This window comes from Delphinapterus leucas, chromosome 4 (genome assembly GCF_059928025.1).
Source record: "Delphinapterus leucas isolate spDelLeu-1000000601 "Yukka" chromosome 4, BTC_Dleu_Yukka2, whole genome shotgun sequence".
NCBI lineage: Eukaryota > Metazoa > Chordata > Mammalia > Artiodactyla > Monodontidae > Delphinapterus > Delphinapterus leucas.
The window spans coordinates 90,313,257-90,385,345 of record NC_143132.1 but is presented as its reverse complement, the minus strand read 5'-3'; the positions used below and the strand labels follow the sequence as shown (position 1 = coordinate 90,385,345).

Below are 72,089 nucleotides of genomic sequence, written 5' to 3'. Positions count from 1 at the left end.
ACACAATAACATATGTTGGCAAGGATGTGGAGAAAAGGGAACCCTTGTACACTGTTGGTGGAAATGTAAGTTGGTGCAGCCACTGTGGAAAACAGTATGGGGGTTTCTCAAAAAACTAAAAATAGAACTACCATATGACTGAGCAATTCCACTCTTGGGTATATATCCAAAAAAACCAAAAACACTAATTTGAAAAGATACATCCACCCCAATGTTCACAGCAGTATTATTTACAACTGCCAAGTTGTGGAAACAACCTAAGTGTCCATCAACAGATGAATGGATATAGAAGATGCGGTATATATACAGTGGAATACTACTCAGACATAAAAAAGAACTAAATTTTGCCAACTGCAACAACATGGATGAACTTGGAGGGCATTATGCGAAGTGAAATAAGTCAGACAGAAAAAGACAAATACCATATGCTTTCACTTATATATGGAATCTAAAAAATACAACAAACTAGTGAATATAACAAAAAAGAAGCAGACTCACAGATATAGAGGACAAACTAATGACTACCAGTGGGGAGGGTGGAAGGGGCAATACAGGGGTGGGGGAGTGAGAGGTACAAACTATTGGGTGTAAGATAGGCTCAAGGATGTATTGTACAACACAGGGAATATAGCTGATATTTTGTAATAACTGTAAAGTAACCTTTAAAACTGCTATAAAAATAAAAATTTAAAAAAAGAAATTCAATGTTTTGACAGTCAATCTTCCTTTAAAATCACTGAGGGAATTGATTATATACAGAGTCTGGAGATGAGTACTGGTTGTTATATAAGTAATAACTGCCTAACATATATACATGCATATCTTACGTCTCCGTGTGTGTGTGTGTGTGTGTGTGTGTGTGTGTATTCTAAGATTGAGAATTTGCCTAAGAAGAGCAGAAATTTCTTGAGAAAGTACAGATGACTATTGCAGGAGAGTAGCACTGTCACAATGGTTTTACAAACATCTGTCACTGACCAATTGTTAGATTAACTACATCAGAATGACTTAGAGTGGTTTTATAGATTAGAAATTCTTGGATTGTACCTACAAATATTCTGCTTTGGTAAGTCTTGGGTGAGGTACATAAATCTCTGTTTTTCTTAAGTTATTTTCAAGAAGTTCCCCTGGTTAATTACAATGAGCACTCTAACTTGTGAAACACAGTGAAGCATTATTGGAACTAGGCAGAACCAGGCTGAACCTCAATGGTTTGCCACAGTCCAGGTGTACTCTCCAATTTCAAGGTCCAGGGAGGTATTCTTGTTAGGTGCAAATTGGTCAGTACCTAAAAGACTGGCTCTTGTTATATAAAGGATATCAGAATGTCAATATGTTCATTGCCAGTGAGAAGTATAAATATCAGATGTATGCAAATGTCTGCCATAGCAAGATATACAGGAAACCAATCAATGTCTGAAAGTTTGGGGTAAATATGAAATCAGGAAAACAGAGAGTTAGATAAACTGAATTTTAATGTTATAAGCCTAACATTGTCAGATGCAGGTATCTTGCATTTATGATAGCTTCACTAATGGGGCTGGAAATATTCAAAATCGATTTGCTAATGCCTCCCTCTCCTGGGAAGGGTTTATTTGGGCATTGGCAACATTGGCTTTATAATTGTCTCTTCGTTCTTTGCATCCTTAGATTACGAGCCAACCTTTGAGTTGACACAAACTTTCTTGTCCAGTGCATGCACTCAAGACACATTCAAGCCACAGGAGCTTGGGAGCTAGGGTATTTATTGAGCTCAATTATCTAAGCTCTAGTTCATTCTAGTCCAGTTTATAATTTAATTTTTAGGAGGAAATCTGATTTTTCTAAGTCTTCTATAAGAACTTCAAAGCAGCACCCAAGTAATGACATAAAAACCTGTAGACACATAAGATATTTTCTATATTCCATCAAATACATGTGTATAGGTATAAATAAACTCATTTTTATTTTTTTAAATATATAAACAGGGATTCAGGGAATTGTAAGGCTGATGAATTTAGGGAAAAAATATCTGCACTAAGAACAGGAGGAACAGATTAGTCCATGCAATCACACAAAAATATATGGACATTGTAGGATGGTAAATGAGCCCCAATTTCAAGAGATGAGCTAGCTTCAAAACAATCTTCCTCTCACTGGGAGATAAATACTAATTAAAGTGAGACGGCGATGAGGATATATAGATAGAAAGGGAAGTACTAGTTAAGGATAAAGAGATGTGAAAGGGGTAAAAAAGCAGGAAACTGTACTGTAGGTGAGCCATATTTCCCACTGGTTTATTAAGTATTAGCCAGACTGCCACTGACCATAGTTCCCTTCAGAAGCAAAGGATCTAAGCTGGGAATAGAGTGAAAAAGTTCTGGTTAAGTTGCTTCTCACTTGTTATAAATGACCAAATGCAGGATGATTGAGAAAGTATCATTCTTAACCAGATTTGATTTAGTTCTAGTGATCTGGGGCTTTGAGATAGCAAAATTCTTAGATGAAAGTAAGTGGGTATGATCTAATTTAGAAATTCAAAAAAACATATTTCATTCATAAAATTTTTACAGTCCTGGACATGTCCACATTCATCTTTGTCCTTTATTTTCAAGTAATTCTAAATCCCTATTTTCACTACCTCAGAGGGTGAAGTGAATAAGTCCAACTCATCATGAGTTTGGATTAGCGGAAGATTTTCTGTCAACAAAATGTATGATCTTTTTGTAGTACAGTTTCTCTTAGCCTCTCTCCCTATTTACCCCAGGAATAAAGACTATGGACTTTCCTCTAGTGTCTATTTTCCATTCTTCCTTCTGAAAATAGAACATCCTAAGTGTCAGATGAGAACATGGCCACTCAGCTACGCTTTCAACTCTCCCTTAGGGACAGACATGGCCACATCATCCTATCAGAGATATGTGTCACCTCCTGGTCAAAAAAATGAAAACTATAAAATACATTCTTACATTCTTGTGAAAACTGAGAAAATTTGGAAATGGATAGTATATTAGTAATTATAGAATTATTATTACTTTTCTCAGTTGTGATAATGGTATTATAGTTATGGAAGAGAAAGTTCTTATTTTTAGCAATGGTTCACTATGTTTTCCACTTACTTTCAAATGTTAAAAATATATACCCAACACTTTTGGATACAGAAGTTTGAACAAGGACTTGGTATTAGATGATATTAAAGAATCAATGTCAGAAACTAACACAACATTGTAAAGCAATTATACTCCATAAAAAAAAGAATCAATATCAATTTTGTTTTATGTGATGACATTTTACACAACCAGCACCCCAAATTCACAGACCAGAGTATTAATAAAGTCATAAAAGAGACTGTTGCATTATCAGCATTAATAAACTACCAGCAGCTGCTGAAAATATTACCAAATATATTATGCCAAGATCTCAACTTAGAATGCAACATGCCAATTCAAAAGTTAAGACAAACAGTCAAGAGAAGATGTGGCACACAGAGAAGAGAAAATAAATCAAAAGGATGAATTCTCCCTGTGTATTAAAAAAAACCCTAAAAAGCAAGAATCACTCCTGAGGCACTTCTTTCCATTTGTTCTATTTTAAAATCTGCTCTTAATATCAGAAAATAAGATGTAACTTTCAATGGGAATGACAGTCTCCAGTTCCTTCCCTCCTAATTTGTTAAAACCTCTTATCAGTCTAGAAAAATCCTTGGCCTTATTTCCATGACCAGGTATCTTGTCCAATGTTCAGAATATTAGGGCTTTTAGAATAAGGATCAAAGGTAAAACTAATTTCAGGAAATCTAAATCTCATGAAAAATAATACCTTAACGATTAGAGGATACAGAAGTGAAAGCATCTTATGGATGCCTTCAATGATCGTATCAGGGAAGGTTACTCTCACACTGTCTTATATTTTCAAGGGGTATAATCAAGCTTGCATCCATACTATGGTGAAGTTGTCATTCATGAGGACATCAATGACCTCCATGTTGCCAAAATATAAATTTGATTTTTCTGACCACATTTTATTTGACTTCTTAGCGATCTTCAAACCTGTTGACTACACTCCACTTCTTTGTACACTTTTTGTCTCTTGGGGCAATCTGATGTCATTGGCCACTCCTTCTCAGTCTCCTTACTCCTTCTGTTTCAAGGGACCTCTAAAATTGACGTGTCCTAGGCTCAGTTTTCTCTCTTCCCTTTTCTTAACATTTTCTCCCTGTAGTTTCATCCATGCTAAGAATGTACAATCTATCTTCATACAGTTGATTCCATATTCCTATCTGCAGGTTTGAACTGTTCCTTGAACAGACAAATATTTTCCATATCATCTTCCCTTAGATTTATGAGACATATCTGATTCCTTTCTTTTCCTTAATATGTTCATTAATTCATTAGTCTATCTCGTTAGACTTTCCAAATTATATCCCATATTCACTCACTTTTCTCCATCTATTCCTACCATCCTATTCCAAATCACTTAAAATAATGCAATGGTCCTACTCCCTCCCCAATTCGGATCTAGTGTGTTTAAATTATTGTGCAATTTTCCAAAACCACACAAGAAGAGTCTGATATAACAAACCATTTTATACCCAACACCCATATTCAATAATTATCAAAATATCCATACATTTACTTAATCTCTCTTTTCCCTTTGCTTTTATTTTTTGACAAATCATTAAAAAGCAAATCACAGACTTCCTCTTATTTCACTAATAGGTACTTCAGTATGGGTGTATAACAGATAAGTACTTTTTCACATAACCATCATGCCATTGCTACATTAGCAATAATTCCTAAATATCACCTAATATCCAGTTCATATTAACATTTCTTAGATATCCTAAAATGTCTTTTCATAGTTGCCTTCTCTGATCTGTCAGAATAAAAACAAGTTCTACACAGTTCACATCATTATTATATCTCTTACATCTCTTTTACAACTACTTCCCACCTTTTGTTAATTGTTTCATTGGATAAACCAGGATATATCTCCTCCAGAATTTCCAACATCTATATTGACTGACTGTGTCCTCAAAATGTCCTTCACTTATTCCTGTACCTGCTATACTTTCTGAAAGCTGTTAGTTAAATCAAGGGACCCTGACGAAATTCAGGGTCCATTTCATCAGCAAAAATGCTTTAAAGATGTGGCCTTATACTTCCTATTGCATCACATCATGAAGTTTATTTCATTGTTTATCCCACTGTATGTTAAGATGGATCAAATTAATCAGGTGGGTTCATACCTCATCCTGCCTTTATAGTTCCCTGTCAAAGTAACATCTAATGTCCTATTTTCCTCGATATCTCTTCCTGTGTCTAATGGTAAATGCATAGGCAATTTGATTGGATTGTCATATATATCTCTATAGAGATTATACCACTTTGCCTTCCCACCAACAAAGTTTGAGAATGCCTATTTCCTCGCATCTTTACCAGGAAATATATGTTGTCAAGCTTTTGGATTTTTGACTATCTGATATGTGAGAAATAATATCTCAGGATTATTATTTTATAATAATTATTATATAATTATTAATAATAATTATAATATTGTTAATTATTAGAGAAATGCAAATCAAAACTAAAAACACCAGTCAGAATGGCCATCATTAAAAAGTCTACAGATGCTGGAGAGGGGGCAGAGAAAAAGGAATCCTTCTACACTGTTGGTGGGAATGTAAATTGGTGCAGCTACTATGGAGAACAGTATGGAGGTTCCTTAAAGAACTAAAAATAGAGTTACCATATGACCCAGCAATCCCATTCCTGGGCATATATCCAGAGAAAATTCTAATTCGAAATTCGAAAAGATACATGCACCCCAATGTTCATAACGGCAGTATTTACAATAGCCAAGACATGCGAGCAAACTTAGTGTCCATCAACAGATGAATGGATATAGAAGATATAGTGTGTGTGTGTATACACACACACACACACACACACACACACAAAGGAATATTACTCAGGCATAAAAAAGAATGAAATAATGCCATTTTTAGCAATATGGATGAACCTAGAGAGTATCATGTTAAGTAAAGTAAGTGAGACAGAGAAAGACAAATATCATACAATATCACTTGTATGTGGAATCTAAAATATGACACAAATGAACTTATCTACAAAACAGAAACAGACTCACAGACATAAAAAACAAACTTATGGTTACCAAAGGGAATAGCATGGAGTGGGGAGGGAGAGATAAATCAGGAGTTTGGGATTAGCATATACACACTACTACATATAAAATAGTAAACAACAAGGACCTACTGCATCGCATAGGGAACTATACTCAGTATCTTGTAATAACCTATAATGGAAAAGAATCTGACAAAGGATATATATATATAGATAGATAGACGGATGGATATAGATATATAACTGAATCACTTTGCTGTACACTTGAAACTAACACAACATTGTAAATTAACTATACTTCAATAAAAAAAGAAAAACATTTTACATAATAATTTTCATTTATATATTAAGTTCTAAGTTAAGTTGAACATCTTTACATATGCTTATGAGTCACATATTTATACTTGCCCATTTGTTTGTTGGTTTGTTTTTATATTCTTAATTTTGGAGAAACATTTTAATATTAAATTATTTGGGGGGACATAAAGTGTAAATAATTATTCCAAGATTTGTATGTATATTTGGACATTTTTTTCATCCAGAGGTATAATTGGTCAAAATTTGTTCTATGGATTCAGGACTTTGAGTCATTCATCCTACTCCCAAATTATGAAGTGATCCAGCAATTGTTTGTTCTTGAACCTGTATGTATTTATAGTTCATATTGTTTACATATAAATAGCCAATCTATTTTTAATTTATTCTGGTGTATGGTGTGAAGAATGAATCCAGTTTCATTTTTTACTTTTTACTTTTTCTGTATGGCTAACCTGTTGTTCAAAACCATTTATTCAAAATTCTATCTTCCTCCACTAATTTGGAATGCTGCTATTATCAGATGCAAAGTTTTCATATGTACTTTGGTTTTTGTCTGAATTTACTTTTTTTATTGGTTTTCGGTATAGTCATTTGTCAGAATTACTTTGTTTTAATATAGTGTGTATAATGTACTTTAGCCATCTACCTAAACATGGCTTTTATTTTTCAGATTTTTCCAGGATACATATTTTTCCTTTTATGAACTTTATAATTAACTGAACTAACTTTAGAAAAATAAAGTTGATCATATTTATATTGGGTTCATATTAAATTCATAAATTCTTAAGGACAATTGACACTTTATGATATTGTACCTTTCTAAGAACATAGAATTTTTTTCATTACTGCAAGGATATCTTCCTCTTTTTCCATATTGTTACATAGTGTTTCTCATGATTATTTTCTCGTAGATTTTTTTCCACAACTCTTTATCGGTATATCTAAGTATTTTATTTTTATTTTTGCTACTTTAAGTGGAGTATACTCGTTTGTTTTATATTCTAACTGGTTTTCATTTTTATATATGAAAACTATTGGTTCATCAGGGTTAAGTTTACCTGTTACTCCCCTAAAATTTCTCTCTCAATTTTTTTATTGATACTTTTGTGTTTTCCAATTGTACAATCTCATGCTTTGCCATTATAGTTTCACCATTCTCTTTTTCAAAACATCTTGAATTACTTTGGGTGGTCGAATTGCATTGCCTAATGTCTCAAAATCAATGTTACATATCAGTGGCTATACTATTTATCCTAGATGTGTTTCTGACTTTATTAAGGAGCCTCTTGTGTTTTCCTATTAAAACACTGGCTTTGAGTTGATATATTAAATATTAAATCATGTTAAAGAAATATCCATCAATTCCTACATTATTGAAACATTTTACAATCAAGTATGGTTATTAAATATTGTCAAATGCCTCTATATGTGAAGATCTCTACACAAGTTCCTCCCCAATATGATAAAAGTATTTTCCAATATTTAGTCACCCTTGAATTTCTGTCCCAGTTCATTTTGTTCACAGTATATTATTTTCATTGCAATTGGATTTTATTTGCTATTATATTATTTAAGATTCATTCATTAGTGAGGTAGTAATTTTCTTTTGTTTCTACACGTAATCTCTCTGAGTCCTGTTTATTTTTATATAAATTTCATGAAAATAATTTAAAAGTTTTCCTTATTTTGGATACTCTGGACAGTTTAATTAACAACTGGAGCTTGGAAATTGGAATTTTCTGATCTTTAAGTTTTGTATTACCATATGAGCTCATCTGAGCCTGATGGATTTATGAGGGAGCTCTTTTATAAATTTCTGTACATTTTCTAATATAGCAACTGTCTTTTAAAAATGTCTTTCTCTTTCCACTTAGCAAATTATGTTTTGCTAAAGCTACCTATTTCATCTGGATTTTCAAGTTTATTGACAAAGAATTTAACAATGTAGTCTCATGATTTTTTGAAAATTTCTCTGTTATGATGGTTATATTTTATTCCTAATGCTATCACTACCAAAATGATTATCTAGATTGTTTAAATCTTAGCATTTGCTCTGTGCAACATTAACCACTCCCTCCCCTACTTGGCCTGTATTCCCCTGTACTGGGAATCACCAAACACCCTAAAAAATAAATATGGGGAGAAATATTGGTTTATCTCAGTACTTTTCCCCTTTGTCTGGGATCATGTCCAAAGAAGTCCTGGTGGCTTTGGTGCTCTGTGATGTTTTCAAGTGGTCACTGATGCAGTAGTAGTTTGTTATTTAGTGTTTTATCAAGTTTTACAATTGTTATTGGCAGCAGAATTAGTTTGATACAAATCACATTAGGACTCTTATCTCCTGCCATTATCTACAAGCAACCAGAGCAGTCTCTCAAAATGGAAATCAGAGCATATTAGTTTCCTACTTTTAATTTTACAGTGGCTTTCCTTTGCATTTGAATTTAAATTCAAACTCCTTATTATTTTCATAAGCTAAGGCCCCCAATAACCATTCTGATACCTTCTTATCCCACTTCCCCATGTTCACGCATTCACTTATGTTTCCCAAACACCCAAGCTTATTTTTTCTCTAGAGCTTCTGCACTTCTTATTTTCTCCTCTTGAAACCCTTTAGCACAATACCTTTTTAGTGTTAGCTCTATCTCATTTTTCATATCTTAGCCCAAAGGCCATAGCTGACCACACTCTAGTCACTCTCCAGCATGTGGCCATGTCTTATTTTCTTTTTATCAATTATAACTTGGAAATTACTTTCGTTTGTTCACCATTTTATTATTCATCTTATGAGGGCAGGGAACTCAACTGCTTTTTTTCTCTAGTGTGTTTTAAGGCCTTGTAGAGTACTTGGCAAATAACAGGTATGCAATAAACATTTGCAAAATAAATGAATGAACAATTCATTATCAGTATGTTTAATGCAAATGAATAATATCTGTAAAATCTTGAGCCCCTGAAACAGAGTATAACAAGAAATAAACATTGAGTCTATGGAAAATTTAAGCACAACGTCTAGGATCTGATTAACTCTCTACAATTGCTGGAAATTTGGTCAAGCAATTTAATTTTTCATGAGATCCTATTATTTTCAACGATAAAATGGGAAGGAAAATTAGAACAACCATTCCCTTCCAGTTTGAAAATGTCATGATTTATTTTCCAACTCATCACAATATACTTTGTATTTTATTTTAACATATTTTAACATGAAAATTTATAGTATGATCTGGTTCATTTGAAAAATCATCTGTGCCTGCCATATGACTCAGCAATTCCACTCCTGGGTATATATCCAAACCCCCCCCCCAAAACACTAATTCAAAAAGATACATGCACCCTAATTCCATAGCAGCATTATTTACTATTGCCAAGGTATGGAAGCAACCTAAGTGTCCATCAATAGATGAATGGATGAAGAAGATGTGGTATATATATATGTGGTATATACAATGGAATACAACTCAGCCATAAGAAACAATGTAATAATGCCATTTACAGCAACATGGATGAACTTGGAGGGCAATATGCTAAGTGAAATAAATGAGACAGAGAAAGACAAATTGCTGTATGATATCACTTATATGTGGAAACTAAAAAAATTACAATAGACTAGTGAATATAACAAAAAAGAAGCAGACTCACAGATACAGAAAACAAACAAGTGGTTACCAGTGGGGAGGGTGGGAGAGGCAATATAGTGGTGGGGGGAGGGAGGTACAAGCTATTGGGTGTAAGACAGGCTGCAAGGATGTATTGTACAACATGGAAATATAGCCAATATTTTGTAATAACTGTAAATGGAGTGTAACCTTTAAAACCTGTATAAAACATCATCAGTGCATTTGTTCCATTAGGGATTTTATTAACTGCATTAATATTTATAAGGAAATTACATTCTCCTTTCATGTCATCTATTTTTATTTAACAATTAAAAATTTTTTAACATATAATAAACAATGTTGTGAATGAAGATCACAATCAAAATATAAAATCAATATGTATATGTCATAGAGGAGAATATTAGTGATATGAAACTATCCTGGATAATTTCTACTCTGCATATTGAACTTGCTGTGTTTTTACATGAATAATGGAATATACTAAAACTGATGGCACAATTCTTTTGTTAGAGCAGTTATGAGATGAAAAGACAAAATCTACACTGAAAAGTTATTAAAGAAACAACACATCTCTAATGATAAAAAGATGAAGTTTGTCTCTCCATTTACATTTGTCTCTAGCGTTATAAATATTAGATCATATTTTAAAACTCACTCATAGCTTTGTAGCATGGTCCAGTTTTGATAAGCTCTTGTAGTGCTACTATAAATATAAAGAGATTTATGAATTAATTTTCATATTTAAATTACAAAGTCTTCTGGTACAACTGAAGTTTCAGCTTCAGAGTTAAACTGGCTATTTCTTTAGCATTCAAGACACTAACATGTTTTAGAACACAGATTAATGTGAAATGTCTTCATCTCTAGGAAAGTACAATAAAACTACCTTGAAAATTGGCCTCTGGATATATTAAAAAGAATAAAAGTCTTCCTTTTTAGCCATTAAAAAAGTGATACAATTCAAACTTCTCTCTTCAAATCTTATCATTCACTTATATCATGTAGATTATTTCATGAGTTATATAATTTAATAAACTGAAAATATTATATATATAATTAAACCATTAAATTCCATTAAAGTGTCATATGTTTGTAAAAGAACATTAATCAATATGTATAAGTTTCAAGTGTATGGTAACAATTAGAAACTTATGCAAAGATTAAATCCAAATGATTTGTTAGTAGTTTAGTAGAAGATCACTATTTTGCCATGATTACTTCAGGCACACTTAGAACACATGGCCATACTTTAAGTTCAGAGAACTTACTTTTTTAAAAAATGAACACATCTTTATTGTTTCCTATGATTACAAAAGTGTTCATTAAAAATAAAATTAGAATAAATCTGACACAAATCAGAAAAGGAAAGTTTTTTCTAGTTCTAATCTCCAGGGGCCGGGGGAAACACTCCTCTCAACATTTGGAATACATCCTTTCAAAACTTGTTTTTGCAGATTGTAGGCATAAAATCCCTCAGCAGAGATGAGATGACTATCAGTCATTACTGTTTTAAAGCAAAATCACATGGTGAAAAAGAGGAATATACTGAGGGTACCTAAGTTTTCTTTAAACTATAGTGGAAGAGAAAGTGTCCAGACCAGTATTCATAAGTAGGTAAGCAATGGTGTTATTGTGGCACCAAAGAAAAATCCTGTGTTGTCAAAGAGAAGCAAGGTATGAAGTGAGCCAAAGAGTCACAGTTTTTATACATATGAATATAGGTTTTATAATGCATTATTGAAATCTTACTGCCCATACAAATTATATGATTTAGGATATACATCTAAAAATTGTTCTTTCCCTGGCCAAAATGAAGCAGTAACTTACCTAGTTGATTAGTTTTACTTGGAGGTTAACTTTCACAAAGAGCTTGCTTGCAAATACAGCACCTAACTGGGGCTTTCAGATAACTCCTCTAAATTAAAATGAAAAGGGGGTGGGGAAGAGTTGGATTGGGAGTTTGGGATCAGTAGATGCAAACTATTATATAGAGAATGGATAAACAACAAGGTTCTATTGTATAGCATGAGGAACTATATTCAATATCCTCTAATAAACCATAATGGAAAAGAAAAAAAATAAAAGAAAAAAGTTAACTAAAAAAATAATAAATAAAATAAATAAAAATGAAGAAAAAGTGCCCCTCTATACCTCTTTCAGAAAATAATCTGCAGCTGTTCCTACATATACTTTTTTCAGTTGTTGAGAAGGGAGCAGGGAGTGGTATACATAAATTTAATTCTTTCCTGCCACACACCTAGTCTATGAATCCAAATGCATTTTTCCATTAGTGGTTTTTAGACTGAGAAAAAAAATGGTGAATTAATTTAAGAAAATAAATTGTGACATTGGAAACTAACAAAGAACACAGATGCAGAACTTTTATTTTTATTTAGCATATCTGATTTACTATTTTAAATGACTAAACTTCCCTCGTGGCATCCATCAAATGAAAGGAGACATAAACAACTGAAAGCATTCAAGGATACCTTAGAGAAGTTCCATCATTTCTTGACTTTATCTCAATTCTTTCAAAAAGAAGTTAACAGATTTTTTGACTTCTAAAACTCATCTTATTACGCTGAAGATACATTAAATATTTACTCTCTTTCCTCTCCTCCATGTGTATGAAAAAGCAAATCAGATGATATTCCATAATCAATCCACATTATTTATTTCTTATAAAATATTTCAAATACAAATAATAGTAAGACTATTATAACAAAAAAAATTATTCCACTACTAAGTAAAAAAATAAACTTTACAAAAATGTTGGATCTCCTGAGTATCTTTCCTCTTTACCAGAGATAAATACTTCCTGAATTTGATGTTTTTTCATTCCTAATGCTTCACTTATAATTTTAGTACACATGTGTATATATATGTATACATAATTTACATAATACATAGTATTTTTGCCCTTTATATTCTATTTACATGTTTAATACTACATTTACATTTTTTCTTTTTGCTAAATATATGTGTGGGATTCACTCAGTTGCTATCTAGCTTATTCAGTAATGATGTATCCTATTATATATATATATATATATATATATACATATATATATACACACACACCCCTACATTTATTTGTTTTTCTGCTCACATTTATCTCATTGCTTATGCCTTTTTATTTATTCAGAAGCACAACTGTCAAAACAATAAACTGTGAAATAAATGATCCATATGATCACTGAACCCTCCTGGCATGTAGGTATGTAAGTTAAGTTTCTTTCTCTGCCTCATCCCTGTATATGAGTTGTTTCAAATCTGGTGAGTGATCAAAATTACCTGGAGATTTTGTTAAAAAGAGTTTCAGATAATCGTCCCCCATTTTAGACCTTCTGAGTCAGTTTCCCAGGCTGTGGCTCAAAAAACTGTGCAAAAATAAAATTAAAATGTACAGATGATCTTATTTTGCAGATATATTTGAAATCATTTTATTAAAAGTCAAGGGAAAAAAAAAAGTCAAGGGTACTAAAGATCCATGAGCCCCAATTCCAATGTGTATGTTTGGGAGTGGGGGTTCCCACCAACAAGCAATTCTCCAGCACCAGCAGGGTATCCTACCGTTCAACTCAACTCTGATTCTACCTAGCTGGATATAACCTTGAATCCCATAGGTTAAGGGCTCAGTCCCACAAGACAGCCTTCACTCCCAACATCAGTTGCCCACAGCAAGTCCAGTTTACCACCTGTGCTTCTGACAGACTGGCTACAGATGGGAGGTTCTAGCGACCCCCCTCCTTGAATTTGTTTAATCTGGTAAAGCAGCTCACAGAACTCAGGAAAACATTTTACTTAGTAAGTTACTGTTTTTTTATAAAAGGATATAACTCACCAGGAATAGCCAGATGGGGCTATATAGGGCAAGGAATGTGGAAAGGGATGCAGAGCTTCCCCACCCTATTTAAGTGCACAGCTATACCCAAGTCTCCACATGTTCACCGATCTAGAAGCTCTCTGATCCCTGTCCTTTTGGAATTTTATGGAGGCTTCATTATATAGGCACAATTGACTATATCATTGGTCATTTGTCATTGATCCAACCTCCAGCCCCTGTCACATCCCTAGGTCCCCAGAGGTCATGGGTTGTGTTGTGTTTCAACCCTCTGATCTTAGGGTTGGGTCTCTGGGCAACCAGTCTCCATCCTTAGGTGCAGTCCAAAAGCCACCTTATCAACAAAACAAAAGACACCTTTGTGGTTCTCATCACTTTGGAAATCCTAAGGTTTTTAGGAGCTCTATGCCAGGAAAAGTGGACTAAGTGAAATATACATTTCTTATATCATAGTATCATAGGTGCATTTGTATTATTTTTTTATTAAGTAAAATGTATATACATAAAAGTGTGGATTCAATGTACATATGTATCATAGGCGTGCAATTCAATAGATAGGATAAATTTTTCATAAAGTTGTGTGCTTTCAAAAGCTAACTGAAAATTATTATTTCCCAGCTGTTAATTGTAACAAAGCTTCAAAAAGAAAAAAAATAGCCTGAGATAGAAAAAAAAATTAAACTGACAAGGGAACAGTAAATAATTAACAACTCGTATAGTTTCTGTGTAACTTATTTACTGCTAGGGAATTCATACAAATAAAAACATCCTCATCTTTCCAAAGGCATAACACTGTACAATTATTAATACCTAAAATACAGAAACAAAATAGAAGAATTGGTATCAATATAGAATTTCATTTAACAGTTAGATTTGGTCACCTAAGGACATGGACACAAATGGTAATTTATGAATGATCATGTATTGAATAAACGAACTGAAGTCACTAAATGTTAAAATTATTATAACATGTTAATCATAATTTACATGAGCTTTCATCCTTTGATATTGAGATGACTTCCTCCTGCATAATAATAAGATTATATTAATTGTGTTGACTTCATTTGGAGAAATTAATACAGTAGATTGTAAGTAAATTTAAATATAGATTTTTTCCTCCAACATGGCGGTTTATCTTTTAAAAGATTTTTTTAAATCTTTTAAAAGATTTAACACTCTGACATAAACAGCAGCAATATTTTTTTGGATATGTCTTTTAAAGTAAAGGAAATAAAAGCAAAAATAAACAAATGGGACCTAACTAAACTTAAAAGCTTTTGCACAGCAAAGGAAACCATAAATGAAACAAAATGACAAAGATCTTTTAAAAGATTTTTTCCTCCAACATGGCAGTTTATCTCTTCCACATCTCATTTTATTATACTATCATTTATGAATGATATTTTTATTCTTGTTGGAGTTTTAACCTTTTTAACGTAGAAAAACTCACCTATATATATGAACGCAGTTAAATATATTAACAATGCATTTTATGTTCTTACAAATAATGCAACAATTTGTTAATACATTTTGAGACAAATACACTGTCATTACTTAATTTGATAAGTAAAGTGAAGTTGCCTTATATCATGATTAGATAATATTGCTTAACACTAAATATGTGACATTAGAAAAGTAACTGATACAAAGTGTAAGTTATTAAATATGCATAAATGTTATAAACAAACAATAAAAATTAATTATATGTGCAAATCTTCCTTTATACTCTGAACTTAATTGTCTCACCAAATAAATCTGTCCAAGATCCAGATCTATGAGTTTTTGTGGCATTCTCAATGACAAAATAATCTCTAAGGCAGAAAAAGTTGATTCTTTAGAAGATAGAGTTTAGGATAATTTCTAAAGTGTTTTCTTTTCTTGAGCTACTAAGGGCAAGAAGTGCTTTCACTAGCTATTGGGACATCAAAAGATGACTCACGGTCTGTTATTATGAAAAAGTACTAGAGTAACTAGAGTAGAAACTGGGCACAGAATTGAGATGAATTCACTGCGATAAAATGTGTTCTCTTCAGCTCTGTTTTTATTTTCTGTTTTACTTTTTGATTGATTTATGTTAGTACTGAAGACATTGTCTCATTTCATCTAGTTCCATTTCAGAGCAGAAAATATCATTTGAACAGAAAAATTCCCTAAAGGTTTTCCTAGTTAGTTTATCCTTTAGGGGAGGAGTAAGGGTCGGAATTGGAAGGTATAAAGCTGTAACTGTTTTTTTGTTTTTGTTTTTCTAATGCAGGGTTACTCAGGCAAAGGGCTACAAATATATAGTATCGAAGTTAGGATAGGCACAGCCCACACTGACCTTTTGTAAGCTATATATGTTTTTTGAAGTGTTACATAGAGCATGAGAATGTCATATATTAACCTTTTATTTTGGCTCATGCCATGTTTCATTAGAAGGGCTCTGCTCACTGTGATCACTCAGGCATCCAGGAGGATAGCAGTAGCCACCACCTCGTGATACTGCCATCTCACTATGGAATTTCAGGCTCTGTGGGCCAGGGACGAGAGCAGTGGGGGAATTGAGCACTGGTAACTACCTGCATTGCTCAGGAAGTCACACACACCATGTTTTAGAGGCAGAACTAGTCATATGTATATTCCTATTCTCAAAGGAGTAAAGTAATTTTACAGATAACTGGAAGTAGAGGAGAACCAGATATTGTGACTATTGGTAAGCTATACCATAACTTTTGAACAGAAATGTTTATTTCAGTAACAATCAGTAAATATTTTATATCTGTTTTTGTTCCTCTCTGTTAGTAATACTTGTATGTGTATGTTGAAAGGGAAGGTCAAGTTCATAACATAGTATGTAGCTAAGAATGAAAGAGAGGTTTCAATCCAACTTTATATCAGAAATAATTTTATTATAGGTTTTGATTATAACATACTTGTGAATATTTCAAGATGATTCAGAACTTGTAATAAGGTACACTTTCCCTACTACTTCATCACCTAATATCAATTTCAAGTAACAGTTACTGTCAGAAATTGAAAATGAAGTAGAAAGACACTATCAAGATGGTTTGTTGGATCAAGCATAGACTTTGGATTATGCAGATTTGGGGGCTTACATAAATATTTTCTTATTAGCCAGTTAGCCATGGGATGGTTACGGAAAAATTTATGAAACTCAATTTCCAAATTGACAAAATGGGGGTAAGATAACCTCTTTCGAGTGTTGTTTTGAGAATTAAAGCATACATACCAAAATGCAGAATATAGTACATGACACAGAGTGTTTTAGAATTAAAATGTTGTTATTAACATTTTTATGATGTCAATATGTAATACTCTTTTAACTCTGCTCTTTTGGCAAGTGGCTTTATAATTCGGTTAAGAGAATAATTTATGTGGTAGGGTGTCTAGAGAAAAATTTTATAATGTGAACTACCCAATGACCAGTCAGCCGATGTCTGTTGTAGTCTACAACAATTGATGTTATCATTAAGCACAAGAGAATTACTAATCAAGCTATTTCTGTACTTGGGGGTGTGGTTTAAAGTTTCCAAAGAGATTATTTCTGAGACAAGTAAAGTTTCAGAGCATCTCAAGGATGCCTTTTGGTAAAGATTTTTTAAATTCTCCTCCCCCCACCTTCCTTCATCAGCTAAAATAATTCTCTACTCCCAGGACTGCATTTCAGAGCAAGCATACTGGTACCTCAGATCACCAAGGCAAAACTTGCATTTGCCTCAGGATTGAGTACAGTACTAAAAAAAGTGTTAGTAATCGAGGTAATTATCTCCAAGTTCATAACTGGGAGCAGGAAACTAGTTGATAACTAGATTTATAATACAAGTAACAAGATATGTTGCCTTTTATGTAAAATATTATTAAACACTGGGAATTAGACACTGGGAATTATTCCTACTTCTAGTGTAAGTAAATTAATATTATATCATAGACATTAATGATCAGTATTATGATAAAGGGTAGGAAGAATTACAGAACATGAAAGGAAAACATGCAAATCTAGGGCCCATCTCCTGTAAATATACCACCTTTTCTTTGAATACTTTCCTAACCTGCATTTCAGCTATCAGTTTGAAGTTATATGCATTTATTTTCCTTTTAAAGGGTGAAATTGCTCCTATAGGCTATGTTAAATGTCATTAACTTTAAGAATAAAAGTTATAATATATTTTGTTATGAAACATAATTGAACCATAAATTATATTTGCACAAAATACATATAAGCAATAATTTTTTACAACCTAGTAGTTGGATTGTAACACTAAGTCATTTTGAATAAGAACTAGCTAAGAATAGTTTCATACTGGTTTCTATATGACAAGGGAAAAATTATTTTCATCTAATGCATGAATTTACTTGTAATAACTGCATTGGGAAGCTTAATTTAAAACTTTATTTTATGAGCACTTCTTCCTGGGTTGGGTTAACTGCACTTAGTAACCAGCAACTTCTCATATTTTCAGATGGCATGATGACTCTATTTTGTATTCTCTTCAAATATGTCCTAATTTTCACTAAAATATTATTACCTCAATAATTGTTAGTTAGAACATCAGCCTCTGGCCATTGATGTATCAATCTTAAACTTCTTACACACATTTATAAAAAACAGAAATTAATACAGAATATGTTAAAATATTGTTAAAAATGACCATACTACCCAAAGCAATACACAGAGATTCAATGCAATCCCTACCAAAATACCAATGACATTTTTCACAGAACTAGAACAAATAATTTAAAAATTTCTATGGAAACACAAAAGACACCAAACAGCCAAAATAATCTTGAGAAAAAACAGAGCTGGAAGAATCAGGCTCCTTGACTTCAGACTATACTACAAAGCTACAGTCATCAAAACAATATAGTACTGGCACAAAAACATACACATAGATCAATGGAACAGGATAGAGAGCCCGGAAATAAACCCATGCGCTATGGTCAATTAGTTTACAACAAAGAAGGCAAGAATATACAATGGAGAAAAGATAGTCTCTTTAATAAGTGGTTCTGGAAAAACTGGACAGCTACATGTAAAAATACAAAAATTAGAACATTCTCTAATACCATATACAAAAATAAACTCAAAATGGATTAATGTAATACTGGGCACTATAAAACTCCTAGAGAAAAACACAGCCAGAACACTCTGACATAAACAGCAGCAATATTTTTTTGGATATGTCTTTTAAAGTAAAGGAAATAAAAGCAAAAATAAACAAATGGGACCTAATTAAACTTAAAGGCTTTTGCACAGCAAAGGAAACCATAAATGAAACAAAATGACAACCTATTGAATGGGAGAGAATATTTGCAAATGATATGACTGATAAGGGATTCATATCCACCATATATAAACAGCTCACATAACTCAACATTAAAAAATAAATCCAATTAAAAAATAGCCAGAAGAACTGATTAGACATTTTTCCAAAAAAGCCATACAGATGGTCAACAGGTACAAGGAAAGATGCTCAACATCACTAATCATCAGGAAAATGCAAATCAAAACCACAATGAGATATCACATCACATCTGTCAGAATGGCTATCATCCAAAAGAACACAAATAACAAATTTTGGCAAGGATGTGGAGGAAAGGGAACCCTCATCCACTGCTGGTGGAAACGTAAATTGGTACAGCCACTACAGAAAACAGTATGGACGTTTCTCAGAAAACTAAAAATAGAACTACCATATGACTGAGCAAATCCACTCGTGGGTATATATCTGAAAAAAACAAAAACACTAATTCAAAAGGATGCATGCACCCCAACGTTCATAGCAGTATTATTTACAATTGCCAAGACATGAAAACAACCTAAGTGTCTATATATATATATATATAGGGTTGGCCAAAAAGTTTGCTGGGTTTTTGCGTAACATCTTATGTGTATATACACACACATACACACACACACATATATACACACATATATGTATGTATACACACACACACACAATGAAATACTCCTCAGCCATTAAAAAGAATGAAATTTGCAGCAATATGGATGAGCTTGGAAGGCATTATGCTAAGTGAAATAAGTCAGAGAAAGACAAATTACTGTATGATATCACTTATATGTAGAATCTAAAAAAATACAATAGACTAGTGAATATAACAAAAAGAAGCAGACTCACAAATATAGAAAATAAACGAGTGGTTACCATGGGGAGGATGGGAGGGGAATATAGGGGTGGGGGAATGGGACGTACAAACTATTGGGTGTAAGATAGATAGCCAATATTTTGTAATAACTGTAAATGGAAAGTAACCTTTAAAATTCATAAAAAGAAAAAAAAAGAAGGAATAGAAATCAGTACAGAAGAGCATAAGTACTAAAATCATTTAATATCTTTTACTTAAAAGAATTTATACAATTTTAGAGTTTAAAAACAATTTAGAGATCCACTAATTCAAATGTTCCATTTGCAAAAAGGAAAATAATTTCCAAAAAGATTAAAATCTGTCCAAGGTCAAAGAGCACAGTGGCAGAGCTTGAGTTAAACTGGTTTGATTGCTGGCTGAGATATCTTCCTATCTATCTTTATAATTTCTCTCATTGTAAAAGTGCAAATGATATGGTTCAAGAATACAATAACAACACCTTACAAAACCATTTTCAAGGAAATTAAGTGTTTATTCAAACGTTAGTTTTGATAATCATATTGGTCCAAAGAAAGGCAAATGTTTCAGCTCTATCTTGCTATTAAAATCTCTTCATGAGTAGGAAGAGAACTGGGGAATTTGAATTGCTATCTCTACAATAAAAATGTACATAAGAGAGATAAATGAGTGGGCATGAGGGAGAGGCCATCAGTTATAATCACTATCTCTCTCCATGTTAAGTTAGGCCACAGCAAGAAGCTGGTTGCTTCTTAGAGAAGCTCTGCTTGCAGAAGCAGAAATCAGTGTTTGGGACAAAGTAGATGGAAATATGGAGGGAAAAAGTATACTTATTGATCTCTAAATAGATTGGGAAGTCTTGGTAAAGTGAACCATGTGAATTCTTTGACAGAGGCTCAGTGTGATTGTGGTGGTTGTTTTTATCCAACACATTAGCCTGACTCAGAATGTTACTATCCTCTTGTAAATGAAGCACAGTAAAATCTGAAGAGATACTGTATATAAAAACTCTTTCTAATTAAAAGTTAAAAATCATTTCCCTAAAATTCTTTTTTCCCTAGTATCTGTTGTTGAACAAATATCAGGAGACATTTAAAGTTGTAATACAATATGAAAATGGATGCCAATGATGTAATTGTCTGATAAAATCCAAACTACTTGAAGAATTGAAATTAATTTATACTAAATCATTATCTTTTTATGGCAGGCAGATGTTGGGGTTATGGTTTTAGTGAACTTTGGGTTCTTTTCATTCACAGATAAGAATCTGCTTTTTAATAAATTGAGAAGCTAAGGTCTAACCCTTCTGGCAGCATATTGGCTTTCTAATTATCCTAGTAATAGATCTAAATTATTATTCAATGTAGGTCTGCATCCTACTGTTAGTGGGTCATAATATCCCTCATGATTCGTACTTTTTTCCTGTTTTAGTAAAAGATTTGCCATCTGCAGATAATTCAAGTTCATTGTCTAAATTTTAAAAATAACATTGATATGGTTAGGAAGTTATTCATGCATTTGAAAGGATCCACAAGTGACCTAGGAGACAGACAGCTGATTTCTTTTTAAGATTCATTCTCCCTCTTCTCCTGAAAAGATAACATGAGAAGTTTCATATCACAACCATTATGTTTACTTTCTTAATTTTTCTTTCACTCTGATATATACAATATTTCTGTTAGTTTTGTTTCTTTCTTTTTTTTTTTTTACATTCCATGGGCTTTATTGCAACATGGGTTTAGATGTAAATTCGTTCCACCTATTAAGTGGACTCATATAAGATTTGGAATTCTTCAGCTTCTTGAGAGTCAGGAGCCATTTGCAGTAGAGACAATAACAGCATTGGCTTGATTATGGATTCTTTTTTTTTTTTTGCGGTACGTGGGCCTCTCACTGCTGTGGCCTCTCCCGTTGTGGAGCACAGGCTCCGGACGCGCAGGCTCAGCGGCCATGGTTCACAGGCCCAGCCGCTCCGTGGCATGTGGGATCTTCCTGGACTGGGGCACGAACCCGCATCCCCTGCATCGGCAGGTGGACTCTCAACCACTGCGCCACCAGGGAAGCCCTGATTATGGATTCTTGAAACCTGAATTAGTTTCAGAAGTAAATTAATCCCTAAGTAATATATATATATATATATATATGTTTTCTTTTAAAGATTCTTTTCCATTATAGGTTATTATAGGACATTTAACATAGTTCCATGTGCTATACAGTAGGTCCTTGTTGGTTATCTATTTTATACATAGTAGTGTGTACATGTTATTCCCAAACTCCTAATTAAACTCCCAAACTTCCTCCCTCCCCTGCTATCCCCTTTGGTAACCATATATTTGCTTTCTATGTCTGTGAGTCTATTTCTGTTTTGTAAATAAGTTTATTTATATCATTTTTTAGATTCCACGTATAAATTATATCCTATGATATTTGTCTTTCTCTGTCTAACTTACTTCACTTAATATGATAACCTCTATGTTCACCCATGTTACTACAAATGGCATTATTTCATTCTTTTTTATGGCTGCGTAATATTCTATTGTGTATGTATAGCATGTCTTCTTTTTCCATTCATCTGTCAATGGACACTTAGGTTGTTTCCATGTCTTGGCTATTGTAAATAGTCCTGCTATGAACACTGGAATCTATGTATCTTTCTAAGTTAGAGTTTTCTTTGGATATATGCCCAGGAGTGAAACTGCAGGATCATATGGTGACTCTATTTTTAGTTTTTTAAAGAACCGCCATACTGTTCTCCACAGTGGCTATACCAATTTACATTCCCACCAGCAGTGTGGAGAGTTCCCTATTCTCCACACCCTACCCCTTAACTGGCAGAAGTGATCCCATTGGTTTAACATTGCTATTCCTCAATTTCCACGTTAGCATCAACTACTCTAGTTTTCTGTCTCTGACTGTGATTATAAGGTTTGTAATCAATACTGTGGCCAGAATAAAAACATGAGCCCTTCCAAGAACACAGTATATCTTTCCATCTGTTTGTATCATCTTCAGTATCTTTCACCAGTGTCTTATAGTTTTTGGAGTACAGGTCTTTTGCCTCCTTAGGTAGGTTTATTCCTGTGTATTTTATTCTTTTCTGATGTGATGATAAATGGGATTGCTTCCTTAATTTCTCTTCCTGATATTTCATTGTTAGTATTGAAATGCAACAGATTTCTGTATATCAATATTGTTAAAGAATCCACATTGTTAAAATGACCATACTACCCAAGGAAATCTACAGATTCAATGCAATTCCTATCCAATTACCAATTGGCATTTCTTTACAGAATTAGAACAAAAAATTTTATTTGTATGGAAACACAAAAGACCCTGAATAGCCAAACAATCCTGAGAAAGAAGGACAAAGCTAGAGGACATGCTCCCTGACTTCAGACTATGCTACAAAGCTATAGTCATCAAAAGAGTATGGTACTGGCACACAAACAGAAATATAGATCAATGGAACAGGATAGGGAGCCTAGAAATAAACCCACACACCTATCATCAGTTAATCTATGACAAAAGAGGCAAGAACATACAATGAAGAAAAGACAGTCTCTTTAATAAGTGGTTCTGGGAAAACTGGACAGCTACATGTAAAAGAATGAAATTAGAACATTCTGTAACACCATATACAAAGATAAACTCAAAATGGATTAAAGACCTAAATATAAGACCAGATACTATAAAAAGCCTAGAGGAAAACATAGGCAGAACACTCTTTGGCATAAATCACAGCAGTATTTTTTGGATCCCTCTCCTAGAGTAATGGAAATAAAAACAAAAAACAAATAACTGGGAACTAATTAAATTTAAAAGCTTTTGCACAGCCAAGGAAACCATAAATAAAACAAAAAGACAACCTACAGAATGGGAAAAAATATTAGCAAATGATGCTACTGACAAGGGATTAATTTTCAAAATATACAAACAGCTCATACAGCTTAATATCAAAAAAAAAAAACCCCAATCATAAAATGGGCAGAAGACCTAAAAACACATTTCTCCAAAGAAGACATGCAAATGGCCAACAGGCACAAGAAAAGATGCTCAGTATTGCTAATTATTAGAGAAATGCAAATCAAAAGTACAATGAGGTATCAACTCACACCAGTCAGAATGGCCATCACCGAAAAGTCTACAAATAATAAATGCTGGAGAAGGTGTGGAGAAAAAGGAACCCTCCTACAGTGAAATATACAATATTTTGACTGGATGAATTTTTATTTTTTTATAATTATGAAACTGAATAAAATTCCTATAGCAATAAGGCATCAAATTATATAGAGGATTGCTCAGTGAATACTTTAATGTCACCTCTTTGACAGAAACTAGATTTTGAATTTCACCATCACCTACACTCCCCCACTCTCAGTTTATTCATCTTTAAATGAAAGTAAAAATATTTTATCTTCTTGAGACATCAAGAGCCTTAAGAAGTACCCATTTTGGTCTGGTAATTCTAATTTTCTGGGACTACCTTAAGAAAAAAATGTGTAATTTTTTGAAATGATATATAAATATTCTGATTGGAGAAAAATTAGACTAACAAAAATTTTAAAATCTAATATCTATGTATATGACAACCATTACATAACTAATAATACCACTGCAAAATGGAATACTAGGAAGGGATAAAAAAAATCATGTTTAATAGTATTAATAAGATGAGAAACACCATAATATTATAATGACAGGTTAAATAATCTAAAACTGTGAGACTAGTATATTTTTATAGCATTATTGAATATTCAATTATTTTAAAAATATATTACATAGATTAAGCACAACCAGTACATTTCTGTAACTGTATATTATAAAAATTTTAAGAGTTAATGTGAAATGCCTTTTCTCAGAATAAAAAATCAAATATGGTAGTAATGGATTTCCACTTCAAAGTATGATGGAGTACTTTGTAGCAGACCAATGGTTCTACCAAGAATACCTAGAAAAACAATAATAATGTCAAAATACTTTTTGACGTAGCATATACTATAAAATGAAAAATCCATTATATATATGCACACACATATACATGTGTGTATGTATATATATGTGTGTATGTATGCTTGTATGTACATATACATGAAGAAACTGGGAAGCAAATTGTAGATAGAACATAAAGAAAATATAAAAAGGGAAATTATAAAGATATAGTAGAAATCAATAGAAAAAAACGGACAGTAGGAAAAACAATCAATCAAAGAGTTGGTTCTTGGGAAGTGATAGTAAAATTGATTAAAAAAACAGACTTAACAAAAAAAAAAACAATGAGAGGATATACAAGCAAAAAATTTTAGAACTGAAGGCCATTAACATAGATTCTACAGATATTAAATAGGTATGTTTTTATCATTTAAAAAACTTTATCCAATATATCTGATAATTTACTTATTTGTTTAAATTGAACTATAGTTGAGTTACAATATTATATTAGTTTCAGGTGTACAACACAGTAATTCAATATTTTTATAGATTATACTCCAATGTTATTATAAAATATTGACTGTATTTCCTGTGCTGTGTATTACATCCTTATAACTTACTTACTTTACATCTAGTAGCTTTATACCTCTTAATTCCCTTCACCTACATTGCCCCTCCCTCCACCCCTCTTCTCTGTGGTAACTACTAGATAATTCTCTGTATCTGTGAGTCTATTTCTGTTTTGTTATACTTGTTCATTTTGTTTTTTTAGATACCACATATAAGTGAAAACATACAGTATTTGTCTTTCTCTGTCTGACTTATATCACTAAGCGTTATACCCTTCAGGTCCATTCGTGTTGTTCCAAATGGAAAAATTTTATTCTTTTTTTATGGCTAATATTCCATCGTATATACATGTACCACATCTTCTTTATCCATTCGTCTATCAGTGGACACTTAGGCTGCTTCCATATCTTGGCTGTTGTAGATAATGCTGCCATGAACACTGGGGTACGTATATTGTTTTAAACTAATAGTCATTTAAGTTCAAAAGCATTCTAAAAGCTCTTCATGTTTTACTTCCCTTCACAATGTTTTATGTTTTGGCATCATATTTTACATCTTTAAGTGTATCCCTTAATGATTATTGTATTTATAGTTGATTTTACCAGTGAGATTTTTTCCTTCATATTTATTCTTATTTCTTGTTATAGTCTTCTTTTTCACTTAAAGTGGACCCTTTAACATTTCTTGTAACACCAGTTTAGTGGTGATGAACTTTTAGCTTTTGTGTGTCTGGGAATATTTTTGTCTCTCCTTCAATCCTGAATAATAGCCTTGCTGGATACAGTACATGAATATTCTTGACTGGGCAATTCAACTCACAGATAAAAATTTAATAGAAATGTATACACCAATATACATGTAGAAGTACTTCTCAGAAGCACTACTGTAATAGAAAAAAATGGAAACAATCTAAATACCCATCAAATGAAAGATAGATAACTAAATCATGGTATATTTGTACAATAGAATACTACCTAATAATTTGAATGACCTATATAGCTACATGCAAGAACACAGACAAATTTGGAGTGAAAAAGTAAGACGTGAAAGAGTATAAACATCATGATTCCAAATATAAAATTTAAAAACAGACAAAACTAACCTGTGATGCCAGAAGTCAGAGGCTAGTTTTGGGGAAGGACATGATGATGGCTTCTATTGTGTGGTCAACCTTACTTTTCTCAGTCTGAGTGATTGCTATATGGATGTGTTCATTTGTGGAAATCCATTGAGTTCTACACTTCCAAAATGTGCACTTTATGTATGTATATTATGCCTCAATAAAAATTGTATCCTTAAAATGATAATGAAATATATATCTCTCTCAGTTTTTTTAGGTGGCCTAAATGAAGCCATGTATAAGAAAGCACTCTGTAGTTTACGAAGCTCTGGCAACATTACTATTGTTGCACAGGAAATGTGATTGCTTAGCTATGAGCGTGTGGGTTCATAATATGAATTCTGACCCAGTAAAATATCACCTTGTACACCCCTGACCTCTTTTCAAATTTTCTTTCTTGGCTGTGTTTAAAGAACAGCTTGAATCCCACTGAAATTCTCTTCTCAGCTCTGTGAATGCCAAGAAAGTCATTTTAATATGCTGTCCCCAGATTCACCTTCAGAAGAAAGCAACTGCTTCCCCAGAATAAAGTTTCAGGAGGGAAAATGGGTTAAGTATTGCATTGATCTTTAGGATTACTACCTACTTCTAGTTCTTCCACTCTCTCAGGACAAATGAAATTCTGAGACAAGTGATAACAGAGGAACTGCCAGCAAATATTAAGAAGAGCTTGCAATTAGCAAGAAGACACAAAGATCTGCCCTTAGAATCTTTCTTTAGAAAGAACTATAATAAAACTGGACTTTGGAATCAGGATGCATGAAGCAAAATTCCAGCTTCACCAGATATATGCAGGTAAACTAGTTTTGTTTTTTAACTTTCCAAGATTCCTTTTCAGTAAAATGAGAATAATCATCTAAGTTTGCTAGCAGATTAAATAAATTATTACATGTAGAGTGATAGAAAAGTGCTTGGAATATTGCAAATGTTCAAGATCGTTACCTAACAAATCTGCAACAGACAAAACCTAAAATTCAGTTTATTGACTTGAAATTGGTGCTCCTGATTGACATTCAGCTCTCCTCCTCAGTAACAGTACTTTCCTTCTTGAGATTCAGCCAACAACCAGAAGCTGGTTGTTTCTAAGATTTCTAAACTTAACTGTCTTAAGCTTGTATAAAAGGAAAAGAGCAGGAAGGATTGCATGTGGCAATCTGTGAAGTGGTTTACATCATTTTTATCCATTCCTTTCTCTTAAACCTGGGCATGTCAACTTACCTAACTGAAAGGGAGGGTGGGAAAGGTAGTCCAGCCATGTGCCCAGGAAGAAAAGAGTAAGGGAGTTGGAAAACCCTACCTGGTTTCTGCCTTAGTCTCTCTGTTTCATTCAACCTCCCTTACAGATAATTACAGTTCTTTAGTAGCTGAGCTGTGAAAAAATATATATATATATACCCAAAGGTAAGCACTATGTATTTAATTAAGCAAAATTATGTTCTAATTACATTGGTAGGAGGGGGTGAAATGGCAGAAGGAAACGTGTGCATTAGTGTCTGTGGGATTGAGGGTTATAAGAGAGCTAATTTTTTATAATTTACACTTGGAAGTCAGTAACAAATATGTAAAACTGAAAAATTCAAGAAATATTTGTAATAATATGTCACTTAGAACAAAAGTAAAAACAAAGAGGAACAGCTAAAAGGAATTGAAAGTAACTGTCTCAGAGTAGTAAGAATAAGGAGTAGGGAAGGATGAGTCGACGTCTTGCTACTGAACACTATAAAGTCATTAACATAATTTGACTTTTTGACCATGTTGATGCATTATTTTGATTAAATCAAAATAAAAAGAATGGATAGAACCAATAACATTAGGAAACCATGAGAGCTCATCAGATTAACATGTCAGTCAGCATGAAACTTGGGCACATATAGGTGATAGAGATTTAAATTCTTGTGACTACAACAGAGAGAAAGGAAAGGAAGTAGGATGTGAGAGAGGTTCAGACAGAGAACAATGACTGAGAGCATACAGAGAAGTTTTTGTGTCTCTAGGGGATGCCCTGATCATGCAAGATGGAGAACTTTGTGGGGGTGGTCATGCCTGCTCTTTCTCCCTGTGTTGTGGTTACACAGAAGAAATAAATATAGTTTCAGAACCCAAGTTGTGTCAACTCTTCTGCCAATTGAAATTCTATACTGGAATATTATGATGCTTGCTCTTCTGTTGACTTTTGTGAATTGGTTTAGCTTGTAGCATTTGTAGCTGCCTTGACTGTGATTCTTAACCTTGACTGTTTTCAGAACATTGACCACACCAATGGGGAAAACAGACAAGGTTAATATTTTCTAACTTCACTGCTTTTATAATTGGGGGGGAAACATCCATTACATGGACATTCACTTGGAAGAACTTCAAGTGTGTTTAATATAGCCATCAAAAATAATAGGATAATACTGAAAATGATTTAAGAAAAGCAAACTGGGTACTTGGAGAACCAAACAATCTTGCCAAGGTCAGTTCTCAGACCAGTTGACTATTAGATTCTTTTAATGAAGTCATACTTTGCAGCAACTACAAAGGGTAAGAAAATTTAAAGACTCATGACATACCATGGAACATACAAACATAAACCTTTAATAAAGACAAGGGATACAATACAGCAAGAAAAAGAAAGTATCAGGCAGGTTCGAGGCATCCAAGCATAGCTTCTAAAGTCCTCTCAGTCACACAGGATAAGCTTCACTCCAGATCACAAATCACTAAGATAAATACAAGAGGTCTCAGTCTCAGGGAAGCACAAACACATGTTTACTGAGAGGTCGATGGTCATCTATATGGCCCTTACCAGTTAGCCAGACCCAGCTATGTAATCAGAAAAACCAGGTTTAGACCATCAAGCAATATATTTTCTATAACAGTTTAGACAACCTGGTATAGGATGTCTCTAGGGAAGTTTGGTCTTAGCACATTACAAATCATTAGCTCAAATGTTATCTTGTCCAACAGTCAATATTAGGGTTGGGTCCAGATATCTCTAGGGATAAGCATAATGTTACCACTGATGATATGTAAGTCAAATCTATACTGATGCAGACATAAATTAGTCCTAAGATATTTTTAAAGAAAGAGGGCCAGAGTAGATGCATAATGGACAACATTTAGCTTTGTGGGGTTTACATACATAAATCTCAACCTGCAATAAAAAATTTGTGTGTATGTTTTATTGATGCTGCTTTGTTTTTAAAATTTCCTCTATGAATTCAGATAATTGCAATACTAAACTAGAGAGCGGGAAAAGTTGCAAAATGAGTAACGGACATAAGAAGGAGGGGAATATAATATATAAACTGTATTTATATGTAAATATAAAAAACTCTCTTTTACACTGAAGAGTATAATTTTCAATACCAATTTTAAGATACCATGCCATATCCTATATGTGTTAAAATATGGTCCAAAGAAGTAGCCATGAAATAGTTGCAAAGAGAAGAAATACAATGGCAGCTCTAAGATGCCCCAGTGGAAAAGGAAGTTGACTGATGAAGTTTTAGACCATGTTAGCCCTGGCTAAAAACACATCTTAGGAATTTGGGAAACAGAATAATTGCTATAATTTTCACCTGTGGAGTTTCAAACACAGGACATTCAAAAGCTTTATTTCTTCTTAATTTTCAGTGAATAATCATTTAATAATTGCAAAGATTAAATGCTGAAAGATACTAACAAAAGCTTTCAACAAGTTTGAAAGCTTAAATGAATACAACAGCATGAGACATTAGCTAAACTTTGCCAGCTTCAAAGTCAATTACTAGAGATGGACATAGAGTACTTGCTTTACTGTATCAACCTTGAGAAAGAATATTTAGGATAATAAAGATTAAATATTTATTGGGTTTTGTTTCTATCAAATTTTGCTTTAATTATATAATATTTTTCTGTTATAGTTACATTGTGGTTGTTTCCTAATGACAAAATTTTATTTCATCTGAAGATATTAATTTGTCTGAGCATTCATTTGGAAGATGAAATTGTGTCACCTAAGTTAAGGCTAATAACTCATATTGAATATTTTGTCCTGTAATCTAATGAGTTAGAAGAGTACTGCATAAAACAATATGCTACTAAACAACCAGTGGATCACTGAAGAAATCAAAGAGGAAATAAAAAAATACCTAGAGACAAATGAAAACAAAAACACGATGATCTAAAACCCATGGGATGCAACAAAAACAGTTCTAAGAGGGAAGTTTATAGCAATAAAAGCTTACCTCAGGAAACAAGAAAAATCTCAAATAAACAACATAACTTTACAGCTAGAGCAACTGGAGAAAGAAGAACAAACAAAAGCCAAAGTTAGTAGAAGGAAAGAAATCATAAATATCAGAGAAGAAATAAATGATAGAGACTAAAAAAACAAAGAAGATCAATGAAAAAAGATCAATGAAACTAAAAGCTGGCTCTTTGAAAAGATAAACAAAATTGATAAACTTTTAGCCAGAATCATCAAGAAAAAAAGGGACACAGCAAAGGAAACCATAAAAAAACAAAAAGACAGGGCTTCCCTGGTGGCGCAGTGGTTGAGAATCTGCCTGCTAATGCAGGGGACATGGGTTCGAGCCCTGGTCTGGGAAGATCCCACATGCCGCGGAGCAACTAGGCCCGTGAGCCACAATTACTGAGCCTGCACGTCTGGAGCTTGTGCTCCATAACAAGAGAGGCCACGACAATGAGAGGCCCGTGCACCGCAATGAAGAGTGGCCCCCGCTTGCCACAACTAGAGAAAGCCCTTGCACAGAAACGAAGACCCAACACAGACAATAATAAAAAAATAAATAAATTTAAAAAAGAAGGCTCAACATTTAAAAAAATATGTATATAAATATTAGAGCCACATTTCACATTTGGTCCTTGTTTAAAAAAAAAAGAAAAAGACAACCCACAGAATGGGAGGAAATATTTGCAAATGAAATAACCGACAAGGGATTAATTTCCAAAATATATAAACGGTTCATGCAGCTCAATATCAAAAGAACAAATAACCCAATCATAAAATGGGTGGAGGATCTAAATAGACATTTCTCCGAAGAAGAAATATAGACGGCCAAAAGGCACATGAAAATATGCTTAACATCACTAATTATTAGAGAAATGCAAATCAAAACTACAATGATATATCACCTTACAGCGGTCAGAATGGCCATCATCAAAAAATCTACAAACAATAAATGCTGGAAAGGGTGTGGAGTAAAGGGAATCCTTCTACACTGTTGGTGGGAATGTAAATTGATACAGCCACTATGGAGAACAGTATGGAGTTCCTTAAAAAACTAAAACTAGAACCGCCACATGACCCAGCAATCCCACTCCTAGGCATTTACCTGCAGAAAACCATAATTCAAAAAGATACATGCACCCCAATATTCATTGCAGCACTATTTACAATAGCCAGGACATGGAAGCAACATAAATGTCCATCATCAGAGGAGTGGATAAAAAAGATGTGATACATATATACAATGGAATATTACTCAGCCATAAAAAAAACAAAATAATGCCATTGACAGCAACATAGATCAACCTAGAGACTGTCATACTGAATGAAGTAAGTCAGATACAGAAAGACGAATATGATATTGCTTATATGTGCAATCTAAAAAAGAGTACAGGGCTTCCCTGGTGGTGCAGTGGTTGAGAGTCTGCCTGCCGATGCAGGGGACACGGGTTCATAACCCGGTCCGGGAAGATCCAATATGCCTTGGAGCAGCTGGGCCCGTGAGCCATGGTCGCTGAGCCTGCACATCCGGAGCCTGCGCTCCACAACGGGAGAGGCCACAACAGTGAGAGGCCCATGTACCACAAAAAATAAAAAATAAATTTTTTTAAAGGTTACAAATGAACTTATTTACAAAACAGAAGTAGAGTCACAGATGTAGAAATCAAATTTATGGTTACCAGGGGATAAGGGGGAGAGGGATAAATTGGGAGATTGGGATTGAATATACACACTACTATATATAAAATAGATAACTGATAAGAACCTACAGTATAGCACAGGGAACTCTACTCAATACTCTGTAATGGCCTATATGGGAAAAGAATCTTAAAAAAAGTGCATATATGTATATGTATAACTGATTCACTTTGCTGTGTACCTGAAACTAACACAACATTATAAATCAACTATACTCCAATAAAAATTTTAAAAAGAGAAGAAAAAAAAGGGAGAACACCCAAATCATTAAAGTTAGAAATGAAAAAGGGGAAGTTATAACCAACACCACAGAAATACAAAGGACAATAAGAGACTACTACAAGCAACTATATACCAATACAGTGGACAAACTAGAAGAAAGGGACAAATTCTTAGAAAGGTACAATCTCTCAAGACTGAACCAGGAAGAAATAACAAATATGAACAGACCAACTGTAAGTATTGAAATTGAGTCTGTGATTTAAAAACTCCAACAAACAAAAGTCCAGGATCAGATGGCTTCACAGGTAAATTCTACCAAACAGTTAGAGAAGAGTTAAGACCCATCCTTCTGAAACTATTCCAAAAAATTGCAGAGGAAGGAACACTTCTAAATTCATTCTATGAGGCCACCATTACCCTGATACCAAAACCAGACACAGATACCACAAAGAAAGAAGATTATAGGCCGATAACACTGATGAACATAGATGCAAAAATCCTCAACAAAATACTAGCAAACCAAATCCAACAATACATTAAAAGGATCGTACACGTGATAAGTGGGATTTATCCCAGGGATGCAAGGATTTTTCACTATCCACAAATCAATCAGTGTGATACACCACATTAACAAATCAAAGAATCAAAAACCATACAATCATCTCAATAGATGCAGGAAAATCTGATAAAATGCAACATCCATTTATGGAAAAAACTCCAGAAGGTGGGCACAGAGGGAACCTACCTTAATATCACAAAGGTGATATTTTTCATATATGGATAATGAAAAAACCCACAGTTAACATCATACTCAACAGTGAAAAGCTGAAAGCATTTCCTCTAAGATCAGGAACAAGACAAGGATATCTACTCTCACCACTTTTATTCAACATAGTTTTAAAAATCCTAGCTACAGCAATCAGAGAAGAAAAAGTAATGAAAGGGATCCAAATTGGAAAAGAAAAAGTAAAACAGTCACTATTTGCAGATGACATGATACTATACATAGAAAATCCTAAGATGCTACCAGTTTGATAAAGTTGCAGGATACAACATTTATACAAAGAAATCCGTTGCATTTCTATACATTAAAAACAAAAGATCAGAAAGAGAAATTAAGGAAACAATCTCATTTCATCACATCAAAAAGAATAAAATACCTAGGAATAAACCCACCTAAGGAAGCAAAAAACCTATACTCCAAAAACTGTGAGAGGCTGATGAAAGAAATTGAAGATGACACAAATAAATGGAAAGGTATACTTGGATTGGAAGAATCACTATTGTCAAAATGACTATACTACTCAGAGTAGTCTACTGATTCAATGCAAATCCTATCAAACTGCAAATGGTGTTTTTCACAGCACTACAACAACAAAAGAATTTAATCTGTTTGGAAACACAAAAGACGCCAAAAAGCCAAAGCAATCTTGAGAAAGAAAAAATGTAGATGGAGGAATCAGACTCCCTGAATTCATACTATACTATAAAACTACAATAATCAAAACAGCATAGTACTGGCACAAAAACAGAAATAGATCAATAGATCAATGGAATAGGATAGAAAACCCAGAAATAAACCCATGCACCTATAATCAATTAATCCTCAACATAGGAGGCAAGAACATACAATGGAGAAAAGACAGTCTCTTTAATAAGTGGTCCTGGGAAAACTAGACAGCTACATGCAAACGAATAAAAGTAGAGCATTCTCTAACATGGTACACAAAAGTAAGCTCGAAATGGATTAAAGACCTAAATGTAAGGCCGGATACTATAAATCTCCTAGAGGAAAACATAAGCAGGACACTTTGACATAAATCACAGCAATATCTTTTTGGTTCTGTCTCCTGGAGTAATAGAGATCCAAACAAAAATTTTCAAATGTGACCTAATTAAATTTAAAAGCTTTTGCACAGCCAAGGAAACCATAAACAAAACAAAAAGACAACCTGCAGAATGGGAGAAAATACTTGCAAATGATGCTACCGACAAGGTATTAATTTCCAAAATATACAAACAGCTCAGGCAGCTCAATATCAAAAAAACAAACAACCCAATCGAAAAATAGACAGAAGATCTAAATATAGACTTCTCCAATGAAAACATACAGATGGCCAAAAGGCACATGAAAAGATGCTCAGCATCAATAATTTTTAGAGAAACGCAAATCAAAACTCCAATGAGGTAACACCTTACTCCAGTCAGAGTAGTCATCATCAAAAGTCTACAAATAATAAATGCTGGAAAAGGTATGGGAAAAAAAGGAACACTCCTACACTGTTTGTGGGAATATAAATTGGTGCAGCCACTACACAGAACAGTATGGAGGATCCTTAAAAAACTAAAAGTAGAGCTACCATATGATCTTGCAATCCCACTCCTAGGCATACATCCAGAGAAAACCATAGTTCAAAAAGATGCATGGGTGGCAAACCTGACCAGCCGCATGGCTGCGGGTTGCTCAGCGTCTCCGCGGTCGAAGGTGGCCTCAGAAGGGCCGGTGGTGGGACCAGCCGGCGTCTTGCCTTGCCTAGAATTGCCTACCTACGTGGCCGCTTGTGCGCTCATGAATAGCCACTACTCCTGCCTGGTGGCGGGGCCGCACCGAAGACACATCGCACTGTGGCCGCGCTACCTTAACAGGAAACGCACCGGTATCCGAGAACAGCTCGATGCCGAGCTCCTGCGCTATTCCGAGAGCCTTTTAGGTGTACCCATTGCTTATGATAACATCAAAGTAGTGGGTGAATTAGGAGATATTTATGATGATCAAGGACACATTCATCTTAACACTGAAGCAGATTTTGTTATTTTCTGAACCAGGGCAAAAACTTATGGGTACAGTTAATAAAGTGTCTTCCACCCACATTGGCTGTTTCTAAACCTGAGCAGATGCCAGCCGAGCAGTGGCAGACTCTGGAGATAAACACGGGTGATGAACTAGAATTTGAAGTATTTCGTTTAGACTCAGATGCTGCTGGAGTATTCTGCATTCGGGGAAAACTAAATATCACTAGTTTACAAACGAAGTGCTCTGCAGTTTCTGAAGAAGTAACAGAAACTGGTACTGAAGAAGCTACTGAAAAACCTCAAAAGAAGAAAAAGGAAAAGAACAAAGAACCAGAGCCATATGAAGTGGAAAGTGGTACCACAGAGCTAGCAGATTTTGCAGATGTTACCATGAAGGAAGAGACAGATCTGCAGATTGATAACAATGTGAATGGCCTCTGGGAGGAAGAGCCGAAGAAGAAGAAAAAGCATCAGGACCCTGTTTTCCAAGGCAGTGACTCCAGTGGTTACCAAAGTGACCATAAAAAGAAAAGAAAGCACAGTGAGGAGGCTGAATTTACACCACTTTTGGAACATGCACCTAAAAAGAAAAGGGAAAAGTAATTTTCTTTAGTGCATTTTAAATATGATTTGTTTTTAAAAATTGATTTACACAAAACAGATGACTGAAGTTTGAACTATGAAATGTTTTGTATTCCAATACTTTGCAAAACAGGGAACATTTGATGAGGAGTTGAGTTTTTGGTGCTAAAATTACAAAACAGATAAATTTGGGAAATGCCAGTATTATTAAAGTGCCATTTTACTATACACAGAATAGAAAGGTAAGAGCTGCCCTCAATCTCAACTCCTTCATTCTTCCAGGGTATACATTCTAAATAAAATGATTTCTACAGTCTGCAAAAGGACTTTTAAAATACAATGTTATTTCATATCATACAGAATGAGTTTTGAGCTTGGGTTTTGGGGTTTTGTTGTTGTTGTTACAGGTTTCACATTTAGTCATGATGTTACATGACATGCTATTTTGCTTTGTTTAAATTACCAGTTTTAGGATTTCTTTTATCATGGCTATTACAGTATTTCTACTGTTTAACTTAGAATGGTTTGCCAAAGGAGTTTCTGAAGTTTCCAGAGCTCTTAAGAACCTTGCCACTACTGACTGTGTGGTAGGAAACAATATTCACTATTCTTTTCTTCTAGGTGCATGTATGTTGTTTTCCTTTTTCTCTCAGTCTAAGAGGTTGACGGAGAGGCTGTTTTCTGACACTTGTTCATTTGTGCCTCAACCATTCTGCTTTTGTTGTGTGTTGGAGAGGAGGAGTCTGCTGAAGACAGGAAAAATGTGATTCTGACTAGTGGGGAATTTCCCTACTTTTAATATTTGAGTTAAGCTACTAGAAATTATTATGAAGAGAAAACAGCTATTCACTGCTTTCACTGAGAAAATGTGGAATATGTCTTAACTATTGGGAAACAGTGAAGAATGAAATGACAAGCTGGTTCAGCCTGATAATCAATGCAAGTTCGTATTCATTCATTTAACGGGTATTTGATGATCTGTGTGTAAAACATATTCTACTGAGGTCCAGAGGTATAATGGCAAACAAGGCAGAAATAATTCCTTCCCTCATGGAATGTCATAGGAAAAACAGATGCACATACACAATATAAGTAAGAAAATACAGAAAATTATTACACAATATAAGTAAGAAAATACAGAAAATTACTAATTGTGGTAAGTGCTACAGAGAAAAAGAAGATTGTCTACTCACTGTTAGTTGTGATCCATGGCAGCCATTTTCATTGCCATTTATCTAGTATCAGACATAGTACTGGTCTTACATTGTTTAATGTTTGTTAATGTATGGGTTCCCATAGTAGTAGATCCAAATCTGTAATGATAGAATATAGAATTTAGAGAGTGGCAGTCATTCACAATGTTTGTCTACAAGCACATGTGCCAGACAGTGGAAATGTGCAGGCCAGTATCTTTCCTTATCATTAGGTTCATGTGAGTATTTAGCCCTCAAAATGTAGCTAGTCCAAATAGAGATGAGGTATCAGTATAAAATACACATCAGATTTTGAAGATGTACAAAGAAAGAATGTAAACTATCTCAATTTTGTATATTGGTGAGATTATAATATTTTGGTACAGTGGGGTAAATAAAATGTTACAATTAAAAAAAAAAAGATACATGCACCCCAATGTTCATTACAGCACTGTTTACAATAGCCAAGACATGGAAGCAACCTAAGTGTCCATCAACAGATGAATGGATAAAGAAGATGTTACAATATATGTATAATGGAATATTACTCAGCCATAAAAAAGAATGAAATAATGCCATTTGCAACAACATGGATGGACCTAGAGATTATCATACTAAGTGAAGTAAGCCAGACAAACATCATATGATATCATTTATATGTGGAATCTAAAAAAATCATACAAATGAACTTATTTACAAAAGAGAAAGAGCCTCACAGACATAGAAAACAAACTTATGGTTACCAAAGGGGAAAGAGAGTTGGGGGAGGGATAAATTAGGAGGTTGGGATTAACATATGTAATATATGTAAAATAGATAATCAACAAGACCTAGTATAATAACCTCTGAGGGAAAAGAATCTGAAAAAGGAATATATATATATGTGTGTGTATATATATATATATATATATATATATGTATATATAACTGAATCACTGTGCTGCACACCTGAAACTAACATGATTTTGTAAATCAACAATACTTCAATTAAAAAAAGAGTACTCTGACCCCTTGAAAGGCAAAGCATGTGCAAGTATTTTTTTCAATGAAAATATATACATAAGAGTTCTTTTATCTTATCAAGTAAAGAGTCAACAATTAAAATATCTGATGTAACTGTATACATTTTTCCATTACTGCTATAAACAACTACCACAAATTTGTCTTACACAACAAAAATAGATTATAATTCTGGAGGTCAGAAGTGTGGCATAAGTCTCCCTGGGGTAAAATCAAGGAGTTCATGCTTTTCTGGAATCTCAAGAGGGAATCCATTTCCTTGTTTTCCCAGCTTCTAGTGGCTGCCTGTATTCCTTGGCTTATGGTCCCTTCCTCCATTCTCAAGGCCAGCACCTGTGGGTCAAGTCCTTCTCACACTGCATCATTCTGTCCTCTTCTTCTGCCTCCCTGTTCCACTTCTAAGGATCCTTGTGATTACATTGCATCCGTCCCCAAATCCCAAATAATCTCCCTTTTTTAAGGTCAACTGATTAACAACCTTAACCCCATGTGCAACCTTAATTCCTTTTTGCCCTGTAAGGTAACATATTCACAACTTGCAGGAATTTGGACATGGATATATTTGTGGGGCCATTATTCTGTCTTCCACGGTAACTAATATCATAGCACTGCTATGCTTTTAATGGATATAAATCTACAGGCATTAAATTTTTTCTTCTGTTCTTATTATAATTTATTAATTTATACCCCATCATACATCAACACAATGTAACATGAAGGTACATTTGGTAGTAAAGGATGGCATTTAATAACTCATCAAATATTTATTGGGTGTTTACTATTAAGCAGACTCTGTTCTAGGAGCTGAGGATATAGCAGTAAAAATGAAATTAAAAACTTCCGTGGAGCTTATACTTTAATAGGAGAGACAAACAACAACATAAATAAAATACATAATATGTTAAGTACATTTGGAGAAGGGTAAAAAGTGTTTCATGTGTATGTAGATAATGGGGCCAACGGATAAGAGGGAAGATTCCATGGGTTTTTTTAGACTGAGGGACCAGGGAACCCTGACAGAACCATCTAGCCAGTTGACAGTTGTATAAATCTCACTTTGGTTAAAATGGCAATGGGTACAATAACCCTGAAACGGGTGCTTCCTTAGTGCAGCAAAGGCAGATGGAAAGCTGTCACTCTAAGAGAGGTGATTTGTGATGCAGCAGAAACCATGGCCCACCAGGCCAGCCTTTACATAGTACCTAATCAATAAGCCCAGATATCACCAGCAGTCAGTGGCACTCAAAGGTGTGATTCTCCGAAATGAGACAGAGACCCCTGTGGCTCTAAAATGCCTACCCCAGTTTTACTCCCCAGCTTTCATCCCCCATACTGGATTGCTTTTCTCACCAGGAAGTGAAAAACCTCCACTCAGTCTTCAAACGTTAGCAATAGAGGCCAATGAGATGACATTTTAGTTTAAAACTTAATTCTGACAGAAGATGATTCAAAAAGGACCTTGAAGTTGTTGCTCTAAGCAACTAGAAGAAAAGAGATTCCAGTTATTAGTTTAGGAAAGATTTTGAGAAGAGCAGATTTGGGGAGACTTTCAGCATTTTATGTTGGCTTTGAGTTTCCTGTCTGCTAGGGAAAAAGAGACATGATGAAATACGTGACTTAAGGCATCCAACTAACATTTCTTCAGGGAAGTAAAATTTTTTGTTAGAAGTGGCAACTTTTTTGCCACTGGTGATATCCATGAGGAAGGATTCTTTCTCAAGCAGACACTTGGTTTCTCTACAGACATTTCCTGACTCTTTTAGCATGAAGAATGACTTGTTTCATTATTTTGGGAAAAAAAAATTAGGCATGCTTGGCTCCACTATGTTTCCTGGGGTGAATGTGGGAGGCATTTGGAAATCTTTTGCTTTTTCAAGAAAAGCCAGATTCTGCATTCATTTATGCAAAATCTTCCAGTTTTTAAATAGGACACCTAATTAAGATATTTTAAAATACTCTTTAGGCTATCCTGAATTATGTCCTTTTATTGTCTACTGTTTGTGACTTTTATCCTACACCTAAACTGAGATATCACAGTATAAATTATTGCTGACACAGCAGATGATGTACTAAGCCAAATGAATTTAGCTACCAATATGTCAGCCGTATGCTTTGGCTTTTACTCATTAGGTGAAAGAATGTACTCGTAGCATTTTACAAAAATATTCCTTATTTGACTCAATAACAGGCCAATTACATTTCTGCAGTTGGTATTCCTGTGAATGAAAAATAAATTGTAGGAAACCATATTGAATCTCTAGAGACAGGAAATAGTATATCTGTTTATATACCATGCTCAACTAATCCACCCCCAAAATATGTGATAGCTAGAGGTAGATATTTATTTCCTCTGCAATTTGTTTTTCATATTTATATTCATGCTATGTTTCATTATACAAAATTATGCAAAATTGTGGTGATAGTATGTCTTGTAAAAATGTTTGCTTTATTCCCTTTTAAATTATTCTTTTTCAGGGCATCGTTGTTTAATAAAATTGAATTAATAAAAAAGAACCATCACTATAATCTCTATATTCTAACAGCAATTTATCAACTCTTGTACCTAATATAAAATTAGCATGTATATTATACCATATAAACTTGAGGAAAGAGTAAGTGGCAAGTAATTTTTAACTGTTGATAAGCTAATAAACATATCACTATCATCCATTATTATGAATAGCTTTTGCATATTAAGACGCAGATTTCTTCCTTTTAATTAAACTACACGAGCACTGTGGTGTCGGTGGGGTCTGTAAATGTGCTTATATTGATGGGTACAAGTAGTAAACAAACCAGGAAATGACGGCTTGAGCTAAGATTCTGAGGATTTGGGTCATTTTGATTTGTGCTCACAGTTACACCTTTTATTTTATTTTATTTTTAAACACCTTTATTAGAGTATAATTGCTTTACAATGGTGTGTCAGTTTCTGCTTTATAACAAAGTGAATCAGTTATACACATACATATGTCCCCATATCTCTTCCCTCTTGCATCTCCCTCCCTCCCACCCTCCCTATCCCACGCCTCTAGGTGGTCACAAAGCACTGAGCTGATCTCCCTGTGCTATGCAGCTGCTTCCCACTAGCTATCTATTTTACGTTTGGTAGTGTATATATGTCCATGCCACTCTCTCACTTTGTCCCAGCTTACCCTTCCCCCTCCCCATATCCTCAAGTCCATTCTCTAGTAGGTCTGCATCTTTATTCCCATCTTGCCCCTAGGTTCTTCTGACCATTTTCTTTCTTTTTTTTTTTTTTAGATTCCATATATACGTGTTAGCATACGGTATTTGTTTTTCCCGTTCTGACTTACTTCACTCTGTATGACAGTCTCTAGGCCCATTCACTTCACTACAAATAACTCAGTTTCGTTCCTTTTTATGGCTGAGTAATATTCCATTGTATATATATGCCACATCTTCTTTATCCATTCATCAGTCAATGGACACTTAGGTTGCTTCCATGTCCTGGCTATTGTAAATAGAGCTGCAATGAACATTTTGGTACATGACTCTTTTTGAATTATGGTTTTCTCAGGGTATATGCCCAGTAGTGGGATTGCTGGGTTGTATGGTAGTTCTATTTTTAGTTCTTTAAGGAAGCTCCATCCTAAATGTAAGGCCAGACACCATCAAACTCTTATAGGAAAACACAGGCAGAACACTCTATGACATAAATCACAGCAGGATCCTTTTTGACCCACCTCCTAGAGAAATGGAAATAAAAACAAAACTAAACAAATGGGACCTAATGAAACTTCAAAGCTTTTGCACAGCAAAGGAAACCATAAACAAGACCAAAAGACAACCCTCAGAATGGGAGAAAATATTTGCAAATGAAGCAACTGACAAAGGATTAATCTCCAAAATTTACAAGCAGCTCATGCAGATCAATATCAAAAAAACAAACAACCCAATCCAAAAATGGGCAGAAGACCTAAATAGACATTTTTCCAAAGAAGAGATACAGATACAGCCAACAAACACATGAAAGAATGCTCAACATCATTAATCATTAGAGAAATGCAAATCAAAACTACAATGAGATATCATCTCACATCAGTAAGAATGGCCATCATCAAAAACTCTACAAACAATAAATTCTGGAAAGTGTGTGGAGAAAAGGGAACCCTGTTGCACTGTTGGTGGGAACGCCTTGTCTTTTAATTTATTATTTGTTTAATTAAAAGTGCTTGAGGTAACATGAAATCACGGGTACAAACTAAAAATAGAAAAACAAAACCAAATAAAAGAAACAGTTGAGAATTTAGCATAACATAGTAAATGACATAAAAAGAAAAAAAATAGCTGTTTTACTTGTTGTTTAATAAGAAGAAAAGTCCACACTGATTTGGAGAGATCAATTGTTCCAAAGCTTGTGTTACCTTTCCTGGCATCTGATCAGCAGCATTAATGGCACAGTCCCACCTTTGAAGGAGCTCATGTTCTCTACTAATTAGGATTTACGATACAGGTCAACAATGTGCCATTTGGAAATACAAAAATTGAGCCTCAGTTCTAGCATGTGAGATTTTATTAGGGGTAGCTTAAATGGGCAGAGATTGAAGCAAATCCTTACTTACTTCTCTGTTTGCCTTTCTGTGAATCTTCTTGTTACAGGATGATGAAATTCTGAGGCTAAAATCAGGATGTATTTTCAAGAGATAAGGGCCAAAGAGTCTACTTTCTCAACACTGAGTTTGTTTCTCAATCTTGGTTCCACTCTGAACCAATTATATAAGAATCTCTGGAATGGGGTTTTGGCATCAATCTATTTATAAGTTGCCCAAGTGATTAACATTATGAAGCCAGGAGAGACAGCCATTGATTTAGTCTAGATGAGGACATACGGTCTAGCATAACTCAACATGTAGATTATTGCATCACTACATGGAGGTTTTGAACCCAAATGCATATATACAGTTGCTGTTTGAAGCCTGGTGGGCAAGGCAAAAAGGACAGTGCTTTCAGGGTATCAGGCTTTTGACATAGTTAACCAGCACAACATGCAACAGCCTTAAATAAAATTATATGAATGCAAATTTATACATATTTAGCAAGAAACAGATGATGGAATGAAGTGATGAACATAAGAAGTTTTTTTTGGGGAAAGGCAATGCCTATGAAAAAGTAAAAGGAAGAGAGTAAATCAACTATAAGAAATGAATAAGAAATAATCAATATCAATAAGAAATAAAATAAAAGTGAGAGGAAGTAGGATTGGACAGAGAAAGTCTTCAGACCACGATATAGATCTGACACCTGTGAAAGTAATGCAAAGAGAAAGTAGGATTGGGCAGGGAGGCCTTTATGCAGATCCTGACTAAGTTTTGGTCAGTCTAGTTGAGAACAATAATGTTTGCCAGTTACAGCTGTCCTGCATTGGGTTGAATAATTCTGGCCCTATTACCACTGTCATGCTCAGTTATTGGTTGGTGGCTGACCAGGAAGACCTTGGACCCACCAGGAAAAATGAGATGAATCCTGAAGCATCTATGAGCTGGGGTGATAGGTAACTACATTCTTTGCATCTGGAAGGTCAAGTTTTTTCTTGAAGGGAGATTGAAGCGCTGTGTCTCCATGACTACCACAAAATGTATGTAGCACATTGTCAATATTTTTAACTTCTCCTTTCAGTTAGCATCCTCAACTCATAAATCATTGGTGAGAAGTTACTGTCTCTTGGCAAAGATACTTAGCCATCAAATCCAGAGGAAGAGGCAATAACTTGCAACCACCATATTTCTCCACAGCTTAATGTTTGCTCACATCCTTGACTCTTGGTTAACCATAAAGATTTTTTGTGGGGAGGACTTTCTCTTTTTATACAAACTTTATGAACATCTCAATCTTACAGTAAAACTTTCTATACTCAGTTAGCCAGTCAGTCTAGAGACCACTGTTGTGTAAATAAGAAAAACTCACTATTTAGAATGAATGCATTATTCTTTAAAAGTTTTCAAAATATTTCTAGATTGTATTACACATTCTCTGACTAAATAGTCTTAGGGCAAACTGATTTATCTTTTCTTAAGGAATATGCATTTTGACCATATTCAACTATTGTACTAGGCTATAGTTATAGATGAATCCAAACACTGTGTTTATTTGCTGACCAGTTTGTATCATGGTATATATACACAAACGAATTTCAAAGCATTTCTTATCCTACTCTCTCACTAACATATATAATGGATTGACCTCCTCAAATGGATAGCAGATCTTAAAAAGCAATTATTGAATCCAAGGTTAAGCAGTATTTCCATAAGTTATATTATGTCCTCAAAAAGCCTATCTTTAAAAAAAAATCAGTGCCTTTTCATTTATAAATGACATTCAAAGGATGATTTAACACAACCACTTTATTCCCCAAGGCATATTTAATCATCTCTCTATTTTAATCACACCAATTTCTTAAGAAAGCATCACCTTTTGTGAAATTCCAGGATTGATTTTTTTTCCAACACAAATAGTCCTTGACTTACTGCTATTTTGCCTTCTCTAACAAATACAAGTTAACTGTGAGCAACATGGAAGGCCGTGCAAGAATGTCTAGTACCCTGACAATGTAGGGGTAATGTAGCCAATCTAAAAAGCTTTATTATGTTCAGCAAGCAAGCAAATAACTTTTAGGCAGAATTATTTTTCAGGTAGAAGAAGGCAGAACACAATTTCAGAAACAATTTCCCCGAATTTTGCAGTCTAAACACCATTTTAAGCTTATGTTTTAATCAAAGCCAGTCACTAATATGTTAAGTTTACCAAATGAATTGTGAGAACAAATTATATACATATGTTTAAATGCAAATAATGACAAATTTTATATCTCCTGGTTTAATAAAAATAAATTGTATTTTTATACATTTTTAAGTTAGGAAACGACTTTTGCCCACATTTTTTTGGTAAGATGTTACATTATATCTTAATACAATTGTCATCACTAGGGCAACACTGAAAGGGAAAAATAGGGGGGGAAACTTCAAGTTTGAAATTCGTTAATTTGGATTAATATTTTAATATTTATTCTTTCATTCAATGGATATTTGAGTTACTCATTTATGACAGACACTGTTCTTTGAGATTAACATACTGCATTAAACAAAACAAAGCTCCGGCACTCATGTAACTTACAGTGTAGTATGTTTGGGGTGGGGGGACCCAGTAAACAGACAATAAACAAAGAAACAAGTAAAAACAATGAATAAGAACAAACTGAGAGAAGTACTATAAAGCAAAGTTAATAAGAATAGTTAATGGTGGAGATGGAATGTAATTTTAGACAAATAAATGGTAACACTATCTTCCAATTACTCCTCATCCCCAATATAAAATAGCACAAAAAGTAGAAGAAGCAATGCAATGTGACTGGTCTGCAAGTCCTAGAGGTTTCTTTTTGTCTCGTTCTTATTGGGGTAAAAGAAAAATTTGTTAATTTATATTCTTTCTAGTAATAATAAAAATAATAACATAATGTTAATAGGTTCAAGAAAAGAAAAATGATGGTTATAGGATGAAATTTTTTTTTTGCGGTACACGGGCCTCTCACTGCTGTGGCCTCTCCCACCGCGGAGCACAGGCTCAGCGGCCATGGCTCACGGGCCCAGCCGCTCCGCGACATGTGGGATCCTCCCGGAATGGGGCACTAACCCGTGTCCCCTGCATCAGCAGGCGGACTCTCAACCACTGTGCCACCAGGGAAGCCCAGGATGAAATTTTTATAAGTAATTTTTATAAGTTATGTTGTAACTAATATTGTATTTTAAGATAAAATAAAGGTATTTTGTTAAGATTTTTTAAAACTTATATGTGTGAATCTTTTAACAAATATTATTACTAATTATCTGAACGCTAATCTTTGATTTAAATATTCAATTTGTGTATCAAATTTAAATACAGAAGATTAAAATTACTGGAGACAAATACACACGTGGGTGAATGTTCCAGGGTCTTTATCTAGTTATCTTGTTACTTTGTTATATTTTACACAAAGAATATTTTAAGTTAGTTTTAATTTTTACTGAAAAAATATACATACAAATAAATTCATATATCATAATAGAACAGTTAGCTATATTTTTGCAAACTTAACAGAACCATGTAAACAACACCCACCCACACCTCAGATTTTAACACCATTCTGATTTCTAACAGCTTAAATTAGTCTTTCTGTTTTTATTCTGATGTAAATGGAATCATAAAGTCTAAACTCTGTGTCCGACCTCTTTCACTCACCATTATATTTGTGAGATTTATGCATATTGTGTGTAGTTGTAAATTGCTCATTTTCATTACTATGTAATTATGGAACATTTTATTTTTCCATATTGGAATAACAGATGGAAATTCAGGTATTTTTCAGTTTGGGCTGTTTTGGATAATACTGCTATGACCATTTTACTATACATCTTTGGGTGAACATACGTATGGATTCCTATGGGCATATACATGGGAAAGGAATTGCTGGATGACAGAGTCTACATGTGTTCGGCCTCAGTACATGTTGGCAAGAGGTTTTCTAAAGGAATTTACCAATGTACACTACCATCAACAGTGTACTAGTGTTTCAACTGCTGTGCAGCCTTGTTACACTAGGTGTGCTTCTGTCTGGTTTTTGCTTTGCTTGCAGTTCAGCCATTATTAATTATGTTAGCATCCCACTGTGGTTTTAATTTATATTTCCCTGATGACTAATGAAGTTGAGCATCCATCTCTTCAGGTGAGTATTAGTCATTTGGCTATCACTTTTAAAAAATGTTTGTTCACATTTTTGACCATTTTTTTCTATTGGGTTTTCCTTTTCTTAGTGATTAGTAGGAACCCTTCATACATTCTGAATATAATTCATGTATTGTCAAGATATAGTGCAAATATTTTCTCCCACTTGGATTGCCTTCTCACCCTCCTAATTTGTCTTATTTATTTTATTTTGGTATGTCACAAAAAGGATAAACCATAAAAGTAAAAATGGATAAACTGGAGTTAATAAAAATTTTTAATTTCTGATTTTATAAAACACTGTTGAGAAGGTGATATAGGTAAAGAATCTGAAAAAGAATGAATATATGTGTATGTATAATTGAATCACTTTGCTGTACACCTGAAACTAACACAACATTGTAAATCAACTATACTCCAATAGAAATTTTTTTTTAAGTGAAAAAAAAGACACAGATGTGGGGGGCAAAAATTTGCTGTACAGAGATGCCAGTGTATCCTTATGAGAATGGCTAACATTAAAGCCTAATCATACCAAGTGTTGGCAAGCATTCAGAACAGCTAGAAATTTTAAATCTTTCTAATACAAATGCAAAGTAGTACAGACAGTTTGGAAAACAGTTTGGAATTTCTTATATAGTTTGACATACATTTACTACATGGACCACCAATCTCACTTCTAGATGTTTCTCCAAAAGAAGTGAAAAATCATGTTCACACAAAGACTTGTCTGCAAATATTCATAGTAATTTTATTCACAATTGCCCAAAACAGGAAACAACTAAGCATTTCTGTTTCCCTCTTTTAGGCAGATTATATGAGCACTGGGGAATAAGACCCAGTGGGCTTCTGGTTCTTCCCTGTATCACAGCCATTTCCTTTCCATGCCTGGATCTGAAACTCCTTAGACAGAATGTTTGTGAGAAATTTAATATTGCCTTCAGAAGTTTTGAGCTTTGCTCTTTGGTTTACCATATGCCACACTACTTTAAAGTTGGCAAATATTTTGTAGAGGTGACCAGTCATGAGTTTCAGGCAGGCATATTCCTGAAGTAGGACTTGTTTTCCTAAATAATGGAAGACTATGGGCTATTTCAAGTCCAATTTTTTAAAGCTCCCTACAACCTACATGATCCAGACTCCAATAAGTGTACGGTAGAAAAGAAAATTGGTCTTTTGGATCCTTTAAGGATCAAAAATTTTCCATATTGTGCTCAGCAAGCAGAATCATTGCAAGTTTCTCTTCCCCTTGTAACATTCCTCTGCTCAGGCATTCCCAATTGCCAGCCCAATTTGAGTCTAGAAATGACCATAGAGAAGGAAATGACTGGAATTTCCATTCATTTAATCCTCTCTGCTTCCACAGATCTCCAATGCTTTTAAAAACATAATTTTTACAATTAATCTGGCTTGTACGTTGTTGTAATGGGGACCTACATGGTCCACAGCATCTACTATTGCTTCCTTACCTTCTATAAATGTTTATGCCAATGTTCAGTTTTCCAAGAAATACTTTAATATATTCTCCTTCTAAATTAAAACACAGATTTTTAAAGTCTCAATAAGCTATCAAATTTATAAACTGAGAAACATTCCTAAATTAAAACAAAATATGTAAAATATTTGAATTAAAAATCAATCTGATGTTGTAATATTTATTTATCCCTTTGAAATTTGTCATTGGATTTATTGTCTTAAATATTTTTACCAACTACCACTCTATTATTTTTCTAAAATGCAGGTTGAATCATGAGAGTCCCCTTTGGAAAAAACTTAATTTGCCTCTTTATTTTAAAGAATAAAATTCTAATTATTTTGATGGTTTGACTACTTTCCATGATTTTATCATCATTTTTTTAGGGGCTATCTCCCACTCCATCTATCAATTCATCTGAATCACTGACCATTCACATTTAACTAATTCTCTGGATATGCCCTGTTCTCACACATCTGAACTCTATTGTTTCTAAGTAGAACACAACACCTAACCTCTCCTCTCCACCTATCAAAATCTTACTTTTCTTTCACAGGTTAACTCATAGGATCTCTCTTCCATTGATGCTTCCTCTAATCAAAATTATACTCATCTTCCTTTAAATTTCAATTATTGTATCTCTTATTAGCACTTAGTTTTTCCTACTCTTTTTCTTTATACTCAGTGGTTTTTAGATCTTTCCCATGTTAGTATAAAATTCTTGAAAGGGAACCATACCTCAGTTGGGTGTGTATTTCTCATATACTACATGTGGACTTCATACTAAAATATTTTTTGAGTGAATATGACCACTGATTTTTTTAAATTACATGAACATTGTTCATTGATAGAAAAGAGCTCTACTTTCATTCTTTTACATGTAACTGTCCAGTTTTCCCAGCACCACTTATTGAAGAGATTGTCTTTTCTCCATTGTATATTCTTGACTCCTTTGTCATAGATTAGGTGACCATAGGTGTGTGGGTTTATGTCTGGACTTTCTGTCCTATTCCATTGATCTACATTTCTGTTTTTGTGCCAGTACCATACTGTTTTGATTACTGTAGCTTTATAGTATAGTCTGAGGTCAGGGAGCCTGATTCCTCCAGCTTCATTTTTCTTTCTCAAGATCATTTTGGCTATGTGCGGTCTTTTGTGTTTCTATACAAATTGTAATATTGTTTGTTCTAATTCTGTGAAAAATGCTGTTGGTAATTTGATAGGAATTGCACTGAATCTGTAGATTGCTTTGGGTACTATAGTCATTTTGGTAATATTGATATACTGATTCTTCCAACCCAAGAACATAGTATATCTCGTCATCGGTTTCTGTCATCTTTGAGTTCTCTCATCAGTATCTTACAGTTTTCTGAGTATAAGCCTTTTGCCTCCCTAGGTAAGTTTATTCCTAGATATTTTATTCTTTTTGATGTAGTAATAAATGGGATTGTTTCCTTAATTTCTCTTTCTGATCTTTTGTTGTTAGTATATAGGCATGCAAGAGATTTATGTGTATTAATTTTGTATCCTGAAATTTTACCAAATTCAGTGATAAGCTAATACCATACACAAAAATAAACTCAAAATGGATTAGAGACCTAAATGTAAAGCTGGATACTATAAGACTCTTAGAGGAAAACATAGGAAGAACACTCTCTGACATAAATCACAGCAAGATCTTTTTTGACCCACCTCCTAGAGTAATGAAAATGAAAACAAAAATAAACAAATGGGACCTAATTAAACTTAAAAGCTTTTACACAGCAAAGGAAACCATAAACAAAATGAAAAGACAACCCACAGAATGGGAGAAAATATGTGCAAATGAAGCAATAGACAAGGCATTAATCTCCAAAATATACAAACAGTTCATACAGCTCAATGTCAAAAAAAAAAAAGGGTGGAAGGTCTAAATAGACATTTCTCCAAAGAAGACATACAGATGGCCAAAAAGTACATGAGAAGATGTTAAACATCACTAATTATTAGAGAAATGCAAATCAAAACTACAATGAGGTATCATCTCACACCAGTCAGAATGGCCATCATCAAAAAATCTACAAACAATAAATGCTGGAGAGGGTGTGGAGAAAAGGGGATCCTTCTACACTGTTGGTGGGAATGTATATTGGTACAGCCACTATGGAGAACAATATGGAGGTTCCTTAAAAAACTAAAAATAGAGCTACTGTATGATCCAGCAATCCCACTTGTGGGCATATACCCTGAGAAAACCATAATTCAAAGAGATACACACACCACAATGTTCATTGCAACACTATTTACAATAGCCAGGACATGGAAACAACCTAAATGTCCATCGACAGAGGAATAGATAAAGAAGATGTAGTACATATATACAATGAAATATTACTCAGCCATAAAAAAGAACAAAATAATGCCATTTGCAGCAACATTGATGGACCTAGAGATTGTCATACTGAGTGAAGTAAGTCAGACAGAGAAGAACAAATATCATATGATATCACTTATATGTGCAATCTAAAAAAAAAAGAGTACAGATAAACTTTTTTACAAAACAGAAATAGTCACAGATATAGGAAACAATCTTATGCTTACTGGTGGGGATGGGGAGGTGGGATGAAGTGGGAGATTGGGATTGAGATATACACACTACTTTATATAAAATAGATAACAAATAAGGACCTACTGTATAGCACAGGGAACTCTACTCAATACTCTGTAATGACCTATATGGGAAAAGAATCTAAAAAAAGAGTGGATACGTGTATATGTATAACTGATTCACTTTGCTCTACAGAAGAAAATAACACAACATTGCAAATCAACTATACTCCAATAAAAATTTTTTTTAAAAAGAGCTCTAATATTTTATAGTTAGGATCCATGACCTTAAAATAGACATTTTATTGTTGACATTCTGGCCATTATCCACTTTTTAAATATCTAAAGATATAAATTTTAATTATGAAAACATACTTATTTTTTCTTCTCCTAATGTATCCTTTGAAACAAAGCAACATTTTGCATGAAGCACAGTTCAACATAAGTATAATTTGAATTTCTACATTTCAATATACTAAGATCAGAGTTTCAGCTGACAATTCATTAAGTAAATATAAGCATTTCCCAACTTCCAAAATATTCTCATGTATGCCTTAATTTTATAAGTGATATGTTGCAAACTTTATGCAGACTACTCAGATACAGAGCATGCATTTCTCAGTTTGGGCATCAATATTGTTTTCTAAGGGGAAAAATAAGAGCAGTTTCTGACTGCAAGAAAATTATAGTCTTTCCTATATTATAAATATCAAAGACATCATAAGGCAGACAGAGAGCTTTAAAATGTCTATCTTTCAGTGGCTGGACAATAAAGAGAAAAATGAGCATCATCATGGGTGTTAATGTGCACAGAAAACAAAATGTTCAATAAAAATTAATTATACCTATTTTCTCATTTTTATTATTTATGCAGGTAATATATCTCAACTGACTTTTTTTGTATCTTTAGAGATGAAAATGTAAAAAAGCATGATGAGGAAAGAGCCATATAGTAAATCAAGATGCCTTAGCTTGGTTGTTCACAGCAGGGAGATTAAAGTAATCTCAACATTCTCTTGATTTCTTAAGGTTTAACAAGTCACGTTCTCTGCTAGTAAATGTTACTGGGAATCAGTAATTCCAGCTGACAGAGGGATTTGGGGGAAATTATCAGTTTTATTTGAGATATAAAATTGAAGACGTGACTAGAAATAAATCTTTATGTATTATAAAGAAGGTAGCTCTTTATACAATAGACTTATAAATATATGCTCCTAAAAGAGCCCTTGGAAGCAGACTAATACAAACTTGCATTTGAAGAATGAGAAAGCTGAGGACCAGAAAGTGAAGAGATGGCCACAGTTATAAAACATATGGTATCAGATTAAGGATTAGAAACTGCCTCTAAACAGAATTAGGACCCAATCTTCTGTCAACATTTCTACATAGCAATTTGTCTCCTTTTATTTTAATCTGATTAGATCAATTAGAACTCATTCCTCTATAAACACTTTCAAAAGTAACAAAAATCAAAAGGAGATTTAGTTTGAAATTTTCCAATAGTTTTATTTATTCTTTGTCATGCTCCAAGTTCCCATAGTCTATGAATTGAATATACACAAAAACCAAAAATTTGAGTTTTTAAAAACTTTCTATCCAAAATTTATATTTTATGGAAGGAGGTTAATTTGGCTTCAAAAGTTTAGTTGTTTGGAAGTAGAACAGGGTTGGCCTTGTTTAGTTCAGCCTATCTTAGCAGCTACATAGCTTCCTCTCTACCTGCCTGCTAACCACACCAGCCCAGCAAGTGCCTGCCTATAGAAGCAAAACCTTTGGCCCCATAACTGCCACCGAGGCCTCGCATTTCAGGCATGTTCCAGATGAAGCCTGATTCTTATCTCATTTCAGATGTCCTTCCCCTTTCCAGTCTCTGCGCCCAACCAGCTGATGGAGATGAGCTGCTCCACTGCTGTCTGCAAAGGTGGAAAAATAATTCTAGTCTATACCACTCTCACCATTCTCTCCAAGAACAACTACTGGCAATATTTGGGACTGCCTTCAATAAAAAGCATGTCATTCCATTCAGAAGGAAGGACTGGTTTACATAAGATTTCCTGCTGTTGCTCTCACCAACAGGGATTCATAATGTAGGAAAGTTTACACATTCTGACTTTGCAAGCCTGGCAATGATATTCCTGGTAAAAAATGCAGAATGACTTCAGCAGTTCATTTTCATCCCTCAAGACATAGTCTTTTTGCAGATGTGTAGCCCTAGGAAGTCCACTTACTATGACATTTTGTGATAGTTAACTACTGCCTGTTTCCTGGCTTCTGGGTAATGACAACGGGAACCAATGTTGGATTGTTTTTTTTCATGGGGAATAGGCTTGGAAGAAGCAGTAGAAATAAAACAGGAGAGAAGTAATTCAGGTTGGACATATTTAACTACTCATAATAAACTTAGTCAATATTAATGGAGGCATAATTGCCAGATGAATTCAAATAATTATTCCTCCGTACTCTTCAATGGGAAGTCTACCTTTACAGACAGCCTAGAAAGAGCACTTGAGGTGAAATGATATCAGATTTATCACAATTCCACTCCCAGGTCTAAGGTCTATATTTAGTGCCCAAATATAATAGCTGTCCTTGTAATGACACATGACTTTTAACCACTTACCCTACGATTATCTATGATTACCTAAAGTTCAATAACAGCATATATACATATTACTAGAAAGACTTGCAATCCATTGATTCCTCTGGATGTTCTAAACTTTACCACTGATCTAGTAAAGAAACAAACAAACAGAACTCTGGGTATCCAGAGCGAAAAATATTTACTTGGTTTCCTAGGGAATTGCCTTACTAATCCAGGGTTGATGTCAGGACATTGATCCTATATCAAGAGACATTATAAATAAAAACCCTATGAAATTTATTGTTAATGTCGTTGATGAAAATGTTCATTTCCTCATATTCCTCTGAGTCTTTTTTTTAAGGATACAGCGAAAATTATTTATTCTTTTTTTTTAGAAATTCTTTATTCTTAGTGCCAAGTCTAGTCATATTTTTTTTAAATAATTTGATTTTTTTCTTTTATCATATTGGTTTTATGAACCTAACCACTGGCCATTGTCTCAAGCTAAGAATATATATATCATACCTGTGGCCATTTATAGCAAGTACATAATTTTTATTTTATTTTTTTACCAGCCTCATTCTTGGCTTAATTTCATATTCTCAGTTCCGATTATTCTTTCGTTTCCCTTTTTTATTTGTCTCACATTTAATCTATATGGTTATATGTGTGTACCCTGTAAAAAGGCCTGAAATACCTTCTGAATCAATTTGGAGCATAAATAAGCAAATAGATACATAGGTTTGCAACTATCTATGAGTGATCTTGAGCAATTTAATTCATCTCTTTAGACCTATTTTATATGTAAAATTGGAATACTAACTACCTCATGTAATGTTTTTAGAATTAAAATAATATAACATCTTAAGTAACAAATATAATGCCTGGCATCTAGTAAATGCTTAATGAAAGTTAATTATATCTGAATTTATACTTAGTCCCACGTGCAACATTTCAAGAGATTCACTGACAAATAAGAGTGTAAGTAAAAAAGAGCCATGACTAATGATGGTTCTGTGGGGAAAAGACTGACATAGTGATATTATAGCAAGTAATCTTTTTTTCTTTGGAACAGAACAAAACTTAAAAATGCATCCTGGTGTGTGTGTGTGTGTGTGTGTGTGTGTGTGTGTGTGTGCGCACACGCATGTGTGTGTGTGAATAAGCAAAGATAACATTATGGAAGAATCCAACTCAAACAGTTGACTATGGTTACCTGTGAGAGGTAAAATGAAAAGGCAGAAGAGAATACTTTACTTTTTCATTTACAAATATTACTAAATAGGAAAAATGAAGAACAAGTGTAGGGACCATTGGAAATTTCTGTATTTTTCCATTTCCTATTTTCTCTCAAATAATTAAATTAATTACTAAGAATGGAGATCTGGAAATAATTTTATAATAGAGGAAAAACTTAGAATGTTTAGCCTAAAATAGAGGTAAAGGAGAAAATATGGCTGCCTTCAAATATTTGAAGGACTCTCAAATAAAGGATAATTTAGACTCATTCTATAATGGTCCAAAGAATGGAAAATGGTCTTGACAAAATAAATACTGATCTAACAAGAGTAAGCAAATTTGAATGAGCTGCTACTCAATGTTAGCTCTGAGAAAAGGTCAGATGTTCATCTTTCAAGGATGTTATATGCCAGTGAAAATGACTAAGGTAGATCAAACTAGATTCTGAAATACCATCATCACTGCTATTTTCTTTACATGATAAATAATATCTATCTGCTTTGGTATACCAAAATTTGCTAAATGAACCAACAAACAATTATTGAGTAAACAGTACATTTCAGGTAATAAACTGCACATTGGGAATAAACAGGTAAATAAGATATAGCCAATATTTCAAGGAGCTCATGGTCCAATTAGAAAGATATTCACAAAGAAGAAATTTTATAATATAATAATTTTTAGGACAGAAATATATATAAGACACTTTAGAAACATAGAAAAGAGAATGACAAACTCAGAATTAAATAGTGATTTCCTATTAGGTATTGATAATATTTGTTTGAAAGGTCACTAGCTTATTTTTTCAACATAAATCAGTACATAAGTAACATTTGCAAACAGTTTGACATTAAATTTGAACATAATCTGGACATAGCTATACTTCTAAACTATTATATAGATAAGAGCAAATTGCTGTAGTATCCCAAGGTATTCAAATAAGCCCGATAGAAGTGTAGAAATGCTTAAGAATCAAGAAAAAATAAAGACCTTTCAATGAGGTGAAAGGCTTGACTACAGGCTAATTGCAAAGGAGACAATGATGCAATTCCAATTTTGAAAGATATAAATTATGCAAGTGATTTCAACAGCAGGGGGGTTATTTGTCCTGATGTGAAGATGTTGCAAAGCTCATGAATTTCAAATCTGTATATTAAGAACAAAGGATTTACAGTTTAGTTAGAAGCAAATGAAAGACAGGTTATTCCAATAGAGGTCAATGCTGTGGCTCACTCTTACCTCTAGGGATTATTCTCAGTGCCACTCTCTCCCCCTACTCCACCCCAGAGAAGGAAAAGTTCTGATGGATCAAGTCCAAGGACATAGATGACAGAGCTGACAGTAGTCTAATATTTGGAGATGATATTTTAAAATAGTTTGAAAGCTCTCACATCTGCCTGTTGTGTTTCAGGTGCTGCCCACTGGATTCCTTCCCCTGGTCATTTTCTTTTTGGTTTGCTTTCCTCTTTTTTCCCAAGCAGCTGGTGCAGTAAGAGGGATCTGCTCTAGAGCTAAGACAGGTAAACTCAATTTTCATATTGACAGGCCATATCATAGCTCTGCAAGGAACACAAATGCATTTACCTGTTTATTCCAAAAATGTTTTCCATAACATTGTCTATTATACTATGTTTAAATTTCGTTCATTCACAATGTGCCAAAAAACTAGATAACTGGTTTTGTCTTTATTTTTAATAGAACTAAAACTAGCAAGTAAATTAACCACACCTGGTGTTTTGGCCTGGTTTCTTCCAACTACTACACTGTCAGTTCTACCAATTGAATCAGCTACTTCAGACTGTCAAAGAAAAGAAAAAAGTATTGACCAAAAGGTCAATCCAATATTCACATAGCTGTTACCTATATTCAACACTGCATTTGCATTTTTCCTCATGTTTCATTTCAGTAGATTCTAGTACATCACAGCCAAATGGACAGAACAAGAATAGTTCATCAAGAGAAGTGCATTAGTAGAGCTGTATTTTAGACATTTACCAAGTGGGTGAGTTCAGTAACAAAGTCAGATTTCTGAAACAACTGAAATTTGATGGAGATATATGCCAGATCAATAGGCTTTTAAGTCACAGAAAAAATGGAAAGTGGCAAGTGAAATTGAAGTGGTTCTTTGTTTGAATTTAATTTCTCTGCCACCTTATATTTTTCCTTAGTGAAAACCTTTTTGAAAATCACTAAAGTACTCTTTTTGAGGAGAAATAAATGCAAATATATGCTTTTTAATTCATCATATTCTTATGAAGTTTAAAGGTTTTTTTGGCAAATTCTATAATCCTGTGTTGTCTTATTAGTTTGTCTTTAATAGATGCCTTTTTAGAAAGGCTGTTATCACAAAAGGAAATGCAGTTATCATGTGTATTATGCCCATAATTATTGAATAATTCATTTCAATTAGTGGGTTTTTTCACCCTATGAAATGATATTTACCATGGCTATATTGTTTGATCATCACTACAGTACTTTTTATCAGTATATTTCATTAGACCAACTTTATCTTAATTTTATTTTCTTGCTTATAAATTCTAAGAACAATAAAAAAGGCTTCTGAAGGATCAAATACTTTTAGCAGCAATTTATCACTATTGGGGAAATTTGTGCTTCCAAATTTCAGTATAACATTTTATGATCACAACACCAAAACTACCAGCAATGGCTTAAACCAAACAAAGGGTAGAATAAGGATCCTACCCTACCCAAATTCATCCTCAAAAGTCTGACGGTTTTAGTTAAAGCACTCACTAAGTTTCGCATCACTTTAACCTAACAATTTGACTTCCCTCATTTTCTGCTGTGACAAATTCTTTTCTCTGGCACATCTTCTGCTGGCTTCTAGTTTGATTTGTTGTTGTTTCTCCTCTCCTTTTATTTATAGATTGAAAATTCATCTCACTTCTATAAAACTTTTAAAATCTATGTTTAAATCTTTAGCAAATAAAAGTTGAGAATGATGGGGATACATGTTAAATCTTCATAGTTTGATGTTTTAGAAACTTCCATCTTAAACCACAAAATCCACTGGTATGAGGCTGCCAAAATGGGGGGAATTCCTTTTTTGTTTGTTAGACTTAAATGATTTTTATAAATGCAATGAACCAAAAGTGTCAGGATACCAAGAGATGAAAATCAGTCAAAGGTTGTTTTTTCTGTTTTCTTTTCCCTCTAAACAAAGCATCATTAAGCAACAGAGAGGCATGGTCAACTGATTTTCTGTTTGTGCTGCAAAGACTTCTTTTTATTAGAATTTGAAACCAAGCAAGTTGAAGGTACAGACTAAAAAATGTCCCACAAGGAAAGCCAAATGCAATGGGCATGACTGGGTAACTATTTCAAAGAAGAGATGAGTTTGGACCACTTTTATAACCTTCCTAGTGTCTGAAAGATTGGTAGCGCTGATATCTAACTGTAAGTTTCCTTTCATTATATTGCAATTATCAAATAAATGCACATTCAGAAAAGCAATAATTTCTAACATTTAAAAAATTTTCTTACTCTCAGTATCTCAATACATCTGACAAGAAGGTATGAGCTAACTATATGCAATTTGAGGAAATCATGTCTTTGAACAAAAAGTGATAACCTTAAGTAAGAATAAGGTCTTAATTCAGCTAAAATTCAGTAAAGATCTTAATTTTTTATGGACATTCCAAAGTTTCATTCTTGGTCCTCAATCAGACTAAAGGTACAGTCTCATATCATGAAAATACAGCTTAGTTCATACCAAAGAAAAAGAAATTCCCTGTTTTAAATATAAATTCTTATATACATTAAACATTCTGCTGAATATCATTGGTTTACCAAGAAAATGATATTAAGATTTGAAGAATTTATGTTGTGTTATTAGAAGGCCTGATTTCGATTCCCAGCTCAGCCAATTACTAGCAATGTAACAAAGGGCAAGTCAAATATTAACTCTGAGCCTCAGTTTCTACATCTGTTGTTATAATACTTCACAAAAGGAGCACCTGATAATTCAGGTAAAGTTTTATTTTATGTGCTATATATTTTGTTCATATTTATTCTGCATCTAGTAGGAGCCAGGTACTATACCAGGAACTGGGAGAGTGGAAGAGATGATTTCTATATCCTTGAAGTCGTACACTGGTTGGGAGAGACAGATGTATAAACATCAATAAAATATGGCAACACTGTAATTAAAGAAAATTGTCAGTACTGTGGGGCCTCCTGGTAGAGAGAGACCAGGTCTGTCTTTGGATATCAGAGAAAATTCCATATAGGGACAATATTTGAGCTTAGTCTTGAAAGAAAAGAGTTTTCCACAGGGAGAGAGGATTCACCATGTAATAAACATCACGTATACATGTATGAGCTTGAAGGGGTGACAGAGCAAATGCTGCTTAAGGAAACTGGAGAGACTTCCCTGGTGGTGCAGTGGTTAAGAATACACCTGCCAATGCAGGGGACATGGGTTCGATCCCTGGTCTGGGAAGACCCCACATGCCGTGGAGCAACTAAGCCCACGCGCCACAACTCCTGAGTCACAACTACTGAGCCCGCGTACCACAAATACTGAAGCCCACGCGCCTAGACCCTGTGCTCCACAACAAGAGAAGCCACTGCAATGGAAAGCCTGTGCACCGCAATGAAGAGTAATCCCCGCTCGCCACAACTAGAGAAAGCCTGGGCGCAGCAACCAAGACCCAACACGGCCAAAAATAAATTAATTAATTAATTAAAAAAAAAAAAAAGAAAACTGGAGACACTTGGGTGGATGGAACATAGAGTCTCTGGGAGAGTGGTAGCTGATAGGGCTTAAAAGCTTAAATAGGGACAGATTGTGAAGCTTCCTGATACACAAGAGACATTAAGACTTGACGTAAAGGTTACTAATGAGCTATAAAACCATAGTACTTTAGGAAACCTAGTCGAGGTGTAACATGAAGAATAGTTTACTGTTCTTAAGACTAGTCATATAGATCAAATAACACCAACTGTAGCCGTTCAGGTATGGGTGATGAGGTCTGGGATAAAGGACAGAGGCCAATGTTTGGAACTAGATGAAGTGTTCGGTTTGGGACATACTTAATTTTGATGATTATATTAGTTATGCCGGGCAGAGAACAATTGGGGAAATACCTGCTTGCTCTATTGAAACTTTTATTTCACAGTAACATTTTTTCAACATTTGATGTCTTCCTCTCACTACAGAAAAAAAGAATCAAAGTTCTGCATCCAAGGCACTCTATGACTTCTATTTCTGCAGCATCATCTCCAATTGGTACCTAGGTTTCAGTGATTTGGAGCAGTTCCCCAAATAGATGATACCATTTTTAAGCTCTGTACACTATGCTTCCTATGCCTAAATAGTTGATTTTCTCCTTCATCCACCCATTCCTGAGATCGGTATTATAATGTAAACTCTATTGGACTAGTTGCTACATTTGTTTTCCCCCTCTGGCACATGATAGGCACACAAGGCAAATAAATGAACCTGTAAATGAGGTATGAAGCATTGCATTGGAGTAACTCTGCATGATGAAGGTCTGTCTTGTGACAAAAACTTCTTCCACAAATTCTCATAGTTAGTGGGACTGAGTGGACTCAATATACTAGACGTTATTCACCTCCATTGTGGGTATCTTTTTCTAGGAATAACGGTAATACGGTGATATAAATTTCATAATTATAAACCTGATTAAAAACTTAAAAATCAAATGCTTTATTAAAATGCCTCCTAATTTCTTAAACTATTCTTTTACACATTATGTAACTTACATGCTTAGACTGGCAGGTACTTATTCTCTATCAAATGCAGTTTAAGTAAGTCCCAACCTATGTTTTGACAGTGTGAAGCATAAAGATTTTCAGTTCATCTTTTCTTGACATCCTTGCCCTCATCACCTTCATTGTCTTGCACAGGGGAGCATTGTTTGAGAAAGATCAAGAAAATGAGGCAGAGAAATACCAAAGGTAACGCCATTACCGTATATTAAAAGAATTACCTCACCATCTAATGATTTTTTTGTTCTCTTCCTGACCATCTAAATGGATAAAGCAGGATAATGACATTTTCATTATTTTAGGAACACATTTGCATGTGTAATGAAAGAGTCCCTAAAGGGCACAGACACCATAGAGGCGACTGAATTAATTAAAATTGTTTACCTGATTAGATAAAAGTACAAGCATAAACTGCATATCAGGGAAAGTTTCCTTCTTTTCATCAAAACACAAGAATAAACTATTTTTAATACAAAGACTTACAGGATTAATCTTTAGAAAACAAAAATAAGTTTGCATATATTTCTCTACTTTAAAAAAACAAAGCTGATTCTACTGGCTAGTAAAAATAATATTATCTATACCCTATATTTTTGTATTTTTTTCTAAATTCTTCAGTAGTTGCTTATTTTAGCCCAAATAGAATAAGATTCTTTAAAAAGTAAACAACAAATATCTCAGAATGAAAAAAATGCATATATTTTTTATTTAAAATTTTTAATAGATGGTTCTTCTAAATTGATTATAATTTCTCAGTATTTTTAAAATAAATACATGTTTATCAACATAAAGAATCATTTGCTCCTATATATTTGCTCCTATATAAAAGATTCTTCTCAATGTCAGAAAGCAATCAAACACTTTTCTCATTTAAAAATATGCTTTCAAGTGTGTGAATCAATTTAAATGAGCTATTGATGTAGTGTTTAATAGAGCCATTAAAATGTGAATTATCTTGAAATGATTGTATTTCTTTTCCAATGTTTTCTTAATATAGTTTCAGTACAAGGACAAGAGATGTTTTTGAAAGTACTTATGGTCCTCAGTAATATAAACTTTGATTTTTAAAAAAAGAATACAATAAAAAGGCATGGCATATCTCCTAGGATAATTCCACGTAAGAACAGGCTCACCTCTATTTTGATCTTCTGTTACTATGAGAAAGCAGACCTAGATAAGTATGTACCACGCTCTCATTAACAGTAGTAGGGAATTGGCAATTCTCAGAGGAATGAGTAGTTCAGGGGTGTCAGCATCAGATGCAGAAAATGGAACAGAAGAGAGCAAAGTTAGAAGGATAGAGAACCACAGAAGAGAGCAATAAATGCTACCCTAAAATTTGCTACATATCCTGCAGGGCACTAAAGGTAGTTAAAAGCATAATGATATCAATAGAACTGTGCTTCAAAGTCTAGAGTATACCAGCAAGTTGGTAAGGGTGATCAATTGGAAGGGTGATATTAGGGACAGACATAAGTTTAGTACGTTATTAGAAAAGTCTATGCAAGTTATAGCTGAGTACAGAGAAGAAGGAGGAGCAAGATATCATGAAAACTCTTAACACTGCCTTGACACTGATATTAACATAGTAACTAACATTTATTGAACCTCTACTATATGTCAGGCCCTGGGCTAAGCACTCTACATTAGTTAATTATCACTAAACTATAATCATAAATAGAAATGTTATCTACATCTTACCGATGGGAAATGGAGATTCTGAGAGGTTAAGTCCTCATACGTAGTGATAAGTGGAGGCAGGATTTGAATCCAAATTTTCTGACTCTAAACCTGCATTACGAACAGTTATAATTTAGATGATTTATTATTCTAAGGAAGAAAAGAAGAAAATTCAAAGAAGACTGAGCTTTGAAGATGAGGGACTAGAAGGAGGTCTGTACCATTAATAAAAATTGGGACATTAATCAAAATGTTTCTTTTCAGCGAGTCTTGGCCTGTGCAGGACTGACTTTAGTCTGATTTAACCTTATATCTAAAAAATGTACCGAGGCAGGGGGCTTGCTGAAAGCACTGAGAGGCAGAGAAAAACAACCTTACACAGGCTGACCATATCTATGCCAGCACTCAAAAATGTGATGTATTTTATTTTTATGCCTGCCAAGAAGGAAGTGATAGGATTCCAATTTTCAGATGAAGAAAGGGACTCATAGAGATTAAGCACCTAACCAAAGTTATCTGGCTAATAACTGATGAAGACAAAACTCTATTCTGCATCACCCTCTCAGCAGAGTCCAATTCCATTTCAGAATACTCAGGTTCGGATAATTTATAAATCTGCTAATTTAATCTTCAAGCACACCTCACTCCCAAAAGAATCTTTGATGGGTAGCCCTTCAAAAATAGAAGCTTGCTGGCTCTAGGAGTGAGTGTTAAACTGCAATTCTTTCATAATAATTATGTTAAATATTGATAAGTGTCTAAATATTTCCTTCTCACTAGGCAGCTATTTCCAAACTCTTTATTCTTAGTAGATATGACTCCCCACCTACAGTTCACTCAGTAGACTCTCAAGTGTCCATCATGACCTGCTAAATTCTGACATCTCACAGACTCTCCTCAGAGCTTATCCTCTTCAACTTCTCTGTTGACCACACCTTCCTTCCACAAAGTCTCCTTGGCTTTCATAACACTGTGCTTCTTTCTCTTCCACCTCTTTAACCTTTCTTCTCAGTGCTCTCCACTCCTACCTCTTTTTCTGCTACTCTTTTAATATAATCCTTCCCCTAAATCCTGTTGTTTTTTATTACTTTCCCCTTTCATGCTGGGACAGCTCATTTAATTCAATAAATTTCCTCCCCCCCCACCCCACCCAAGAAATAAATCCCCAAATTTTATCTACTGGCCAAATTTCTACTCTATATTTCAAGATGTGGTTTCATGGAAGTCTTTCTGTAAACTGTTTCCCCCTCCTGGCTTCCTATCTCAATTAACAGTATCACTTTCCTCCCAGCTATGTGGTCTAGAAATTTTAAAGCTAACTTATATGTGCCTTTCTCTATGACCCTCTCCAGCTAATAAGTTGCCAAATCCCTTCATCTACTTCCTCAATATTTTTCATATGATAAGAAAAAGATAGTAATGCCAAGGATACTATCAACTACCCCCACCAATACCATGGATCTTGGTACATATTTTCTATTAGAACTATACCAAGACTTTTCTACATACCATATCAATAATCCTCACAATGGTACCATAGAGAAGAGAGTTGAAAACTGGGAAGACTCAGAGAACACTTGCTCTTGATCACACGATAGGGAAGACAGATCCATGGTTCAAACTCAGATATGACTGACTCCAGCCCTGAAGCCCTCTGCCCTCCTGCCTCATCCTTTCTACACCCACTTCCACTTTCTAAACTTGTCTCTCATCACCTTTTCTTTGAACTAATGCAGGAGTCTCCCCACCTTTACCTGTGGATCTCCCTCCCAACTCTTCTTTGCAACACATTCATCTTCATAAAAACAAGGTTAATCACAATGCATCTTTATTGGAAATCTTCCACAGAGCCCTCCAATAAATGACAAGATGTTAGTACAGGCAAGACTTCCTGGACTGGGTACCCAAAACATACTTTTAGTAACTCAATTTCTTATTCAGCAGACATTGATGCAGTTTCTCTTATGTGCTAGAACTAAATTCTTTACATATATTAACACAATTAATCTTCAAAAAATCTCTGAGAAAGATACTTTTTCCTCCATTTTACAGATTTAAGAATTGAGCACAAAAAAGTCAGGTCAATTGTCCTAGACCACAAAGCTGAGAGTTGGTGCCACTGGGCATCAAACTCTTGCAATCTGACTCCAAAGTCTTATCCCTCAGGCCACGCCACCCCTTTGTTATGTGACTCACTGATTTTAGAGGTTGGCAAACACATCTTTTTTTCTCAGATAGACTTTAGATTCCTTGAAATACCCATCTTTACATCTTCTTGCCCTACTTTGCCATACCACAGTATCTAATTCAGGGCTTTGCAATAGTAATATAAGATCATTCATTTAACAATTGTTGAAGAATTGTTGAACATCAGCCGCTGTTGCAGACCCCAGAAATACACAGACCACTCATCTGCTTAAGCAAACTTAAATTCCAGTGGGTGGGTGAGGCAATAATAATAATGAATGTAAAATTTACAACAAAAGAAGGTAACGTGATAGAGATAAGGGGAGTGGTGAAATTTAAATAGATGGGACAGGGTCACACTTTATGCTATGAACTGAATTATAGAAAAACATCTCTTGATCAATGATCGGATAAGTACTTTCTAGTCAGAAGGAGGAGTGGGCAAAGGCTCCGAAGAGAAAGTCTGACATTTTGCCATGCTTTAGAAATAGATAGAATATCAATGTGCTAGACTTTGATGGAAGAAGGAGAGGGTGGTATGATGAGAGGCAAAATCTCTAGGTATGGAAAATCAGATCATGAAAGGACTTACAAGCCATGATAAGGAGTATTAAATTTATTCTAAGTTCAATAGAAAGTTATTGGAGTATTTTAAACAGGTGAGCAAAATGACCTGACTTACATTTTTGAAAGATTATTTTGTTGGCCATGTGCAGAACAGATTAGTGTGTTCAAAGGTAGAAGCCGGAAGACTAGTAAAAAGGCTGTTTGAATGGTCTAGATAAGGGATCAGCAAACCTTTGTTGTAGAGGGCCAGAAGATGAATATTATAGGTTTTGTGGCCACATAATCTCAGTCATGACTACCCAATTCTGCCATTGCAGCAGACAATACATTCACAGACAACATATAAATAAATGTGTTTGGCTGGACTGAAATAAAACTTTATTTATGGACATGGAAATTTGAATTTCATTTAATTTTTTAAGCGTCATCAAATAATCCTTTACAAATTTTTTCAATCATTTAAAAATGTAAAAATCATTCTTACCTTGAGGTAAGAATGTTTTTTACAAAAGCAGGCAGTCTATATGAGAGATGATGATGACATACGTACGTTCGTAGAGATAAAGGTATATTTATTGATATGAGGAAGACTTGAAAGGGGCGGATTAGGGTAGATAAGAGGGGAGAGAATATTAAAAAGTTTATTGGGGGTATATTATAATCTCAACTTTAAAAAATAAAAGTGTTCCTGAAATTTATTTTCTTCCTTGTTAAAATTCTGTAATGTTCAGAAACTACGTTTCTCACAAGACAAAGTATTTCATTCATAAATACTAGTACTTCAATTTATTAGGAAAATTATCTTTGTTTTAATTGGAAATCCATTGCCCTGAAAACTATGCCTTTGGATTCTAACTCTTCCTTCTGAGACCTCATAGAATAATGGGCATCCTTTTCAGTGAAAGTGTAGAAAAAGCCTAAAGACATCTGTTTTCTTTCTTTCTTCTATATCTCCAGGATGAACATAACCAGCTGTCAAGCCTTCATTTTAAGACCTGGTTAGAATATCTATCAACCTGGTAGACCACTCCAACTTTATTTTAATATCCTCCTTACAACTGAACATAAAATGTTGCATTGTCTTAAATTAAGTATCAACAAGACTATATAACTTCTCACTTATCTTTGACACAAGGGTTATGAGACCTTTCAAATGATAAAGACTAATATAAATCAATCCATGTCACCATCTATATAATTTGGCTTTATTTAAATCAAGGACCAGAAGCATAGTGTATTGAGGAGTTAATTGTCAGTCTACAAAATTCTTTCTTCAGTTTTCTAAGTCACCGCCATAGCAGCCTTAGAGTACAGCTGGAATTACTTACAGCAAAGGCCAAAACACCATAACTACAAACTTCAAGTCAAAATACTACCAGTGACATCCATGGAGCAGGTTCAAACCATAACTCTCATCTCTGCCTAGAGAAGTGTCAGAGATTATTTACCCTGTTGGATAAAGCATTACCTCATCCAAATAAATCAAACATGAGAGGCATCAAAGGCGTCAAAGTTTTTTTTATCTCCTTCATACCTTTCTTTTTTTATTGCATATTTTATGGTTGGGACTCCTGGTTTCTATTTTTTTTGCTTTGTATATGAAAATATGCTCTGAGGATAATCACAAAATATAGATGAGCTGCTCTTTACAAACTTTATTCTAGAAAGCGTATTTTAAAATGAAAACCCAGAAATAAACAAGTGAACCTGTTTTTCTGGATGAATTGTATAAAGTCTTGTTGAACAGTGCATAACTGCCCTTCCCTGGAGCACAAAGCACGCTTAGGAAACTGCTACACTTGTGTCCTCTCTGGCACCATTGTTGCCTTAGCACTCATCACCACCAGTGACTATGACTAGATTTTCCCTAAGAATAGCTACCTTTATATTTGACCTCCCAAAACCAACTTTCTCCAGGAATCCATTTCCACTAATGAAGGGTGTGGTGATGAGGTAAACAATATCAGAGACTCATACTTGGATAAATGGCATTTAATAGCACGAAACCACAGCAACACACACACACACATACACAAAATTTGTTTTCTTCCCATTGTAAACATGAGAGTATTCGTTTGAAGAAAAGAACATCTTTTCGTTATGGAGCTCCAAATCAATCTTGATTCAGTAGAAAAACGGAAATCACTCTAGGAATTTCAAAGGAAGAGAATTTAATATGTAGGATCACTTTCATACATGATAGAAGATCTGAGAAGTCAAAGAAGAGACAGTGAGGAAATCCAGTTATTAGAAACCACAAAAATCAGCTACAATGTCTGGGATAAGAAGGATTCAGGGAGGAGGTAGTTACCGCAAGCATATGAAAGGATTTAGAATCACACCTCTGTAGAGATGACCTGTCAGGAGTTAGGATATCTAAGGAGGGGTTATATAGCAGGGGATATATTGGTTCATATTACTGACGATTCTCTAAATGTGGCTTTATCCTAGTTCAAGCAATGTGATCAGGTCCTGCTTTCATCATCTACAATTCTCAACTTTTCTTTTTTAGTTTTGGTGTTATTCCTAGGCAAGCTCTACTCTACTGGTCCACAAACTGCAGCTAGAAGCTGTATGCTCCCTTGTTCTTATTGAATGGGAAAAAGAAAGTGTCTTATTCTTCCAATTATGGAAAAAACTAGGGACCTCATTCAGATAAGGATAGTTTAAGACAGGTACCCAGTTTTGTACCAAGCAGTTTACCAAAAGAGATGAGATTAAAATGAGAGGCTTGGGCCCATCTAGGACTACCTCTGGGGCTTGAGGTGGATCAATCCCACCCAAAATCCCTGCCTGTCGTTTAATAGGGCATGAGTGAAATGGAACCGGGAATGGTCATAAATGATTCCTAAATTGTAACTTCTTTGTGAATTCAATCTTGAAATGCTAGGCAAAATTAATTTTCCCCCATAATATTTAAATTATTCCAGAATGAGGATGAATGAAACTACTATTGGGGTAATAAATGAATAAACTAATAATTCAGTTAATCATTAAATCAACATGAATATGTTTAATGGTGTAAAAAATAGATTATGAGGAAGTTTTGGAGATTAATAGAACTTTCATAATGTAACAACCCTTAAAGCCCAACTTTGAGGCATTCAATGTCATTATTTACCACATTAGCAATTATTAAAATATTAGTCACTATTGGGAACCTACTACATGCTAAGAACTATTATAGGTACACTTCCTGCATTAACACATTTAATCTTTACAACGAGCAAATGAAGTATTTTTATTAGTCACATCTTACAAATGAGAAAACTGGCCCCAGAGAGGTTCAGTAACCAGCTAAACGTTACTCAGCAAAAAGGTGCAAGAGCTGGAAATCAAACATAAACCTTCTAACACCACAGGAACTTGATGTCTATTGCTGAACTATTATGAAAACTAGGGGAAAAAAACATAGGTAAAAGTTTGAATTAGACCTTATTCTTAAAAAAAGAAAGGAAAAAACATCTTGGGTGATATTACATTGATCCTGTCTTGTGGGAAAACTGTCACCATTCCAATTTTAGTCAAATATTTAAAATAATTTTTTTCCTTGATTGGAAATGATTCATATTTATCATGTTGTGTAGCTTCTCATTTTAAAGTGTTGCATTAGAATTTGGTGTTTCTCATTTTCCCACAGAATAAAGTCTAAATTCACCACCCTGGCATTTAGAATGTCCATAATCTGGTCCCAGTTCACCTGCTCACCTTTAACTCCCATCACTCCCAACCACACCCCCTGTATTTCAGCAGCACTTTCCAATAAATGTACCCTTTTCCATGTTGTTTTATAGATCTTTCAGCCAAATTCCAACTCCTCCAAAAAACTTCCTTAATTCCCTGAGCTGAATATAATATTCTTTTTTAAAAAGTTCTGAAAACCTATACCCAGAACTCTGTTATAGCACTTTTTACAGGACACTTTTTATCATTAATGAATACTCCTGGCATTCTCTGCTGAAATGCGGGCTTCTAGGTGGCGAAGACCATACCTTACTCAATTGTGTATTCCTATAGCTGTCAATAGAGAGCCCATTAATGTGCCTAATAGTGTGCTAATGGAATTAAGGAAATAATAGAAATGCTAAAAAGTATTTTATCCAGTGGTTTGAAATGCCTGTACCTCAAGCCAAAGGAAGAAATAGGAAAATTTATAAGTAATCTTATTATGAGAAGTACCTGCTTTTATAAAACTAATTGTTACATAATAAAGAGTATATGATATATTAAAGGAAAGTTTGTCTTGTACTTTGAAAGATTCAATTACCATTATCAACAATTTTAAACATTTGATGTATATTTTTATCACTTTTCACTTCTCCAAATTCAGAAGCATGATATCTTTAAGGAAGTCTGCCTTTTCATGTGTCTGTTTTTTACTTTCTGAATAATTTCTTATAATGAATTGTATGTTATGACTTTCCTTTTAACATTTTGAAAAATATGAGTCATGACTTCCTCAGACTCTTATACTTTTGTATTATAAAAAAAGCAGAAAATCAACTTGTATTAACCTGACAGTTTATCACCTATCAGTAATTTTCTACAACAAAAATTAATTAATCGAAATTATTATATAATTTATGTGTACCAGGGTGTACCAAAGTTCTTTAGAAAGTTTAACATTAGGTCTCAAATAATATCTAAGCACATGTTTTCCATTTGATAACACATAAAGCAGAGAAATAAGTTATCAAGAAGCCAGGATAGAGCCCTGCTGAATTTTGATTGGAGATTAGAGAAGAATAGGGAAGTTCTAGCTCAGTACTTTCCAATAGAGCTTTTTCTGAGAATAGAAATGCTCATCTGCGTTGTCCAATATAGAAGCCACATATGGCTTTGGTACACTTATGGTGTCTAATGTCAATGAGGAAATTTATTTTTAATGTTATTAATTTAAATTTGAATGGTTACATGTGGCAAGTGGCTCCCATATTGGACAGTGCAGATCTAGAGTATAATATGTCAAGAATAGGTCCAGATAGGGAATTGGTATTGGGAGGTGCTGTACAGCCATGTGGCAGAAGACACCATTGGAATCTCGAGTTAAATTGCAGAAAAGATACTTAAATAGAGAACAGGAGGATGCCCAACACAAGTTTGCACTACTTTCTAATTCTGTCTTGGATTTCCCTTTGCTCACCTTCAGAGGTTATTTTAGTGCGGAACAGACTGAAAGAGTTGCCAATGTCACTTTACTTTTTGCCAAATATTAATTCTACACTTGGCAAATACTTGTTGAAGGAATACATGTAAATAAGGAACTTAAATTACTAATGTAAATACTTAAAAGAAATTACCCACTAGAAAATAATTATCAACAAAAGTGAGAGCAGAGGAATTTCATGATCCACATATCTGGTTTAGCAATGAGAAGACACATAATTGAAATAAAGAGTACAACTAAGATAAAAAAATGCTTCTATGTTTCAGCAAGTAGCCATACCCATCTGTGTATACTACTCTAGTAAATTGGCATTAATGTTTTTAGATATATTCTCCATTCTTCTTTTGATTTTGTAGCTATAAATCAAGGTATTAACTTAATAATTTGTATATAGTGGTTTTTTACTGTTAGTAACCAAAGTCACTGTCAACAAAGTAATTTCAACATCAGGGAGAAATGTTACCATCATGTGTCTGTTCTATTAAGAGAAAGCATCTTAGGACAAGTTAAATGTCAATTAATCATCACTATAGTATTCCCACCAGCTCAATGGCATGATAAGAATGCCACCAATTATCATCTAGTTGATACCCTTCATAATAAGAACCTGTTAAGCTAACGATGAGACAGGTGTTCATCATTTAAGGGACTCCTGAGAAGATCACACACTTAGCCATTAATAACATTCCATAAAAATGTGGTTTCAGTAGCATCTTGATCATTAATGAGAAAAATGAACAAAATGATTACTAAATTAGGGTTGGTATTTCATAAAATAAATTTTAAAAGAAACCCAATTAGATCAAGATGGTTAGAGTCTTTTGCATTTAATATTTTAAAAATCATAATTATAAGGGTATAAGTGTATTTTAGATTTACAAAAGGATGTTGGCAAATTTTTAGAAGCTACCAGCTTGATTTAAATTAAATTTTACTGAGTATGTACTAAATGTAGGTCACTATTCAGATGAAGTAAATAGAAATAAACTAAATGTATTAGTTTGCTAAGAATCCTGAAATAAAATATCATAGACTGGTAGCTTAAACAGCAGAAATTTATTTTTTCATAGTTTCTGGAGTTTAGAAGTCCAAAATCAAGGTGTCAACAGTGCTGGAATCTTCTGAAGCTTCTCTTCTTGCCTATGTTTGTCTGTGTCCTAACACCCTCTTTTTATAAGGACACCAGTTGTATTGGATTAGGCCCATTCTAAAGACCTCATTCTAACTTAATTACCTCTTGAAAGACACTATCTCCAAACACTGAAGATTACTAAATTCATTTTTTTAATTTAATAGTATCATTGTAAGAACCCTTACATGAGATCTACTCTCTTAACAAAATTTTAAGTGTACAATACTCTATTGTTATAGGAACAATGTTGTACAGCAGATATCTAGATAACTAGATCTTATTAGTCTAATTGAGAATTTATGCCCCTTGAATAGCAACTTCCCATTTCACCATCCTCCCAGTCCCTGACAACCACCATTCTACTTTCTGATTCTACAAAATTGACTATTTTAGCTATCTCATATATATGTAAATGCAGTATATGCCCTCCTGTGACAGGCTTATTTCACTTAGCATAATGGCCTCAAGGCCATGTTGTCACATATTGCAAGATTTCCTTCTTTTACAAGGCTCAGTAATATTCCATTGTATATCTACTGCATTTTCTTTATCCATTTATCCATCAAAGGACACTTAGGTTGTTTCCATAGCCTGGCTATTGTGAATAGTGTTGCAATGAACACTGGAGTGTTAA

General features: G+C 34.1%; 1 pseudogene; it reads left to right on the top strand.

Annotated features, from left to right (window-relative positions):
* The first annotated feature begins 33,721 nt into the window (after positions 1-33,721).
* On the top strand, positions 33,722-37,462 carry LOC149749392 (DNA-directed RNA polymerase I subunit RPA43 pseudogene; annotated as a pseudogene).
* The last annotated feature ends 34,627 nt before the right edge of the window (positions 37,463-72,089 follow it).